At 36.4% G+C, this 60,948-nt stretch overlaps 4 protein-coding genes across 4 annotated transcripts; 1 reads left to right on the top strand and 3 right to left on the bottom strand.

Moving 5' to 3' along the window:
* Window positions 1-1,624: 1,624 nt before the first annotated feature.
* LOC117330161 (dynein heavy chain-like) lies at window positions 1,625-3,409 on the bottom strand. Its single transcript, XM_033888381.1, has one exon. It carries the CDS (start codon window positions 3,407-3,409, stop codon window positions 1,625-1,627), a length of 1,785 nt encoding a protein of 594 aa, XP_033744272.1.
* A 13-nt stretch (window positions 3,410-3,422) lies between these two features.
* On the bottom strand, window positions 3,423-4,232 carry LOC117330159 (dynein heavy chain-like). Its single transcript, XM_033888380.1, has one exon. It carries the CDS (start codon window positions 4,230-4,232, stop codon window positions 3,423-3,425), a length of 810 nt encoding a protein of 269 aa, XP_033744271.1.
* Window positions 4,233-4,282: 50 nt separating this feature from the next.
* LOC117330158 (dynein heavy chain-like) lies at window positions 4,283-5,455 on the bottom strand. Its single transcript, XM_033888379.1, has one exon. It carries the CDS (start codon window positions 5,453-5,455, stop codon window positions 4,283-4,285), a length of 1,173 nt encoding a protein of 390 aa, XP_033744270.1.
* A 7,044-nt stretch (window positions 5,456-12,499) lies between these two features.
* Window positions 12,500-31,691, top strand: LOC117330157 (heat shock 70 kDa protein 12A-like). Its single transcript, XM_033888378.1, has 5 exons — window positions 12,500-12,597; window positions 26,276-26,599; window positions 26,736-26,954; window positions 27,678-27,837; window positions 30,036-31,691. The coding sequence occupies exons 2-5, from the start codon at window positions 26,291-26,293 to the stop codon at window positions 31,088-31,090; spliced, it is 1,743 nt and encodes a 580-aa protein (XP_033744269.1). The 5' UTR covers window positions 12,500-12,597; window positions 26,276-26,290; the 3' UTR covers window positions 31,091-31,691.
* The last annotated feature ends 29,257 nt before the right edge of the window (window positions 31,692-60,948 follow it).

Raw genomic sequence — 60,948 nt, 5'->3', positions numbered from 1 at the left:
TCCTTCAATGGTGAATGTAACAAGTACTGTGTGAAGACAAGGAAATCCGCGCATGTGTAATGAAGAATAAGCTGATTCCATGCTTGCATGTTAAAGAATTGACATAATGTAGGGAAACACTTCAGCGAAAATTTATAAGTGAAGATTTAAAAAAAAAAACTTTTTTGTTTGTTTATAACGTGACATTATCACGATAACTATTTTCATGCAACATAGTTTTTAATCAATAACTTTTCTTATCGGGGTTAGAATCAATGTTAGATTTATCTCCCTTACACTTGATTGTGTAATATTTTGACACCGTGTAAATTTTCACCCAGAAACACTATGTCTTTGTTTGTTGCTGCTTTGGTTTGTTTGCTGTGACCAACTCACTGAATAACATACGGGAGGCCCTCCACGTGCCATTCAGATCATTGAGGGTAAAGTTCTTGACAAAGGATACAACCACAACAGCACAGACCTACCTGTTCCCCAGCTTCCAGAGAAACACGAAATAACACTGTTAGGGAGCGTCGAACAAAATGTGTGTCATATTCCTAAATGGCAACAAAACAAAAACTAAACAAAAACAATCAAACAGACAAAAAAAAATTAAAAAAAATAAATAAATAAATAAATAAATAAAACGAAAAAAAAGATGAATACACAAGAAGTTTCACATTTTAGCGAGGAAAAGTTTGTTTTGATTTAAGTGTTTAGCGTCCTCGAAAAAGCCAGGGTGATATGAGGACGGATATTAAGGACACACCTTTAAAAGAAATCAAAGCTGAAAAAGACAGAGCAATGACTAAAGAAAGGAAAGATTTATCCTCCCAGGCGTTGTAATGAGGACAGTAGATCTATTTTACCCTCTTCTGTGTTTTCTAGATAGAAGACACAGACGAAAACCCCGAGTCTTCAGAATATTTGCGGAAATGATATAGAAAACGTCTAGTTTCAGTTATATACTAAAATACAAAATGTACAGGTGTTTGTTAACCTACATGTACTGTAGGTACTGTATGTCAGATCGACTGCGTCGTTATTTGTAATATTTTGATCATAGGGACACTTTTACCCCTAATGTTAGTTAACACGGCTCCTTTATACTTAAGAACCAATATGGCTTACTACACTTTCAAATGTGTACACTTGCTGATCATCATGTGCATCAGTAGAAAAAATCGAGTCTCGAAAATAAATTGATTTGGTTTGGTTTTCATTATTGAACGTGCTTTTGGTAGCTATAGAAATCTAAGGACGACCTCCCCTTTGTGCGTGTAGTTTATGCCTGGTTTTTTTTTTTTTTTTCTTTCTTTCTTCTTCTTTTTTAGGGATTGTTGTATGTCCGAATATATGTCTCATAGTCGACTTGATAGTCCTATTAATCGATAGTGAGTGCGAATCAATTCAATGCACCCAGTGCCTGCTCAAAGATAAAAAAAAAAAAAGTCAACACCACTCATCGCTTGCCCAATGATGGCGAAGTCAACATTATTCAACACCTGCCCAATGATCACAAGATCAACATCGCTAAGCGCCTGCTCAATGATCGCGAGGTCAACACCACTCATCGCTTGATCAATGATCGCGAGGTATACACCACTCATCGCCTGCTCAATGATAACGAGGACAGCATCACTCATCGCCTGCTCAATGATCGCAAGATCAACATCACTCGTTCAATGATAACGAGGTTAACATCACTCAGCGCATGCTCAATAACATAGGTCATCATCACTAGTGCCTGAGCAATCTTAACGAGGTCAACAGTATTCAGAACCTGCTCAATGATCACAAGATCAACATCGGTAAGCGCTTGCTCAATGACTGGGGTCATCATCACTAGCGCCTGTTCAATAACTGGGATCATCATCACTAGCGAGTACTCAATAACTGGAGTCATCATCACTAACGAGTACTCAATGACTGGGGTCATCATCACTAGCGCCTGCTCAATAACTGGGGTCATCATCACTAGCGAGTACTCAATAACTGGAGTCATCATCACTAGCGAGTGCTCAATAACTGGAGTCATCATCACTAGCGAGTACTTAATAACTGGGGTCATCATCACTAGCGCCTGCTCAATAACTGGGGTCATCATCACTAGCGCCTGCTCAATAACTGGGGTCATCATCACTAGCGAATAATCAATAACTGGGATCATCATCACTAGCGCCTGCTCAATAACTGGGGTCATCATCACTAGCGCCTGCTCAATAACTGGGGTCATCATCACTAGCGAATAATCAATAACTGGGATCATCATCACTAGCGAGTGCTTAATAACTGGGGTCATCATCACTAGCGCCTGTTCAATAACTGGGGTCATCATCACTAGCGAGTACTCAGTAACTGGGGTCATCATCACTAGCGAGTACTCAAGAACTGGGATCATCATCACTAGCGAGTGCTCAATAACTGGAGTCATCATCACTAGCGAGTACTCAATAACTGGAGTCATCATCACTAGCGAGTACTCAATAACTGAGGTCGTCATCACTAGCGAGTGCTCAATAACTGGAGTCATCATCACTAGCGAGTGCTCAATAACTAAGATCATCATCACTAGCGAGTACTCAATAACGTGGGTCAACATCACTAGCGCCTGCTCAATAACTGGAGTCATCATCACTAGCGCCTGCTCAATATCTGGAGTCATCATCACTAGCGAGTGCTCAATAACTGGAGTCATCATCACTAGCGAGTACTCAATAACTGGAGTCATCATCACTAGCGAGTGCTTAATAACTGGGGTCATCATCACTAGCGCCTGCTCAATAACTGGGGTCATCATCACTAGCGCCTGCTCAATAACTGGAGTCATCATCACTAGCGCCTGCTCAATATCTGGAGTCATCATCACTAGCGAGTGCTCAATAACTGGAGTCATCATCACTAGCGAGTGCTCAATAACTGGAGTCATCATCACTAGCGAGTGCTCAATAACTGGAGTCATCATCACTAGCGAGTACTCAATAACTGGAGTCATCATCACTAGCGAGTACTCAATAACTGGAGTCATCATCACTAGCGAGTGCTTAATAACTGGGGTCATCATCACTAGCGCCTGCTCAATAACTGGGATCATCATCACTAGCGAGTGCTTAATTACTGGGGTCATCATCACTAGCGAGTGCTCAATAACTGGGGTCATCATCACTAGCGAGTACTCAATAACTGGGGTCATCATCACTAGCGCCTGCTCAATAACTGGAGTTATCATCACTAGCGAGTACTCAATAACAGGGATCATCATCACTAGCGAGTGCTCAATAACTGGAGTCATCATCACTAGCGAGTGCTTAATAACTGGTGGCATCATCACTAGCGAGTACTCAATAACTGGAGTCATCATCACTAGCGAGTGCTTAATAACTGGTGGCATCATCACTAGCGCCTGCTCAATAACTGGGATCATCATCACTAGCAAGTGTTTAATAACTGGGGGTCATCATCACTAGCGCCTGCTCAATAACTGGGGTCATCATCACTAGCGCCTGCTCAATAACTTGGGTCATCATCACTAGCGAGTACTCAATAACTGGGGTCATCATCACTAGCGCCTGCTCAATAACTGGGGTCATCATCACTAGCGCCTGCTCAATAACTGGGGTCATCATCACTAGCGAATAATCAATAACTGGGATCATCATCACTAGCGAGTGCTTAATAACTGGGGTCATCATCACTAGCGCGTGTTCAATAACTGGGGTCATCATCACTAGCGAGTACTCAGTAACTGGGATCATCATCACTAGCGAGTGCTTAATAACTGGGCTCATCATCACTAGCGAGTGTTCAATAACTGGGATCATCATCACAAGCGAGTACTCAATAACTGGGGTCATCATCACTAGCGAGTACTCAATAACTTGAGTCATCATCACTAGCGAGTACTCACTAACTGGAGTCATCATCACTAGCGAGTACTCAATAACTGGAGTCATCATCACTAGCGAGTGCTCAATAACTGTGGTCATCATCACTAGCGAGTGCTCAATAACTGGGGTCATCATCACTAGCGAGTGCTCAATAACTGGGGTCATCATCACTAGCGAGTGCTCAATAACTGGAGTCATCATCACTAGCGAGTACTCAATAACTTGAGTCATCATCACTAGCGAGTACTCAATAACTGGGATCATCATCACTAGCGAGTACTCAATAACTTGAGTCATCATCACTAGCGAGTGCTCAATAACTGGGGTCATCATCACTAGCGAGTGCTCAATAACTGGAGTCATCCTCACTAGCGAGTGCTCAATAACTGGGGGTCATCATCACTAGCGAGTGCTCAATAACTGGGGGTCATCATCACTAGCGAGTACTCAATAACTTGAGTCATCATCACTAGCGAGTACTCAATAACTTGAGTCATCATCACTAGCGAGTACTCACTAACTGGGGTCATCATCACTAGCGAGTGCTCAATAACTGGGGTCATCATCACTAGCGAGTGCTCAATAACTGGAGTCATCATCACTAGCGAGTACTCAATAACTTGAGTCATCATCACTAGCGAGTACTCAATAACTGGGATCATCATCACTAGCGAGTACTCAATAACTTGAGTCATCATCACTAGCGAGTGCTCAATAACTGGAGTCATCATCACTAGCGAGTACTCAATAACTGGAGTCATCATCACTAGCGAGTACTCAATAACTGGAGTCATCATCACTAGCGAGTGCTCAATAACTGTGGTCATCATCACTAGCGAGTGCTCAATAACTGGGGTCATCATCACTAGCGCCTGCTCAATAACTGGGGTCATCATCACTAGCGAGTGCTCAATAACTGGGGTCATCATCACTAGCGAGTGCTCAATAACTGGGGTCATCATCACTAGCGAGTGCTCAATAACTGGGGTCATCATCACTAGCGAGTGCTTCATAACTGGGGTCATCATCACTAGCGAGTACTCAATAACTGGAGTCATCATCACTAGCGAGTGCTCAATAACTGGGGTCATCATCACTAGCGAGTACTCAATAACTGGAGTCATCATCACTAGCGAGTGCTCAATAACTGGGGTCATCATCACTAGCGAGTGCTCAATAACTGGGGTCATCATCACTAGCGAGTACTCAATAACTGGGGTCATCATCACTAGCGAGTACTCAATAACTGGAGTCATCATCACTAGCGAGTGCTCAATAACTGGGGTCATCATCACTAGCGAGTACTCAATAACTTGAGTCATCATCACTAGCGAGTACTCAATAACTGGGGTCATCATCACTAGCGAGTACTCAATAACTTGAGTCATCATCACTAGCGAGTGCTCAATAACTGAAGTCATCATCACTAGCGAGTACTCAATAACTGGGGTCATCATCACTAGCGCCTGCTCAATAACTGGGGTCATCATCACTAGCGAGTGCTCAATAACTGGGGTCATCATCACAAGCGAGTACTCAATAACTGGGGTCATCATCACTAGCGAGTGCTCAATAACTGGAGTCATCATCACTAGCGAGTGCTCAATGAGCACGAGGTCAACATCACTCAGCTACTAACCAATGATAATGATTGTGTCGAAAAGGAAGACATGCAAGTAATCACAACAACTATTGTCGCAATACTTTTTTTTTTTTTTTTTTTAAGAAAATCGCATATCCTCTCAACCCACCTCGCCAAAATTAATGAGATAGCGAGTAACCGAGGTCCTACTGTATATCGTTGTAGTCTCCTTCCTGATCAGGTCCGCGGCAGTTTTCTGCTTTTGACCATACAACAGTAATACAGCAGTAATATCGGTTAGGTTAATGTTTTTGTTACAAATCAGGTTTCGTTTTCATCCAATGATTTTGGGTCAATAACCTACGTAAGTATATGACGTCGTCGTCAACTAAACGTGAGTTAATTAGCCACGTACAAAGGTATAACTGTAACAGTAGTCACTCTCGGAGTGAAAATTAATTAATTGTGATGTTGTAATCTTTATCAATGTGACTGATATCACTGTTACTACCACCTATGTGGCCATATACAGTATATACATGTATTGTGATAGTACGCCCTTCATTTCAGATATAGCTGACCGAGATTCATCTGCTTCCTGGTAAATAAGAGATACCTTTGTTATCATTTATTCAAATTTTTAAGATAAAATTTAATGAAACAACATGAAATTTAGTAGAAAATATGTAAAAAAAATACGTCAACTAATCACATGATTCAAATGCATGATATCCATTGAACGCGGGATGTCTCCGGAATTACCCATAATATGATACGTACGTCATTGAAACTTAATTAAGGGATTTATTTTATTTGCCATTTCTCTAAATATTACAAGTGTATTGAAAATACAATTAATCTTTTAAAAACGCCTTCTATCAATCATCTTTCATCCGTCATTTTTGTTTTGTTTTGTTATTTTTTTGTTTTTCATTTTCGACTAAATACTAAATTATATACATTGTAAGTATAAATTGAGAAGGAAATTTAAATTTCTAAATGTACCAAAGGCAGTCTTTTTGCAGACTTTTCTATAAGGTTAGCGTGTGTGTAAATATAAAAAGAAATAAAGAAACATATCAAGCACATTGATGAGGACAAAATGAGACAACATCAGCAAAAGCATCACACAAAATCAAGGTAGCAAAAAGATATACTTAGCTTTCCACCTAAGTATGTGTAGAAATAAGTATGTGCGTATGTACTCCTAGCTGAGGGAGTGAATGCCTGTGTGTTTAACTTACATGTCTATGCAAGTCTGTCTCTGTACTTCGTGAATGTATGCAAATTGGTCTTTTTTCCATAGGCATGTCTGTGAGGTCCGCAGTGGTTCTGTTTGTTTAAGCACTTATTGTACATGTTTAGCTGTATTGTGTGTGCTAGTTATTTGTCGGCCTTGGTGTCTGTATGATTTTACTGTTGAGTGTGCGTGTACTCATGAAAGGTTTGGTTTGGTTTATTGGTTTATTTTGTTTAACGTCCTATTAACAGCTAAGGTCATTTAAGGACGGCCTCCCGTGCGTGCGACATGTATGCGTGTGGTGAGTGCGTATGTGTGTTTTGGGAGGCTGTGGTATATTGGTTTTAAGTATCCTTGTGATAGGCCGGAACTTTTGCCGATTTATAGTGCTACCTCACTGAAGCATACTGCCGAAGACACCCAGCAGGACACCCCACCCGGTCACATTAAACTGACAACGGGTGAACCAGTCGTCCCACTCTCGTAATGCTGAGCGCTAAGCAGGAGTAGCAACTACCATTTTTAAAGACTCTGGTATGTCTCGGCTAGAGGACAGAACCCAAAGCCTTCCTCACAGGGGCGGACGCTCAACTAAAGGCCAAAAGTGAGGCATTGTCAAGGGAGACATTAGGAAGGAGAAAGTTTTTCAGAAAGAGGAGAAAAAATAAGATCCCAAATTTAGTCCTACCTGCAGGGCAGCTCATGAAAGGACATGCATATCAGTTATAATTCCTATAGAATATTACATATTTCCATAAATGTAATTCAAACTTAACAATGTAGACACATGTACAATCACCCTTACACACATAACACACACACACACACACACACGGATACTCATGAAAGGACATGCATATCCGTGTGTGTGTGTGTGTCAGTGTCTACATTGTTAAGTTTGAATTACATTTATAGAAATATGTAATATTCTATAGGAATTATAACTGATGCTGCGTTTTTGCTGGCTGATACGTCGCATTACTCGGCTCTGAGAGCAAAGAAAGAAGACACACAAAAAAGAAATCACAATATGTGTCAACACTAGGTTAAAAGCTAAAATTGAGTCAGTGTAAAAGGAGCTTTCTAATTCACACCACTTCTGAAATCAGCAACTAAACCCGAAATCTGTTACTTTTAAGTCAGGTGTAATGTATTTTTTTGTAATACTGTAAAAATATTAAAGTTAAAATCGTAGTGCATACATATTGCTTGTCTCTTTGCTTGTTTGCCGGGTTAGTCGCCCCGTGAACAATCATGGTCATTTTGAGGCAGGATCTCCTGCATGCAATCCAGAACAATTAGGGTAAAGTGTCCTGCCAAAGAATACAACCACGACAACACAAACTGGTCCGTTTCTCAACTTCCCGAGAAACACAAACGGATATAGGTACATTTAAAGGGGTCGAACCATGCTCATCGGATCTTCACCTGAATTTTCGTGGCCGGCGCTCGAACCGACTGAGTTATCGCGACCCTACCGCAAATTGAGTAACTGTATCACACCATTCATCTGATCTATCTTTACCTCATCAAATACTTAACTGCAAAAGCTGCTGTTTTCAATCTAATCTAAAGAAAATAATATCCTAATTGACTAAACTATAATTAGTATATTAACGTATTAATATGAAAGAGTGTAGTACATACATTGTAAGTAAAGATACAATGTACTAAACGCACGTGAATTTCTCTAAAAAAAAATGCGCAAGTGACACACGCTTATGGAACTTTTAGATATGAAGTAAGTTAGACATAACAATAATGAATTAAGAACTTCAAAATACATTTGTTTCGTCCTTTTAACCACATGCTATCTGCAAATATAGTAGAAATCGAGCAGGGAAGTCGGAAGAATCAAAGAAATGGTAAATTTATGTTTAAAAAGAGCCCTTTGTAACCTAATATTCCACTTAATTTCATTATATATGTACTTCGGATATATACTTATTAATAAGTTATCCGGGATGCATGTTTCATTCTGAACCTGATACCATTTAAACAAGATTAAAATGAAAATGAACGAATTTCGTGTAATTTACAGTACCTGTAAACATGTAGCAATAACAGGTATTGTCTATAATCGGCTTCATTACTTAATGAACCTAGCTTTTTGTTTTCGTTCCCCTTATACCCGATACATCTGATTTAATTAAACGCTGTTGATTAATATGAACAATACGTCATTTCATTTATAATTTTGCCGTTTTCGTACCCTCGAAGTGACAAATGGGTCGTAAACGTGTCGGTAGATAGAAAGCATGACATCAACTACACGTACCTGTCTCTACAACTTTATTGACACGCCCCTGTCTCTACAACTTTATTGACACGCCCCTTCCTCTGCAAACATTTAAAGGACTTCGTATAACGCAGTTTTGCCAGAGGCTTGAGGGAATATCCAGCAGTGCGGAGTGACAGTTGCGATTCTCTTTATTCGTTTAATACTTTGATTGCATACCAATCTTTAAGTCTTGTTATAAACCTAGAGATTAAATGGACGAGATGAGAACGGCTAACTTTTCCAACAACACTTATGAGACATCGAATAACGAAAGCGCATCGTGGCAATTGAGCATATTCATAGCGTCTAGTTGTATAATTTGTTTAAGCGTGCTTGTCTTAAACGGCTACATTTTATTCGTAACGCTTAAAACAAGAGCATTTAAAACAAAATTTGTGATATACTTGATGCCAATAAATGTGGCTGATTTGTCACTGGGCTTTGCTGCTGTTTGGCGGGGTGTGGCAGAAGTGATCGGCAATCATCCTTACATGTCTTGTTTTCTTCAAGCGCTCCTTGGATTCATCTCTGTAGCGACATCATTGGCCATGCTGTTGTTACTTTCTACTGTACAGTATGTGTCTGTGGCATATCCATTCACACATAAGAAACTAATGGGACCAAGATTTGCCGTGATTTCCTCTTGTGCGGTTCCATTAATCATAATACTTTTCAACAGTTTAGTGTTTGGCGTTTTATATGATGACTTTGGGCAAGTGCAAGTGTGTATAGATATTGAACTTTTTGCGTCCAACTATGAGCTACTTGGACACCCAAACATAGCATTCTTGGCGATCACTCTTACAGGCATTATGACAGTTAACGTATTGTGTATTCTTACTTTGAAGAGGAGAGCAAGGCGTATAGGTGTACATACCACAAGCCGTAAAAATGCTGGTCAAAATACAGTGGTCAAACATGAGGAGTCCTCGGTCACCAACGGCAACAAACAGAGTTTAAACAGTAAGAAAGACAATGTAAGTACAATTGAGGACCCAACTGCTTATTCAGAAGTATATTCAACTTTTGACAACACTACTGGACCAGTAACAAGGATAACAGTCATACATGCAAGTACAAATTTACAATCTTATGAGACAGTGAATAAAACAGGTTCCGAGCGGGACACGGAATAAAGTTTCAAAAAGGAAAAACAAACTGTCTTATTGGAAGCCCTACGTAACACTCATCATGATGAGCGTAATAGCTGTGTTGTGTATGTGTCCTTACATTATCAGGATAACTTGGTTCCTGTGTTACCATTCTGTTCCGGACATTCTAATTCTCCTTAGTGATTTCGCTATCTCCGCCAACTCAGCAATTAACCCCATTATATTTTTACTTCGTATTCCTGTCTACCGGAATCATGATAAACAAACTTTCAAGTGTATGAGGTGTCTATAACAACATTAGAACTGGCTGTATTTAAGTTGTTGGGTTGGCTAGCATTGTCATGTCCTGTCATATTTAGATGTGAAGTATGATGATTTCATGATTAAATATTGCATTTAATTATAAATTTTCAGACATTGTAAGTTTTTAACCTTTTGTTTTAAATCATTTATTACATAAAGATCAGTTGTGTAAAATTAAATAGAATTTCTCCTCAAAATATTCATATTAATTCTCTGTGAAATATTTACTACAAGCAGTTCTGAATTGATTCTACCGATTTCCCATCAATTAAAAAGGATACATACAATACTGTTAATTTTGATGCAAACTTGCATCGTGTTTTATTCGTCTACGGGCAATAAATCTTTTAGAATCAGCAACAACTGATATTTGTTATATGTTTACGGCTAGATTTGAGAAGGATTGACATCTTTACGGCCAGGTTTGAGAAAGATTGATATATTTACGGCCAGGTTGGAGAAGGATTGATATTATCACGGTAAGGTTGAAGATGGATTACTATCTTTCCGGTAAGGTTGGATAATGATTATTATATTTGCGGTAAGGTTGGAGAATGATAACTATCTTTGCGGTAAGGTTCGAGAATGATTGTCATTTTTAGTTTAAACATATTTCATTGTATCATCAATATAAAAAGGGGATCGGGCACAAGTATCCAACTGATATAAAGTCCTGCTCTCTATGTTTAAATATGTCATGCACGCATGCGCAAACAGGTTTGTTTTAAGAAATTCAAAGCCGCGCCCAAGAACCTATTGTCTATCAGTTACACTGTTAATGTTGCGGAGGTAAAGAAAAGGATTGGTAAAATCATACCATCATATACGATTTACAAAGTCAACGTAAGTCTGACAAAATTATAGATACGTTTAAAGTGAAAAACAATCATTTTATTTGCTGCGAAACTTCTCAGCATTTATTAAACAACCCCATGCTTTTCTGTTCATCATTTTTTTTTAACTTTAGATGTTTATTACATACATTTCTTATGCAATGTGGACTAAACTGAGCAGAATCAAGTAAATTTAAATAAAGGTAAACCAATAGGGGATTATGAAGTTTCCTTTGATAAAGATTTATATCTTTAAACAAAAACCTAGAGAGGCTTTGAATTCATATTTTTGGCAATTACATTTTTGAGATGCAGTTGAAATATTTTCCACTCAGTTTAAGTTATTTCGTTAACATCATCCCGTGACAGATTCCTGCATAATCCCAGAAACATATAGCTTTTTGCAAACAATCTCCATGTACATTTATAAACTAGTTACCAAATTTGACCTTGACCTTTGACTAAGTGATCTTGATCTTTGGTCAGTTGACTCCTCGTTGAATTCCAGCTAACTTCGCTTCATCGCAAATGTTCAACTGTGAAGGTAAATCAAATTCAAATGTTTCCTTTGGACATTAAGACATTGACTTTTAACCTTGATTTTTACCTTAACTTATGAAGTCTAAGAACCTCTATGACATATCTGAATCTCACAATGTTTCACAGTTTATCATCATGTAAAATACTAGAAAACTTGGTCATCTGTTAGTGATGTAGTATTTAATAGATATCCTTTGTGCTTACTTAGTAACAGCGACCTTGATAATGACCTTATTTAATTTCTTAGCCCCTGTAACACATAAGAACATCACAGCGTAACACCCTGTCAAATTTCAGAAAGTTTGGCCTCATTAATTCTGAGAAAATGTCCGGAAACAAATGACTGGACGGCTGGGCAGCTGGATGGCCGGACTCACTGTACTCCCGCGGTGTGGGGTACTAATTAACCTTTAAATTGCTGCAAAAGAGGGCAGCGAACAGACTAAGAGACCAATATCACCATTTTTTTTTTATCGATAACGATATATCCAAACACAATAAGTAAACATTAGTTGTTGGGTGTATTTACCTACACGTGTATTTGTGACGTAATACAAAGGTATTTTATTTGTTTGCTTCTAACGTATTTACGCGCAGGATTTGACTCATAAGTTCCTTGTTCAGCCCATCAAGTGTAAAACAAACAGCACTCCGCACTCCTAACACAACAGTAATATGTTACATGTAATATGTGATCAATCAAACATGTGAGATAAAACCTGACCTTGACCTAGACTACCGTCAACCCTAGATACATAGGTGTAGGTGTTCGAACAAGGAAGAACAAAATGATTTTTATCAAATCACTGCCGTGTTATTCTTCATACAAATTGTTAGGTAAGTTATTATTTTCTATATTTACATTATATTTTTGTTAGTAAATCATTATAATTTAACAAACTATCCGATCATTAAAATCAATCGTGGTAAAACCAAATTTCAGACTGATATCATTTAAGCCGACAGGCGACCATCTTTGATTTGACAAATTAAATTGGTTATCGATATGATACTCCTGGTTGTATGTAATGCATTTTCATTGTAGACTGGACAGCATGAATATAATGAGGGTCTAGTTTGTCAAACACAACGAATGGGATGTTAGGGGGACATTTAATACAAACCTCTAGCCAATTAAGAGGATGTCATTGTCCTTCCGGGTTTTCTTGTTTTATTCACCTTAGACCATATCCAAGTGATCATCGTAACTTCCCCTTTGTAATACACCTGTAGCATATTTTTTATTATTAAACAACATATAAATACATAAAAAAGTGGATAAGAAAGATTTTCAACAAGGTATAATAGCCCAAACGTTTGTATAGTGACGCTGTATCCTGATAGATTACATGTACCCAGATTTTGAGGGGTTTTTTTTCTAATAAAATATGAATACAAATGAGATTCTGATAGTCACTGATAGTCAATATTCAGTGATTTTTGAAAATACTATTAACAATTATATTATCGCCTGGTACTCTAAAAATTAATAGGCATATAATTATCATCTTGTGGATATAATTCGTTTTTTTCTTATTTTAGTATTCTTGTCACGTAGTTATATGATGCTTCAGATATTTACTCGATTTTGTTAGCGGTCTTTAAGTGAGAGCCAATCAAAATGCACCGAACCACGTGAATAAAAAAAATAGTCCCGGAAAAGGTCACCGTGTCAACTGTGAAACAATCCAAACGCATTTAGAGTTTATACCACTGAATGGTATTCAAAAAGTGTAATGATTATTTTAAAATACCTTGGGGATTTGAATAACACCAACCTACGGGGTAGAAACGAATTGTCAGTGTTTACATTTTGATTTAATATACCCTTTATTCTAATGTAAAGAGAGAATTGTAAGCACTATTTAGATAGTGTCGTTTAATCGATTACCCTCCAGCTGATATTGAGTCATACCTTTTGTTTTTTTCTACCTCTGTCCCACGCACGTATACAGAACTGAATACGCACACAGGTACATGTAGCTACATCAACCGTATAAACGTGATATTGAAATGAGAATTCCTGGCGAATGATACGTATACATCTAGGTGAGAAAGACGGCCATTTAGATCCTACATTGTATTAAAATAAATCAGTAAGTGTGATGACACACTTTGAATATATGGGTATGAGGATTTTTTTGTTTTTGTAAACATGGCTATGTCACTTCTGTGTATGACTATGACATACCTGTGTATGACTATGACATCCCTGTGTATGACTATGACATTCCTGTGTATGACTATGTCATACCTGTGTATGACTATGACATTCCTTTTTATAACTATGACATCCCTGTGTATAATTATGGCACCCCTGTGTATAACTATGGCACCCCTGTGTATGACTATGACATACCTGTGTATAACTATGACATCCCTGTGTATAATTATGGCACCCCTGTGTATAACTATGACACCCCTATATATGACTATGACATCCTTGTGTATAACTATGACACCCCTATGTATGACTATGACATCCCTGTGTATGACTATGACACCCCTGTGTATGACTATGACATACCTGTGTATGACTTTGACATACCTGTGTATAACTATGACACCCCTATATATGACTGTGACATCCCTGTGTATGACTATGACATTCCTGTGTATGACTATGACATTCCGGTGTATGACTATGACACCCCTATGTATGACTATGACATCCCGGTGTATGACTATGACACCCCTATGTATGACTATGACATCCCGGTGTATGACTATGACACCCTGTGTATGACTATGACACCCCTGTGTATGACTATGACATCCCTGTGTATGACTATGACACCCCTTTGTATGACTATGACACCCCTGTGTATGACTATGACACCCCTGTGTATGACTATGACATACCTGTGTATGACTTTGACATACCTGTGTATAACTATGACACCCCTATATATGACTATGACATCCCTGTGTATGACTATGACATTTCTGTGTATGACTATGACATCCCGGTGTATGACTATGACACCCCTATGTATCACTTTTACATCCCTGTGTATGACTATAACATCCATGTGTATGACTATGACATCCCTCTGTATAACTATGACACCCCTGTGTATAACTATGGCATCCCTGTGTATGACTATTACACCAAGTGTATGACTATGACATCCATTGGTATGACTATAGCACCCTGTGTATAACTATAACACCCTGTGTATTACTATGACAGCCCTGTGTATGACTATGACACCCCTGTGTATGACTATAACATCCCTGTGTATGACTATAACATCCCTGTGTATGACTATGACATCCCTGTGTATAACTATGGCATCCCTGTGTATAACTATGGCATCCCTGTGTATGACTATAACATCCCTGTGTATAACTATGGCATCCCTGTGTATGACTATTACACCAAGTGTATGACTATGATATCCCTGTGTATGACTATTACATCCCTGTGTATAACTTTTACATCCCTGTGTATGACTATTACATCCATGTGTATGACTATGACATCCCTGTGTATAACTATGACACCCCTGTGTATAACTATGGCATCCCTGTGTATGACTATTACACCAAGTGTATGACTATGATATCCCTGTGTATGACTATTACATCCCTGTGTATAACTTTTACATCCCTGTGTATGACTATTACATCCATGTGTATGACTATGACATCCCTGTGTATAACTATGACACCCTGTGTGTAACTATGGCATCCCTGTGTATGACTATTACACCAAGTGTATGACTATGATATCCCTGTGTATGAATATGACACCCCTGTGTGTGACTATGACACCCAGTGTATGACTAACATCCCTGTGTATGACTATAACAACATGGGTATAACTATAACACCCTGTGTATAACTATGACACCCCTGTGTATAACTATGGCAGCCCTGGGTATGGATATGACATCCTTGTGTATGACTATGACATCCATTGGTATGACTATAGCACCCTGTGTATAACTATAACACCCTGTGTATTACTATGACAGCCCTGTGTATGACTATGACACCCGTTGGTATGACTATGACACCCTGTGTATGTTTGACACCACTGCGTATAATTATGACATCCCTGTGTATGACTATGACACTCTGTGTATAAATATGACACCCCTGTGTATGACTATGACATCCCTATGTATGACTATGACATCCCTGTGTATGACTATGACATCCCTGTGTATGACTATAACACCCCTGTGAATGACTATGACACCCTGTGTATATTTGACACCACTGCGTATAATTATGACACCCTTGTGTATGACTATGACACCCCTGTGTATGACTATGACATCCTTGTGTATGACTATTACATCTCTGTGCATGACTTTTACATCCCTGTGTATGACTATTACATTTTTGTACATCCCTATGTATGACTATTACACCAAGTGTATGACTATGATATCCCTGTGTATGACTATTACATCCCTGTGTATGACTTTTACATCCCTGTGTATGACTATTACATCCAAGTGTAAGACTATTACATTTTTGACTATGACATCCCGGTGTATGACTATGACACCCCTGTGTATGACTATGACACTCTGTGTATGACTATGACACCCCTGTGTATGACTGCCTTCCCTGTGCATGACTATGACACCCTGTGTATGACTATGACACCCCGTGTATGACTGACATCCCTGTGTATGACTATAACAATATGAGTATGACTGACATCCCTGTGTATGACTATGACACCCCTGTGTATGACTGACATCCCTGTGTATGACTATGACACCCTGTGTATGACTGACATCCCTGTGTATGACTGACATCCCTGTGTATGACTATGACACCCTGTGTATGACTGACATCCCTGTGTATGACTATGACATCCTTGTGTATGACTATGACATCCTTGTGTATGACTATGACATCCCTGTGTATGACTATGACATCCCGGTGTATGACTATGACACCCCTGTGTATGACTATGACACTCTGTGTATGACTATGACACCCCTGTGTATGACTGCCTTCCCTGTGCATGACTATGACACCCTGTGTATGACTATGACACCCCGTGTATGACTGACATCCCTGTGTATGACTATAACAATATGAGTATGACTGACATCCCTGTGTATGACTATGACACCCCTGTGTATGACTGACATCCCTGTGTATGACTATGACACCCCGTGTATGACTGACATCCCTGTGTATGACTATAACAATATGAGTATGACTGACATCCCTGTGTATGACTATGACACCCCTGTGTATGACTGACATCCCTGTGTATGACTATGACACCCTGTGTATGACTGACATCCCTGTGTAGGACTGACATCCCTGTGTATGACTATGACACCCTGTTTATGACTGACATCCCTGTGTATGACTATAACAACATGAGTATGACTATGACACTCTGTGTATCAATATGACATCCCTGTGTATGACTATGACATCCTTGTGTATGACTATAACACCCCTGTGAATGGCTATGTCACCCGTTGGTATGACTATGACACCCTGTGTATATTTGACACCACTGCGTATAATTATGACACCCTTGTGTATGACTATGACGCCCCTGTGTATGACTATGACACCCCTGTGTATGACTATAACATACCTGTGTATGACTATGACATACCTGTGTATGACTATGACACCCCTGTGTATAACTATGGCATCCCTGTGTATAACTATGACACCCCTGTGTATGACTATAACATACCTGTGTATGACTATGACACCCCTGTGTATAACTATGGCATCCCTGTGTATAACTATGACACCCCTGTGTATGACTATGACATACCTGTGTATGACTATGACACCCCTGTGTATAACTATGGCATCCCTGTGTATAACTATGACACCCCTGTGTATGACTATAACATACCTGTGTATGACTATAAATTACCTGTGTATGACTATGTCATCCCTGTGTATAACTATGACACCCCTGTGTATAACTATGGCATCCCTGTGTATGACTATGACATACCTGTGTATGACTATTACATTTTTGTACATCCCTGTGTATGACTATTACACCAAGTGTATGACTATGATATCCCTATGTATGACTATTACATCCCTGTGTATGACTTTTACATCCATGTGTATGACTATGACATCCCTGTGCATGACTATTACATCCATGTGTATGACTATTACATCCCTGTGTATGACTATACCTTGATATGAACCTTCATCAAAATTACGCTGCTATAGGCAAGTCACACATCTCGACTTTGTTCTCTTCAGAAGTGCATATACACGATATAATTCCATCTAAACCTTTATATATTTATCTATACAGCCTATGTCAAAACCTTTATATATTTATCTATACACCCTAACTCTAAACCTTTATATATTTATCAATACACCCTAAGACTAAACCTTTATACATTTATCTATACACCCTAACTCTAGATCTTTATATATTTATCTATACACCCTAACTCTAAACCTTTATATATTCATTTATTACCCTAAGTCTAAACCTTTATATATTTATCTATTCATCCTTAGTCTAAACCTTTATATATTTATCTATTCATCCTTAGTCTAGGCCTTTATATATTTATTTATATACCCTAACTCTAGACCTTTATATATTTATCTATACACCCTAACTCTAGACCTTTATATATTTATCTATACGCCCTAACTCTAGACCTTTATATATTTATCTATACGCCCTAACTCTAGACCTTTATATATTTATCTATACACCCTAACTCTAGACCTTTATATATTTATCTATACGCCCTAACTCTAGACCTTTATATATTTGTCTATACACCCTAACTCTAGACCTTTATATATTAATCTATACAACCTAATTGTAGACCTTTATATATTTATCTATATTTACCTATACACCCTAACTCTAGACCTTTATGTATTTATCTATACGCCCTAACTCTAGACCTTTATATATTTATTTATACACCCTTACTCTGGACCTTTATATATTTATCTATACGCCCCAACTCTAGACCTTTATATATTTATTGATACACCCTAACTCTAGATCTTTATATATTTATCTATACGCCCTAACTCTAGACCTTTATATATTTATCTATACGCCCTAACTCTAGACCTTTATATATTGATCTATACGCCCTAACTCTAGACCTTTATATATTTATCTATACGCCCTAACTCTAGACCTTTATATATTTATCTATACGCCGTAACTCTAGACCTTTATATATTTATCTATACGCCCTAACTCTAGACCTTTATATATTTATCTATACGCCCTAACTCTAGACCTTTATATATTTATCTATACACCCTAACTCTAGACCTTTATATATTTATCTATACCCCCTAACTCTAGACCTTTATATATTTGTCTATACGCCCTAACTCTAGACCTTTATATATTTATCTATACCCCCTAACTCTAGACCTTTATATATTTATCTATACACCCTAACTCTAGACCTTTATATATTTATCTATACACCCTAACTCTAGACCTTTATATATTTATCTATACACCCTAACTCTAGACCTTTATATATTTATCTATACGCCCTAACTCTAGACCTTTATATATTTATCTATACACCCTAACTCTAGACCTTTATATATTTATCTATACGCCCTAACTCTAGACTTTTATATATTTATCTATACACCTTATCTCTAGACCTTTATATATTTATCTATACACCCTAAGTCTAAACCTTTATATATTTATCTATTCATCCTTAGTCTAGACCTTTATATATTTATCTATTCACCCTAACTCTAGACCTTTATATATTTATCTATACGCCCTAACTCTAGACCTTTATATATTGATCTATACATCCTAACTCTAGACCTTTATATATTTATCTATACACCCTAAGTCTAAACTTTTATATATTTATCTATTCATCCTTAGTCTAAACCTTTATATATTTATCTATACACCCTAACTCTAGATCTTTATATATTTATCTATACGCCCTAACTCTAGACCTTTGTATATTTATCTATACGCCCTAACTCTAGACCTTTATATATTTATCTATACGCCCTAACTCTAGACCTTTATATATTTATCTATACGCCCTAACTCTAGACCTTTATATATTTATCTATACGCCCTAACTCTATATTCATCTATACGCCCTAACTCTAGACCTTTATATATTCATCTATACACCCTAACTCTAGACCTTTATATATTCATCTATACACCCTAAATCTAGACCTTTATATATTTATCTATACGCCCTAACTCTAGACCTTTATATATTTATCTATACACCCTAACTCTAGACCTTTATATATTTATCTATACGACCTAACTCTAGACCTTTATATATTTATCTATACACCCTAACTCTAGACCTTTATATATTGATCTATACGACCTAACTCTAGACCTTTATATATTTATCTATACACCCTAACTCTAGACCTTTATATATTGATCTATACGACCTAACTCTAGACCTTTATATATTGATCTATACGACCTAACTCTAGACCTTTATAAATTCATCAATACACCCTAACTCTAGACCTTTATATATTTATCTATACACCCTAACTCTAGACCTTTATATATGTATCTATACACCCTAACTCTAGACCTTTATATATTGATCTATACGACCTAACTCTAGACCTTTATATATTCATCTATACGCCCTAACTCTAGACCTTTATATATTCATCTATACGCCCTAACTCTAGACCTTTATATATTCATCTATACGCCCTAACTCTAAACCTTTATATATTTATCTATTCATCCTTAGTCTAAACCTTTATATATTTATCTATACACCCTAACTCTAGATCTTTATATATTTATCTATACGCCCTAACTCTAGACCTTTATATATTTATCTATACGCCCTAACTCTAGACCTTTATATATTTATCTATACGCCCTAACTCTAGACCTGATATATTTATCTATACACCCTAACTCTAGACCTTTATATATTGATCTATACACCCTAACTCTAGACCTTTATATATTGATCTATACACCCTAACTCTAGACCTTTATATATTGATCTATACACCCTAACTCTAGACCTTTATATATTTATCTATACACCCTAACTCTAGACCTTTATATATTTATCTATACGCCCTAACTCTAGACCTTTATATATTTATCTATACACCCTAACTCTAGACCTTTATATATTTATCTATACGCCCTAACTCTAGACCTTTATATATTTATCTATACGCCCTAACTCTAGACCTTTATATATTTATCTATACACCCTAACTCTAGACCTTTATATATTTATCTATACGCCCTAACTCTAGACCTTTATATATTTATCTATACACCCTAACTCTAGACCTTTATATATTTATCTATACACCCTAACTCTAGACCTTTATATATTGATCTATACGACCTAACTCTAGACCTTTATATATTTATCTATACACCCTAACTCTAGACCTTTATATATTTATCTATACACCCTAACTCTAGACCTTTATATATTTATCTATACGACCTAACTCTAGACCTTTATATATTTATCTATACATCCTAACTCTAGACCTTTATATATTTATCTATACACCCTAACTCTAGACCTTTATATATTTATCTATACGACCTAACTCTAGACCTTTATATATTTATCTATACGACCTAACTCTAGACCTTTATATATTTATCTATACGACCTAACTCTAGACCTTTATATATTTATCTATACGCCCTAACTCTAGACCTTTATATATTTATATATACACCCTAACTCTAGACCTTTATATATTTATCTATACGACCTAACTCTAGACCTTTATATATTTATCTATACGACCTAACTCTAGACCTTTATATATTTATCTATACACCCTAACTCTAGACCTTTATATATTTATCTATACACCCTAACTCTAGACCTTTATATATTTATCTATACACCCTAAGTCTTTAAAGTTGGTTTTAACAACAACAAAAATCGGAACGAGGGCTGCATATCATAGGCATAATATGGGCATAACTTACATTTGACTTGATAAATTAAAACGAATTCCTAGATTCCTAATGTTCAGAAATATACTACTTACATATGTACATGTATCTGTGACAGGGGTTCTCCGAAATTCCTATACGTCTTTCTAAAAATTACATCAAAAAACTCAAACATAGACATATAAGAAAAAGTGTAAGTAACTTTAGTTCAAAACACATGTTTTAGAGTAATATTATACGGGATATCTTACCTCAATATATGATAGATGCAGATACTTTTTGCAGCTTTAACGTCATGGTAGATGTACGCTGGGAAAACACTCGTTTTGACGCTTAAATATTCAATTCAGATGTAGCTAATGCATCAGAATATGCCGATATGTATTTAACTATATTGTTGATAAGGATATTCATATAGAAGCTTTGGTGCCAAGTCTTGTACGTGTTTTTCGGAACTCTAGCATACACTTAATTTGCACATTAGTGTTTCACACACTTGATGTTAGATCGCATTAATAGCTATCGTTGACACTTGAGTACTATTTTTTTTCCGGGATATGTTCACCAACATACGTATTACAACACTATGTACACAGTGGTGACCGTAATCAGAGACACATATCTATATATGTCTCTAGATCTGCCGTAATATATACTACGGACATCAAAGATTGATGCAGGCGAAATCGGTGAGTTTCGGTTTTTTAACAAATTGCTAGTTCATGAAAACAATTAAAAGTTTCTGAGGCGAGCCGTAGGAAGGTTTTTAGTGTGTGCACAGTGATATTAGGGGCCCAAATGTCATAGTACGAGTTTTAACTGATTTCATTCTATGCTTAAAATGAATTAAATTTCATCCTAGGATCGTAAAAGAATATTTCTGTTTAAAATGGCGTGTCTCACCTGGAAAAAAAAATCAAACAAGTATTGTGTTTGTTTTGGTGGAATATCTTTTAACCATATCGTATTCGTCTTTCATCTCAACTTGGTGGAATGAATATCTGCTTGGCATCATGTACATGTAACTAAAATATATACAATGCCTATTGTTCGTGTGATCGAGATGGATTGCATAGTAAAGTCACAAATTGGGTTAGTATAAACGTTACATGCAACAAAATGTGGAACGATGACAGGAAGCGTTAGTAACCGGAAATGGGAATGGGATGCATGCTGGGTACTTACTGTGAAACTTCTTCGTGTCTTCACTTTCCTCTTGTATGTGTGGTAAATATCGCGTCACAAAATCAACTCTTAACACATTACCTGGACATTTATTTGATTGAAGTTTTGAAAAATACATGGTATGCCGAGGGTAATATAAGATGTTCTTTAAATATACATGTATCATCAAATTGTAACGAATAAACAAAATACTTACCAATACATACCTTTCTGCAATCTTCCCTTTGTCTGCAAATACCGATTTCGGAGTTGGAATTGGGTTAAGGTGAGGTTCCAAAGACAAGGAAAGATAGAACATTGAGAGACAGCAATAACGAAACATGCATATCTTTCCAAATCCGTTAAAAGATAAAAAAAAAAAAATAATAATGTTATATCAAAACATATTTTAAATATTTACTGAAAAAAACAACAACGTTAAATCCATTTTACGATGTATCGAAAATCCGATCGGAGAGTTGACATCCTACTGGAATATAAATATAACATACATGTATTACTTTTTATCGGAAATGAACAGATGTACATGGTTCATCGGTCAGTGGAGACATGCTGGGGACTCACGTTCTGTTTCTTCTTTTCTCCTACCTCTTCTTCATGATAACGAAGTTAAGTGGCAAAAACGTGCATCCATTTTTTTTCTATTCCTCTTTGAATGAATTTCATTTAAACGTTTACATAGTCATGTTTGTATACACCAGACGTCATCACTTGACATAATCAAACAGTATCACGCTGTGATATTGACGACTCTTTATCTCACGCAGTTACAAATTTCATCCAAGCCACGGCTCGTATTATTTCATAGATCCAGACCAGTCGTACATGGTATTGTTTCTTCTTGAGTCCAATACATATGTACTATAAAGAATTATGCACGTGCAGACCCTGTAAGTTTGCGTCTGTTGACACACGTGTTCGCTAGAAATAGCACGTACTCCGTGTACCGGTTTACCTAACAGGCGCTCAAGGGGTCCAGACACGATACTGTAGTAACACCAACACTCAGTCATTAAAAAAAATGACACCACAGGATGTAATGAAGAAACATTCCTATCTTAGTTCTAAAGTTATCTGACTTATCGTTATCAATCTGGTTCATGGCTATTTATGGATAATACTCTTTATTCGTATGTAACTGTGGGTGTCCCACAAGGATCTGTTCTCGGTTCTCTTTTGTTTTTACATTGCATAACTACTTGATGACGGTCACCAAACTTTCCAAATAATTCTTATCCTACTCCAATCCTTTCACTTTCCCCCTCTTTCTTTCTTTTGTCTTATTAGTGTTAAGAGTACGTTTAAAAATTGCAGTTTCATTCAAAGATAAAAATTTCCGAGGAGAAACACTTCTAAAAAACCAATAATTCTATGACTCAAATATAATACGATTGTGTTCGGCAACTAAATGAAATAGATATGTAAGTCCTCAGATTTTTATTTTACCTGTCAAACATATAGCAAATTCTCAATCTCGAAGAGCGGTTTGCCGGGAAGCATTGCATCGAGGTGTTTTCTTCTAGATTCTTGTGGGAGTTATTGCCCCTGAGCCACAAAATGATTTCCCCCCAAAATTTTAAGACTAGGGGAAAAAACTATATATAATAAACTTGGCACCTTAAGAATTTCTCTATTCGGCAAGGAAACCAAGGTCGGTAGTGATATATACCGTACATATATATAAATCGTTATACATAAAGTTCATTCTTAATTTTCCTAATATATTTTATAATTAATCGTAATAACACCAAATTAATTCATTTACATTGTAGGATGGGTTTCTGCGTATTTTCACCCAATATTTGTTCCAGTGATATTTTTTTTCTGGATTCCTGAATTATTTGCTTTGCTTTAAATACAGTTTTTAACGTTACTCGCTGTATAAGCAATACATGCATTTTTTCTGGTCCCCGTTTTTGTTGTGTGTTACATTAACTATGTAACCCCCTCCCAGCCCCTAAACCCCCTCCCCTGTGAACATGTAATTTCTTAAGCTGTTTGTAAATTTCAACAAAACATACGGAAAATGCATGTTTCTGGGGGACATAATTAGCTCATTTGTATATATTCATATATTGCACAAAATATCCATGTCGTTTTACTCACAAGTGTCTAAAGCACAAAATAGGAGCATTGGTTTGACCAGATTTGGCTTCATTAAATGTGTAAACGCTGTTTTTCTTTTGACCTTGAAATACAAATGACGGCCGTGAATGTTATCACACAAATATGGCATATAAGGAGGTGTTTCAGACATCAAAAATGCTCTTATAAGACGGCTCAAGAAATGGCAAATAGACTGCTTGAGGGGGGGGGGGGGGGGGGGGCGTGCAACCGTTGAGGATGAGGGTAAAAATGCTTATTCCTGAGAGAAAAAAGGCCACAATCTCATCTGCGTTTAACAATTTGACATTAAACGACTTTTCTTGCTATGATCTGATGTCTTAAAAATATGATATAGGAGCAATTTATTTTGAAATGCCTCCCTTATATGCCATATTTGTGTAATGACCGATGAATTATAAGTACACACAAATGTATAGAATGTATTACATGTTCACAGCATATTTATTTCCGGGGAGGTGTTGGGTTAAAATCAATACCCACAAAATAGTTCCTATCGAGACTACCCCGAAATATTAGTCCTTTTCGTGTACCGGAATATAGACCGCAGGTATCCATCGCCTTATTAAACAATGCAATGGATTGTCTACGTAACGTACATTAAAAGTGAATTTTCTGCAAAGCTTAGTCTAAACTTAACTCAATTGTATATCTAATTGGTTAAACGATACTTTTGAAATATTGAAAAACATCTGTAATGATCACCACTTCTCTGTTGTAATACGTACTTTGGCCGATTTAGATTTCCTAATTACCTGTCTGGTATCTCACACTGATATCACCAAGGGTTACTGATGAGGAATAAATCAACATATGATATGGTTTAATTCGCTTCTCAGCTTGCTAGCCATCTCTTACTTAATTGATATGTAATGTCTCATTAGGAATTGTCGCTTGCACAACATTTACACAATTTAAGAGGCATCTGTCCACTTCAATATGCCTTCATCACTAAACATTTATTGAATATAATCCCTCAAACATCAGTGCTGTTTATTGAATGTTGTCAATCTTTTTGTTCTTTTGCTAAATATTATTCTAGTGTCTTCCTGTCACAAAACCCTAATATTTTTTGAAACGTTCATGGATCCTGGGGATGTTTACGAAAATAAAGACTTTTTGTTGGACAAGATTAGATTAATAACTTGTAGATCTGAATTGACGAATTATCGGCACCATCCAATGTGCAGTATAAATTCCCAAACCAAATACTTAAACACGATTTGAACGGCCATTTAATATAAAATTAACAATGTCTTACATATTTTGTAGAATTTTGAGAATACCATGACTGCTAAAACTAATCACGTGATATCTGCCGCCATTGACTTTGGAACAACATTTTCCGGATATGCATTCTCATCACGTGACGACTTTTATACGTCACCTGGCAAAGTATCCTCCATGACATGGACAGCCGGATCCGGATGTCTACAGTCTCTGAAAACTTCAACTTGTGTGTTGTTCAGTCCGGACAAAAAATTCTCTACTTTCGGATTCCAAGCTGAAGACAAATATTCTGAGTTGGCGTTAGAGGAGAAAGAAAAAGGGTGGTACTTCTTCCGTAGATTCAAGATGGAGCTCTACAAGGTCAAAGTAAGCGACAGGGGGGTCGTTTTTTTTTTAATTTTTGCTTTGTTTTTGTTTTTTGTTTTTTTGTTTTTGTTTTTGTTTTTTTGTTTTTGTTTTTGTTTTTGTTTTTTTGTTTGTTTGTTTGTTTTGTTTTTTTAAGGAGGTGACTGCGGACATGCCCCTAAAGTCAGTAGACGAGAAAACCTTACCCGCTATGGATGTCTTCTCGGCAGCCATTCGGTACATGAAGGACCATCTCGTGAAGGCGTGTTGTACTCAGGGATTTTATCTTGAGTCACGTGATATACAGTGGGTCCTCACTGTTCCCGCCATATGGGACGACTCCGCTAAGTTGTTTATGAGGAAGGCAGCAGTGAAGGTTTATTTTCATTTATGTTTTTTCCCCTTTCACCCGACGAAATAAAAGACACAGTGTTATATATACTATGTTATATATAGCACTTGTTCATTTTGTTGTACTTCATCCCATAAACATTTTCAAATTTCAAGCTAGAAACTCATCTTTCAGAGGGAAACCTGCTTAGGCGTTTTAGTTATTGCATTCAATCTCATTTGAAAATGTACCTAAATAAAATATAAGAAATGAGACGGAAATGTTAAATTGTTTTCATATGTAGGAACACGACAACAGATAAATAAGATCTATGCTCTTTGCCTCACCAGGGAAAACTTGGTACTTCAAAGTTAATACATTTTACACAATGACGCAAAATAACAAACTCCTCCGTTCCCATAAAAGAACCGTTTAGAGTAAAGCTCTTAGCAATTCTTAAATAACCCACGACATGTGTTACTGGTAATGTGCCCTCGCCCTACCGTTTACCTACATAATTTATTAAACAGTGCTTATATTTTCACAGATGAAGTAATTTTTAAACAACATTAAAAATCAAGTCTGCTCAGGTCAGTTTGGGCTTATTGTTTCTCCCTTAATGTATCAGAAACATGAGGGTTTTTTTAACGTTTATCTGGTTTTCGATATATATATAATCTATCATTAAATGACGGACATACTATTTCTTGTTCACTCACAAAAAGAGTACGAATTAAAAAAAAATTGTCCTTATCATTTATATTACAGGCCGGCATTTTGACCGACACATTACTTTTGGCCCTCGAACCTGAAGCAGCTGCCATGTATTGTAAAACCATTCATGTCAAGATGTCAGACGAGAGGGGTGGCAGAACATCTTTTGAACCTTTTAAGATAGGAACTAAATACTTGGTTGTAGATGCTGGAGGTAAGAAGTCAATTAAGAAAAACATTTTGTCTTTATGTTGGTTTCACAAGTGGTTGTTTGCTATGGTATAGTTTAATCGAGTGAGCTATCTTTCAAAAGTTACAAAATCGCGAGCTTTGGCTAGTTGAGGATATGCAATACATCTAATAACCTATTCCGACGGTCAATTGATCTGTACTATACCTCGTGCCAACGATATCAGTGAGGACGTAATGATATGACCTGTATATAAATGCCGCTAACTAATATGCAAAACCGTCAACTTCAGAAATATGGAGAAATATCATATTGTGTCACAAATCATATCAAAAATTGAACAGGTTTACTACCTTTAAAATAAAAAATGATAAAAAAGAATATTAAAAAAAGTGAAAAAAAAATCATATCCTTATGTTATGTATTTAGGTTGACTAACTATAGACCGTGTCCAGCTCTGGCATATTAGTGTGATGCATTACAAAACCGGCAGTCAGTGGTCCTCTCATGGAAACCTTTAGTGGTAACCACCGTAGCAAATTACAATTTTCTTATTGTATCGAAAAAATGCAAATTAAAGATTGTCTGTGTTTCGAAATAAATTTCACGTAACGCTTTGGTGCGAAAAACTGTGTAATTACATAAATATTAGGAAATCCATGAACGATCAAAATCGTCGAGAAGACGAGGTAAATGCAAATTACACTTCAATACAATACTCCCCAATACCATAATGCAGCGGGAAAGCTGATGTCGGCAAAGATGGCCTATCGAAAAGGTACTTGGAAGAAAAACAGTCCACCACAAAAAGAAAAAAAAGCAAATATGACACAGGCAGTATCAAAGTTGTTTTTGAGGTGAAAGTTAGATTGAAGGAATGTCATCAAACAAGATGCGAAGAAGCCTACATCCTACTTGATACCACACGTACTTCGCACATATGGGAGATCGCTGTCATATACCTGCACTATGAACTTCATGGATTATGTTTTGTTTTTATATCAATAATGGTATGATCAACGAAAATCAAAATTGATATCAAAGCTGTTGTTGACATGAACATAAAACTCTAGAATCCCGGAAGGCTTACTATTCTCACACAAACCAATATTACACGGCATCCTTCGATTTTATCGCATCATTCACTGAAATATAGCTTTTTGACGGGGTCATGTATTGGTAAGTATTTTTCTGGTCAAACTGGATACTAGAATTTCAATAAAGTCAATTAACGATTGAATCGACACCTGGAGTCAAACTGTACTTACGTGTGAGATTTAATATTTCCCGATATATTATTAAATTTTGTACGTGGATATATGGCCACATAAAACGTATACATGCAATTCAATCAACTTAGAAGACACCCTGATCCTAGTTTTAGTCATAATGAGAATAATATTCCAAATCACTGGTTTCCCCAATTGTCACTCTGCCCAGCAGGTAGGACGTAATAAATGCACTTACTGTCCCCGGTTGCATGATCATAAGAGGCGACTAAATTTACGATCATGTATTATCTTCCCAAAGAACTTTCTTCTTGACACTGCATCACATTTTGCCTTTAGCCGAGAACCTCGTCCCCGTAAGGAAGGCTTTGGTTTTTGTCCCCTGTCCGAGACATACAAGTCTCAAAACCTTTTAGTTTCTGCTCCAGCTTAGCTCTAAGCAATTTGGGAGTAGGGATACTGGTTCGTGACTGGATGAGGTGTACATGTACTGCTGCGTATCTGCGGCAGTATATTTCAGTGTGATAGCACTATAATAAAGTCGGTATCAGTTCCCCGCTATCACAATGAGAAAAACACAAACATACCGCAGTTGCTCAAAATACGCACACTTTCACAGCAACCATGCATCTCGAAAACATGAGCGGCCGTCCTTAAGTGACATTAGCTGTTGATAGGACGTTGCACAATACAAAACTTAAATAAACCCATACCGGTCTGGGTGTTACGTTGGCGTGTCCAGGTGTGTAAAAAGGTCGTCAACAACCCGATCATTAGAGGAAACGGCCATGAATGACAAAACATCATATTTATTGATCTCGAGAAAACAGGTTATTAGTAATGAAGGCTACTTTGAAAATATACGCATACAGTAATTCAAAGCTATATCATCATTTCAGGTTTTAGTATTTGTTAAATTTCGTTTCCGCGAAGTGTGTATTGTAATGTTAATAATTCTTTACAGTCGGCTTTTATATCACATTTACATTACAGGTGGTACGGTCGATATAACAGTTCACCAGGTTCAGGACGGCGGGACACTGAGAGAAGTTTGTACAGCAAGCGGAGGAGATTGGGGTGGAACAAAGGTGGACGAACAGTTCGAAAATTTACTGAAAAATGTATTCGGTCAAGATGTCTTTGAAACCTTCCGCCGTGAACATGTTGAAGACTTTCTGGAGATCCTTAGAAATTTTGAGATGAAGAAAAGGACCTTGTCGGATAGACAGGACGATAACATTACTCTTTCGGTACCAGTCTCCTTGCTGGATATCTACGAAAAGCTGAAACCGTCAACATCTGTCGAGTTTATTGCTGCAAACTCTGGACATATCTTCCGGAAAAGGAACAAACTTCGCATATCACCTCAATACGTGAGTTCACTCTTCAAAACGTCTACTGATGGCGTTGTAAACCACCTGAAGAGGATGATGAAAAACCCACTTGTTGCCGATATATCCTCCATTATCATGGTCGGTGGATATTCCGAATGCTCGTTACTGCAGAACAAGATAAAAGATACGTTTCCCAACTTACGCGTGATAGTCCCACCAGAGGCTGGTCTGGCAGTGCTGAAGGGGGCTGTGATAACCGGTCACACACCTTCCGCTATCACTCACAGGGTCTGTCGATATACCTATGGATTTGATGGAGCTGTTCCATTTGTAGAGGGCGTCCATGATCCGAAAAGAAAACACGTCTTTGGCAAAGGAGTTGTACTATGCAATGGTTTATTTCAGAGGCAGGTTAGTGTTGGTGATGTCATAAGTGAAGGATACAAGGGTAAACGTCTGTGTTATCAGGTCAAGGAAAAAACGAGTACAAAAATCTATATCAGCGTTTATGCATCTCCACAAACCAATCCAATGTACGTTCAACATGATGGTTGCAAAAGGATTGGATCTCTTTACGTCGACATGTCCGACACCACGAAGGGGCTGGATAGGGGAGCTTATGTTCAGATGATATTTGGTGGTTCTGAAATCAAAGTGGAGGCAACAGACATACACACAGGTGGAAAACATTCGGCTACTTTTGATTTTATATAACCTAGTGACGATAGCGTTACTTTTAAGTTTTATTGAACAGCACCGTGCATTGATAAACAAAATCTGCAAATATTCTTGAAACCAACATTTTATCAGAGTTATATGACAGGAAATTGCAAATGAAACATTTTCACTTGATGATAACGCGAGATTATGACGATTGAAACAACAGGGACCTTTACATTGGACTTTTTAATTCACACGAGACAGTGACCTATCCTAACCGCCCTTTGTCCGTCGTCGTCCGTTGTGCGTTCGTAAACAATTCCATTTCAACTTCTTCCCCAAAACCGCTCAACCAAATTCAATGAAATTAGACAGGAAGCTTCCATGGCCCAAGGCCAGCTACAACTGTGAATTATATGGGGTCTGAGGGGCGGGGCCAAAAAGTGTTGAATTATCTCAAAAAAATCTTAACTCCCAGATATGATAGAATCCTTCGAGTCACATATATCCCCCTGGGGAGGGGGTAAAGTATACTATAATTTATATAGGAAAATCACATTTTTTGAGCATTATTTGTTCCAAAATGCCATTGGAAATTATACTAAATTGGTTGTAATTATTAGTATGGTAGCACACCACAGTAAGACAGCCTGGCCATGGGCAATTTTTTTTGTTAAGCAAATAACTCCTGTATTATGATATGCATAAAAAATGAAAAAATAACTGTACACTATAATTGGTATATTCAGTATGAATTAGTACATACAGGCTTCACATTTATTAAAACAAAAATCAATAAATTGGTTCCGGATTTTAAATATCCGGATTTTCCGAACGTGTGTTTACACAGGAAATTTAGTTTTGCCTACAGCGCAAAATGGAAGCCCACAGAAAAGGTAAGATAGCGGAAAAACTTAATTTACAACATATGTCCAAACAAGATTAATTCTGTCTTTGGGATAGAGATATTTAATTTTAAATAGGTTTCAGAAAAAAAATTGTGTAGAGAATTGTGCCATTTAGGGTCAAATATAATATTTTGCAATTTTTGAGAATTTTTTAAGCTGTTACCATGGTATTCACAGCTCTAAAAATCACAGAAAATATCAGTTTACTTATCCTTCAGAGCTCTGTTAAAATTGCAAATGTTGTACAGATTTCAAATATATATACTTTATTAGAGGTTATATGTAAGGTTAACTGGCAATGTTTACATATCTAAAACATGTGCCATATTTTTCAGAATTTGGCATTTTTACTGTACACTGCTACCTTATAAGGGCTGAAAAATGTTATTTTTGGAAATTGTGCTGAATTATGCTTGATTAAGCTTCATTTTAATTCATTATTGCTCAAAAATGCATAAAAACAATCTAAAACTTGTTTATTATCTGGCTTGTCATGTTAGAGGAATCAAGGGAGGTAACTCGCATATCTACCCATTTTAAGGGTGGGTTAATTAAGCATAATGTTAATGAGTCAGTGTAAATTGAAAAGATATTCTATGTTTTATAACAAACCCAAAATAACTTATTGGGTATCTAACAAACCATATAGACTGAATTCTGGTTTGTTTTACCTGATTTATTACCCCGTATCCATGGAAACTATTACAGTAAGTGTTATTTTTTGAAATATTTGGTGAAACCATTATTTTCAGTTTATTTATACAATGATAAGCATGTAATTTCAATTGATTGAGTGTACGGTTGATACAATATTGTCAATTATTGTCATTTCCTTCGGTAAAGCAGAAAAAATAGCATTTTCCGCATAAAATGGGATCAGCGGACACTTTCATATGATCATTGGTACATATCTGAATTACCGGGGTGGAAACAGATGACTTTGATGTCATAGGCATGACATTTTGAAATCTTGGATGTCATGTCATGATTTATCAGTTAGAATATTGCATGTGTTGCTAAGCTGAGGTTTGGAAAGGAATTTGGTTATTTATTATGACACCATTGAGTATTTATGACGTCATAGATACCATCTGATGACGTCATAGTTACTGATGACGTCATGGTAACTATGACGTCATATTACAAGGCTAAATTTGATAGTTGTATAGTATTTTTTGCTTGATTACATGCAAAGAGACTCAAAATACCACATTCAACTCAAAACACAACTTTATTCAAGAGATATACAGAATTATGGGAGTTTTCATCTTTAAAATTACCTCCCCTTATTACTGGATTGGGAGAAAAAGTTGTCAAAATACACCTCTCAGGGAAATCAGCAATACTCGGTGACTATTAAAGATACACAGTAACCCGATATGTCATTTTGTTCGTCGGAACATATTCTTGACATTCATTGGGTTTTTAGTAAAATTAGAATTTAAAAAAGTGATGTATAAGGTAGCACACCACAGTAAGACAGCCTGGCCATGGGCAATTTTTTTGTTAAGCAAATAACTCCTGTATTATGATATGCATAAAAAATGAAAAAATAACTGTACACTATAATTGGTATATTCAGTATGAATTAGTACATACAGGCTTCACATTTATTAAAACAAAAATCAATAAATTGGTTCCGGATTTTAAATATCCGGATTTTCCGAACGTGTGTTTACACAGGAAATTTAGTTTTGCCTACAGCGCAAAATGGAAGCCCACAGAAAAGGTAAGATAGCGGAAAAACTTAATTTACAACATATGTCCAAACAAGATTAATTCTGTCTTTGGGATAGAGATATTTAATTTTAAATAGGTTTCAGAAAAAAATTGTGTAGGGAATTGTGCCATTTAGGGTCAAATATCATAATATTTTGCAATTTTTGAGAATTTTTTAAGCTGTTACCATGGTATTCACAGCTCTAAAAATCACAGAAAATATCAGTTTACTTATCCTTCAGAGCTCTGTTAAAATTGCAAATGTTGTACAGATTTCAAATATATATACTTTATTAGAGGTTATATGTAAGGTTAACTGGCAATGTTTACATATCTAAAACATGTGCCATATTTTTTCAGAATTTGGCATTTTTACTGTACACTGCTACCTATGGGATGCCTGTTGCAAACTACGTGTATATTGGCATTAACTGACTCTCAGGGGCTTGTGGGCTAACAAGTTAACCGAAATTTCTAGAAACGTTAAACTAGAAAATTTAAGGTAGAATCAAATACTCTTTATAGATGGAATGGCCTTAAGGTGCCTTACAAAAATTGTTAATTTCATGACCATGCCCTGAGGTCAGCTTGATGTTATGCATATGTTGGTCCTGACTGAGTCTTCGGGGCTGATGGAAGGGGCTAAAACGAGTCAAATAAATTAACTTAAATATTTCAAAGCTCATATGACCATTTAGGTCCGTGGGTCTGTTGTTGTTCTATTCAAAAGAATGAACAGAAACTTTCTTTAAACCTTTAATATTACTCGAAATTGCTATGTTGTTACATAATGAAAATCAGTAGGTTATTCCTAATACCGTCAATACCCCCTTAATTACGAAGACACTTCTAGCTACAGCTTTAACTAGCTGCATATGTAAAACTCTCGAACACATGCTAAACTCCACGCTCGTATGGTATTTAGAATCGGAAATCATCGTATCATCACTTCAAAGTGGCTGTAGAACTCAAAGGAGTAAAGGTGATCATTTACACTTGAAAACGTTGTGGCCTTTTAAACGCATAGGATCCAAGATAAATCTTCACTAAAACATCGTCCGTTTTAATTGATATTACTATTCAATGTGTAATACCAAAACGCGATAAACTTGATTAAGCCTCAAATATTACGCGAAAAATGTGAATTTCGTCTTTTAAATATCTGTAGGTTATTATTATTGGTAAGGTAAAAGTTAAGTTCAAGGTTCTCTACACGTTTTCTGATATGTTACGATTAATGAAATATGACCATCATTAAAAGGCAATTCTAATGATATTTATATAGGTATCGAATATCGCTAAATCTAAAACAGTGTGTTTAATATTTTTGTCAGCTATGCAAAGCACATGTTGAACTTTATCTCTCTCGATGGTTCAACCTTTCTTGTTGGTAAACAAATTCAATTTCGGGGCATAATATTTGTAAGAAAATAATTATTTTTTATGGTAATATTTTATTATGAAAATATATTGATACTGTTAAATGCCATTTAAAACATTCTTTAGGTAGTCTTCAGCGCTAATTGGGGTGTTCATAAATTTCAAAATTGAAATACGATTCCATTTTCTATGGATCAGATTGAAAAGCATATTTGGAAAAATGAGATACTCTTCATCACCAGGACTCACCTTTGGATCATTCAAAAGTACAGCATCTATAGAGAAACAAACGCGTCTTACTGTACAACACGCACTTAAATAAAAACCAAATTCACCACATCCTACTTATTCAGATATTTGATGTGCGCATTTCTTCTCATTTGAAAACAAAACTGCCCAAACTAATGGCAATGCAATCAAATATTTGGGAACAATGACAATTCATCTGAGGCTTTTAAATTAACCAAGGATTGGCATGTTTCTACACGAAACAAATAAATCTGAAATTTACCCTCACATCTTTTGTTCATCTTTCTTCAGAACTACACTCAGAATTCTGTAACTTTAAATCAGACATGCGATGTCCTCAGCAGAAGCATATGTTATCTACCTCAAACTTTGCTAACGATGTATGGAAACATCTGTTCTGGCTGTCTATCTGTCATAAAGAGACTTAGCAACAGAAACCGAGACAGTATCCCTGCACTGTTGGTAAATGGTCTTCATGCTATAAAAACAGTCGCTGAGACGAGATTGTCATTGATGTGCCAAACGTATTATTGAAACATGAGATAATTTCTATAGCAGCATGTCTTTAACGTCAACTCAAAAGATGTTGATATCCAAGATGAGAGTTGACCGATGAGAGACATGATATATCCCGGACAGAGATGATATTAGATTCAAAATAAAGTTGCGGCCTCTCGTAACAAATCCTCCATTCTACACGATTCCTTAGTAGAGGTTGCATTGTCCAAGTATCGCGGTTTGAAAAGATAATATGCCAAATTTAGTCGTTTCTTACGAGTAACGAAACTGGTAAAGCAAGTATGATCCCAATCTATATGTATTCTGCAAATCAAAAGGCAATGATACAAAAAAATATCACATTTGTATGCACAAAATAAAAAGCAGTTGAAGAAGATAAAAGAATATCACAATTACTGGCAAAGGACATATCATAATTGTAGAAAGAGCTAGATAAGTAAATGTGTATAATTCCAGGAAGAAATACCCGAAGAACAGAAAAAATATCTATATATATATATAAAAATATATGTCCAATGTCAGATTGACATAGTTTCTAATACCAAAAAAACCGGTGTGGGTAGCCTTATGAGTGAATGCACACAGTAGAGACCACAGGTAAAACAGGGCTGTACTCCTTAACCTTGTTCATCATGTTGTTCAGGCCAAGACGGAAGTGCAATAAAACACGGCCCGTGACTCTTGTTTTGTAGATAAATAAGCGAGGATCTTGGCCTAACCATCTCCGTAAAGAAGACATATGTTCTCTACACAGATCCTCACATTCCAGCCAATGGTCAGAGTCGAGCTGTGCTACGACAATTTAATGTACTTTTTAGAACTCTCTCGCACTGCCGATACTGCCGTAGGCAGACTCAAAGAAAATGTCTGGTAAAGAAGAGGACTCATCATTTACACCACCAAGCTGAAAATATTCTGATTGTTTTATGCCTGTGGAACATCGACAGTCAAGCGAAGCAGCTCAATGTCGTCAACATAAGTTGTCTTACGACACTGTTCCGTGTCAAGTGGTAAGAGAAAATACCCTACACCGATGTGCTACAATGTCCCCTGGCTGACCACATGCGCTGCATGGATGAATGTTGTCTTCCTAAAAGACGTATATGGTCAGAAAAAACTTTTCAATGCATACGCAGGTATCTCTGAAGACCTGTGTACCACACCGCTCAACATAGTGAACCCTCTTCATATCTGGGACAATTTGAAGAGAGGCGCATCAGGTTCAAAGAGAAACGTCAGCAAAGGAAAGAGGCCACAAAACACATCTTTCACAGTTCCTTTTTCCCCGCTACAACAGACAGTTACAGACGAAGATATGACTAATTAATCATCTCTTGACGCACGCCTTTAAAACCAATTTTGTTGATTGTACAGGAACTAGATATGGTTATATAGTCTAGAGGTATATAAACTACTCTTGCTGGCCAAGATGGAAACGCCCGAGGGGCCATTATGAGGGAGGAAACCGGAGTAGCAGGAAAAAGCCCACGTGCATTCCATACCGTTTAAGTGTAATCGTGGAATCGAACTTTGGTCGGCCGCCCACCGGCGCGCATCCCGTCTACATGTGATGAGAAGTCGTGATCATTTTAACTTGTGAAGGACAAGCAGTGTTTTCAATTATATGGAGTTAAAAAAAAATTCATAATATGGTTAACTTTGTCCTTTCCTGATAGATTATTTCAAATTAGATAAAAGTTGTCATCATATATGAAACCATATATACATATCATGTCTTGACTTGCGTATTAAAGAACACGCATATCTATAGCTTTTTATAACATACAATGTAACATACTGTGACTCACATTTTCATATGCGTAAGAAACCATGGTTACATGTATCTATACTGATAGAAAAAAAGAAACACCATCATACTAACTGTCAGGTAAACGGGAAATAAAAAGACGTTATAGAATGTTTTGATAGTGTTATTGAAAGATAGAGAATAATTTTGTCGTTTGTGAAAATGTTATCCAGGTACGCATAGTACCCTAGTTGCTCGCCCCCCATTTATGGGACGAGATGGACAGAAGGATAAGACGTAGACTGAACCCTCTAATCAAGGTCGCTTAGTTGAGGACTGGAACCATATACAATTGAGTGAGGAGGGTTAATACCCTGATCAGTTTAATGCACAAAAGTGTCCAAGGGGGTTCGGGGCAGAATGATCTTAATTTGGAGAGGGGTATCCTTGGATCAACCTTTAAATTTGACGATGGTTAATCAACTTGAACGTGTTACGAAGAGTAATACATATTTTGTCTGTTAAAGTAAAATTTTCTCTCAGAAAAGCATTTAAGAAAAAGGGAGCTTTTTCAACATGTACAAGACGAAAATACTAAAAATAAAGAGAAATGACTATTTTTTTTAAATCAATGTGAACAAAAATCTAAAGGAAACAGATAAAAATATATATCAAGATTAAAGGAGTTTAGTTATTACAAGTCGTATTATGAACGATAGCTAATTATACCATAACACAAATAATACGAAAATAGGATAACTTTCATTGTTCATATGGGCTATTTATCATGAAATACAAGTGAGTGGTTTGAAATGGAATCTTAACATTACAGTATGAGCTATTGTATTGAATAGATTTTATATACCATATTCTTACATGAATATGTTGCTTATCAATATATTGTCGATGAAATGAACGTCAGCACGAATATCATTATATTTCCTAACATGGAACGCTTTAGTGACTATGATTCAAAAGTATGAAAACTTCACATTTTAATACCCACTCGGTTTGTTAGCCACAAATAACAAACCCAAACATGATAATGTATTTATGCTCACAAGTGTGTGATATTATTCACAACCGCCGTTGAAGGTCAAAATGTCGTCAGTGTTTATGGATACATAAAGTCAAAACCGGTCAAATGGATGCTCCTATTGTGTGCTAGATTCTTGTGAGCAAAACAGCATGTTTATCTTTGTGCTATATAAGTGCTGCAAATGAGTTATAGTGTTCCCCTGAGACATACACCATTGGCTTTACTTGAGGCCGGTTCTTATAAGTGTTGTAACTACATCGTTGAAACTGGAAGTTCCCACTCTTCTGGATGAAGATATATGTTCCATCTATTACTAAGATAGCTGGAGGATTGCTTAAATTTCCAAATAGCTCTTGTGCTAATGGGCGGGTATGATTACTGATAACCTTTTAATTGGATATGTGCTGGAATCCAAGAAATTTTGGTACAAAATTAACACACAATGCCTCTCGTGCTGATTTCCCAATGTTAAACATGGTTGACATCAGTCTATTGGATAATCCTGTGCGCAGTTTGACTAGCAGTACTGATAGGCAGGTTCGGCTTGTCCTATTCTTAGATAACTTCACGGTAGAGATATACTGGCTTAGATCCCCAAAGTCATTTTAGTTAGGCCAGTCAGGCTAACATAGTCCCCATCAGTTAAAGAATTTGGGTCATCAGAGTCAATCCTCGAAAAAAAATCTCGGTACGATTGAAGTTAGATTTTGCATTGTCAGCATCTTTGATTATACCCTTTGCTTCTGTTGAAAAGTAGTCATCAGAATTAAGATGATTGGGGCAGCATCTTGTTCCAGAAATTATAAGGTGTCCTTTTTCCACAAAAAGTCTTTAACGTATTTCTAGAGACAGTCACTAATGTTGGTCCCTTCTTTTACATACAAAGCAAGTTGAATGACTATTTCCTGATGCAGCAATAGGTAAAATAATGTGTTTAGGATTCTGTAACGTTTGTATTGTTTCTTCGGTGGTTGATAGGTTGGGTCTTGAAATGTTGATGTTATCAGGTAGGGAAACAGATCTGGTGTATTTATTGTAACACTTGCTACAAGAAACATCATCTAATGTAACCTCTACAAGGTAGTGTTTTTAGTCCAACACCAGATAGAAAGATATCTGTATCTTAAAGCTGACAGTGCAAGTTAAAAAGCATCCAATTGAGATTAAAAAAAATAATACATGTACAGATTTCCAAAAAATCGTTTCCGAGACATCCCCCAATTATGGTTGTGTCGTATCTAAGGACGGGCAGACATTTTTGTTTTTTGTAATGCGTAGATACGAGCCACTATAAAAGTGCGTGCGTTCATTGAGACAAGTATCAGTCTATCGATACATGCGCATAGCGACACATCTCTCCATTATACATAGTATACGTTCTCAATACAAACGCAAATGAGTTATTGTTCACATTACGGAACTTGAATATGGAATTTGAAGAGGTAACTTTATATATATACATATATATTTTATTTTACAATAAAAGAAAAAAAGAAAGTATCGACAACACAAACTATTTGGGCCCCAACAAATCATGTACCTAATGCAATTATAAACAGAGTAAATATGAGTAAATTCCTACCTGAGTCTTTCCAGTGGGATATGCAGCAAGAACAACTTTACAACTGTTACATCATTATATCCATAGTTTCCATCGAAATATTTTCCGTGTCTTCGTATTATTTGTGCACGTGCCATAACGCAATTAAAACGTGATAAAACCGCACAACAGCCCTAGTGTAGTTTAGACAATAGGAAAAAATCCGAGAAGTGCTAGTGTAGGATACGAGTAAAAATCGGAACTCCTCGGACTGTTTACTTGTTATGAAAATGGCCGAACCCACGAAAAACACGTGAGAAGATGGATAGAGTATTTGGGATTAATTCGTTATGCATTTTCAAGCATTTATTTGGAGACTTTATTTTCAACAAGATTTGAAAGATAATTGAGAGACACTGACCATCTTTCTGCTCAAGTTACAGGTAAGTGCTTCTGTTTGGTGTCGTTCGCGAATACAGTTATAGGTCACGTGGTGTACAGATATAGTGTAGAAGATACAGGTGTGTCACCGTGAACACCTGAGGTTAGAGTGAATGCGAGTGTGACCAAGCACGTTCTTCTTATAGCAGCGGCGGCTTGGTTGTATCCACGCATAACAAAAAAAAGAAAAATGTCTGCCCGTCCTTAGATACGACACTACCATAACTGGGGATTGTCTCGGAAACGATTTTTGGAAATCCCTACATGCATTTTTTTTTAATTTCAAGTGGATGCTTTTAAACTTGCACTGTCAGCTTTAATTAAAGTCTGTTTATTTGAAATAGCATATCGGTATGATTTTAAGAGGTATCTATATTTAGAAGAAAATAGAGAAATCTTTATCTTTATTAGAATAACGATTTCAGTAGTTTGATTAAATATCAAGGGGATCCAGTTAGGGTCACGGCGAAAAAATATATTATGTCATAATAACGACCTAGCTATGTCGTACTAACGACTTAGTGTCTCGTAATGACGACTTAGCTATGTCGTAATAATGACATAGTACATGTATCTCGTAATAACGACTTAGTGTCTCGTAATAACGACTTAGCTATGTCGTAATAACGAGTTAGCTATGTCGTACTAACGACTTAGTGTCTCGTAATAACGACTTAGCTATGTCGTAATAATGACATAGTATCTCGTAATAACGATTTAGCTAACGTTTGCATTGTTTCCTCGTTGGTTGATAGGTTGGGTCTTGATCCTCGTGCTGTGATGGAAACTGACTTGAAATGTTGATGTTATGAGGTAGGGAAACAGATCTGGTGTATTTATTGTAACACTTGCTACAAGAAACACCATCTAGTTTAACCTCTACAAGGTAGTTCTTTTTTTTTAGGAAATCTGTAACTTCCTATTTGAGGAAACAGGTCACCAATCCCCTGGCTTTGTCCTTTTATTGCACAAAATGCAAGGGTAACTCTTGGGACCAGCCCCAGGCATTTATGAAATAAACAAGTTTGTAATTTAGTTTACTCAGCTTCATCAAATATTTGTATGTAAATAATATAAATAATATAAATACTGTTATACATATATATTTAAGTCTTCATTCTCTTTTCAGTCCAACACCAGACAGAAAGATATCTGTATCTTAATCAAAGTCTGTTCATTTGAAATAGCATATCGGTATGATTTGAAAAGGTATCTGTATTTAGAAGAAAATAGAGAAATCGTTTTCTTTATTAGAATAACGATTTCAGTAGTTTGATTAATTATCAGCATTTCAAAAAAAAAAACAATTACAGATATCTATATTTGCAAACAGAGATATTTCTAGTTGAAATACAGAAACATCTACTTTAATAGATCATTTTGGATTTGGATAGAGATACATGTATATCTAGTATTTTCCATTCAGATATTTAATACATATTTTATTACAATATTTAATATCTGAATACAAATCTACTCATCAATTAAGTAAAAATGACAACAAAATGCTTGTCATTAACATACTTAACGAGTATTTTGGCATACAGATGATTACCTGTTGTTTTTTTTTACGTCATTTCTACTCGTTAAAATGTCTAATGTCTGGTGTTGGGATCAAAGAAAACGTGGACTATGTTATGGCAATTGCTCACATCGTTAATACAGTTATGAAAAATTAATCTAGTTGGTAAGAGACTAAATTTGAACATACATGTAATCTTGTTTCAGTGATATTCCAATAAGGTCAAATGACAAATTGTAGGAAATGATCCCTCTAATTACATGTATAACCAGGTTTGCTTTTTTTGGACTGTTTCCTTATTTACAAATGGTGCCTAGAAAATAATTCGAAAATATCCTGTGTTTTATTCAGAGTATAGGGTATGGGAATACATATATTTCAGTAAGTCGGAGATGTTTTACAAAGTCGGGATCGAGGGAGAAGTTTGCCGTTTGATAGTGATTGAAATGATCTGAACGCGGGCAGTTGTTAACTGATCAAACATGTCGGTCTGAGAAAATAACGCACTTTTCAGTCAAATTTATTTATAAATATTTCTTTCTTTCCGGCTAACGTTTTTTTGTAACTGTGATAATAGGCTGTAGAAGCTACTACGATCATAAACAACCTGAACAGGCCGGCCCCTGACGGGTCTATACGGGCGAAATAAAACACCTAGCTGGGACTAAATGGGTGTTCTGGGGTAAATAAATATCTCATTTATCCATATATGTAAGGTAGGTGTTATGTCACACCCGTTTTTATTGTATTTGCACCAAACGGTGTCGGATAATTCCACGTTTTCATATATATAGTGCGCTCTGGCCCTACACCAGACATGGTGACAGGCCTAGTGCCAGAGAAAACTCGGGCTATCTTCCTTCGTGCGAAGTCTGTAACTGGTTACTTACATACAAACATAACATAAAACATAACTGCACCCTGCTTCACATCTGCTAAATCAGCTCAGTTTTTATTGTTGGTATATATACGTAAAGCGTGGAGAAGATCGTAGACAGACAAGCGAAAGCACACGTCAAAACGTCTTCGTCAATATATGTAAACAAACGACGAGCTCTGTCTAATAATTTGAAGCTGGAATGATTTCAGAATACTCGGACTGGCCACGGAATTTATACAATTCATTTGATTGACTACATGCGTTACATAGTTTATTTGTGCATGCAAATTAGTATGTATGATTGTGAAAACAAGATTCTTAATAATTTTTATGTCTGACATGTAGCCAAATAATAATGTATTATTTTCTGACTTACAGTCCGGATTTCCGGAGGTCTGCAAAACAGCAGATTTTCAGAAAAAAACACTTGGTTGCTATGGAAACTAAGGACGCGAAAATTCCTCTTTCGACAAAAAATAATCACAAAAGAATTAATTACGAAAAAGATTACATACTTAAGAAAGGAAAAATAACAACACATGGTTAAGATACTAGATTTAATTTTTTATCAAATCTGGGGCCGAGTTCACCTCCAAACGGACTTGATCATGTCAACATCAAGATACATGTATATATATAGCCATAATACATATCAACATTGATCAAGTTACTTCTGTTAAATTACACTGTAGAATGGACATAAAGGCTTTTTAAATACTACTGGATTTGCTCTTTAAATCACCCTAACCAAGGCGTCCATGAGTACATACATATGTGAAAACACATCACTGCAGTGTTCGACAGCTTACATGTACACCAACTTAATTAATTTGAATTTTCATGATTTGTACAATACCAAAATAACGCCATACAGTTACGTGTGTGGCTAAGGGTAAAAACCTGTAAACCCCTGTTCAACTTTGAATGTGTATACTTAATTCAAGGGAAAAGATTCTGAGGTATTCTTAATCACTTTAAACCTTGATTCATTTGCATATATCTTCCACAATGTAAATAGGGAAATTAAATAGGTATTTCCTCTTGTTTAGGCCTCATTCTCAGAATTATACCTCAGAGGTAAACCATTTATATCTGGGCTGTCCAACTAATCGGTAAGTAGAAAACTAAAATATTGGGATGGTTTAAATTGTGTCGTTATGACTGGTGTGAGATATATAAATACTAGGGTATATCAACAACTCAAAATGTTTCTTATTGCCACTGTTCATGATACATCAACGAATATAATTGTGTTCTTGTTTTTGCGTTGTCCGTGGCGATAACAAGGAAGTTATTTTGTTTGTATACATAGGAAAGTGATCTTATGGTCACGTTTTTCTCCTTTAGACCGATATTACTACAAACAATAATTGAGTACGTGGGGTTTAAAGCGATCGATTTATGTGTGCATACGTTAGTCTTTTCTTCTGTCAAATAGAAAAAAAACTACAGACAAAATGTCTAACGGACCGTAAAAGAACTTTAGTTCATATACATCCAAAGGTTTTATGCCTGAATGATCCCTTGCAGTTGTTGGGAGATGAATACGACTGATATTGCATTTGAAGGTCAAAATGTCGTCAGTGTTTATGGATACATAAAGTATAAACCGGTCAAATCGATGCTCCTATTGTGTGCTAGATACTTGTGAGCAAAACAGCATGTTTATCTTTGTGCTATATAAGTGCTGCAAATGAGCTATGTCCCCCTGAAACATACACCATTGGCTTGACTAGAGGTCGGTTCCTATAAGTGTTGTAACTACGTCGTTGAAACTGGAAGTTCCCTCTCTTCTGGATGAAGATATATGTTCCATCAATGTTCCATATTACTAAGATAGCTGGAGCATTTTTCATAATTTCTTAATAGCTCTTGCGCTATTTCAGACACTTGGATACGTTTTACAAAGTCGGGATCGAGGGAGAAGTTTGCCGTTTGTTAGTGATTGAAATGATCTGACCGCGGGCAGACGACGTATTTTCGTTAACTTATCCAACATGTCGACCTGAGAAATTAACGCACTTTTCAGTCTAATGTATTCTTAGGTTTTATTTCTGTACGGCATATCGTTTGTTTGTATATGCGATACTAGGCTGTAGAAGCTACTACGATCATAAACAACCTGAACAGGCCGGCCCCTGACGGGTCTATACGGGCGAAATAAAACACCTAGCTGGGACTAAATGGGTGTTCTGGGGTAAATAAATATCTCATTTATCCATATATGTAAGGTAGGTGTTATGTCACACCCGTTTTTATTGTATTTGCACCAAACGGTGTCGGATAATTCCACGTTTTCATATATATAGTGCGCTCTGGCCCTACACCAGACATGGTGACAGGCCTAGTGCCAGAGAAAACTCGGGCTATCTTCCTTCGTGCGAAGTCTGTAACTGGTTACTTACATACAAACATAACATAAAACATAACTGCACCCTGCTTCACATCTGCTAAATCAGCTCAGTTTTTATTGTTGGTATATATACGTAAAGCGTGGAGAAGATCGTAGACAGACAAGCGAAAGCACACGTCAAAACGTCTTCGTCAATATATGTAAACAAACGACGAGCTCTGTCTAATAATTTGAAGCTGGAATGATTTCAGAATACTCGGACTGGCCACGGAATTTATACAATTCATTTGATTGACTACATGCGTTACATAGTTTATTTGTGCATGCAAATTAGTATGTATGATTGTGAAAACAAGATTCTTAATAATTTTTATGTCTGACATGTAGCCAAATAATAATGTATTATTTTCTGACTTACAGTCCGGATTTCCGGAGGTCTGCAAAACAGCAGATTTTCAGAAAAAAACATTGGTTGCTATGGAAACTAAGGACGCGAAAATTCCTCTTTCGACAAAAAATAATCACAAAAGAATTAATTACGAAAAAGATTACATACTTAAGAAAGGAAAAATAACAACACATGGTTAAGATACTAGATTTAATTTTTTATCAAATCTGGGGCCGAGTTCACCTCCAAACGGACTTGATCATGTCAACATCAAGATACATGTATATATATAGCCATAATACATATCAACATTGATCAAGTTACTTCTGTTAAATTACACTGTAGAATGGACATAAAGGCTTTTTAAATACTACTGGATTTGCTCTTTAAATCACCCTAACCAAGGCGTCCATGAGTACATACATATGTGAAAACACATCACTGCAGTGTTCGACAGCTTACATGTACACCAACTTAATTAATTTGAATTTTCATGATTTGTACAATACCAAAATAACGCCATACAGTTACGTGTGTGGCTAAGGGTAAAAACCTGTAAACCCCTGTTCAACTTTGAATGTGTATACTTAATTCAAGGGAAAAGATTCTGAGGTATTCTTAATCACTTTAAACCTTGATTCATTTGCATATATCTTCCACAATGTAAATAGGGAAATTAAATAGGTATTTCCTCTTGTTTAGGCCTCATTCTCAGAATTATACCTCAGAGGTAAACCATTTATATCTGGGCTGTCCAACTAATCGGTAAGTAGAAAACTAAAATATTGGGATGGTTTAAATTGTGTCGTTATGACTGGTGTGAGATATATAAATACTAGGGTATATCAACAACTCAAAATGTTTCTTATTGCCACTGTTCATGATACATCAACGAATATAATTGTGTTCTTGTTTTTGCGTTGTCCGTGGCGATAACAAGGAAGTTATTTTGTTTGTATACATAGGAAAGTGATCTTATGGTCACGTTTTTCTCCTTTAGACCGATATTACTACAAACAATAATTGAGTACGTGGGGTTTAAAGCGATCGATTTATGTGTGCATACGTTAGTCTTTTCTTCTGTCAAATAGAAAAAAAACTACAGACAAAATGTCTAACGGACCGTAAAAGAACTTTAGTTCATATACATCCAAAGGTTTTATGCCTGAATGATCCCTTGCAGTTGTTGGGAGATGAATACGACTGATATTGCATTTGAAGGTCAAAATGTCGTCAGTGTTTATGGATACATAAAGTATAAACCGGTCAAATCGATGCTCCTATTGTGTGCTAGATACTTGTGAGCAAAACAGCATGTTTATCTTTGTGCTATATAAGTGCTGCAAATGAGCTATGTCCCCCTGAAACATACACCATTGGCTTGACTAGAGGTCGGTTCCTATAAGTGTTGTAACTACGTCGTTGAAACTGGAAGTTCCCTCTCTTCTGGATGAAGATATATGTTCCATCAATGTTCCATATTACTAAGATAGCTGGAGCATTTTTCATAATTTCTTAATAGCTCTTGCGCTATTTCAGACACTTGGATACGTTTTACAAAAGTCGGGATCGAGGGAGAAGTTTGCCGTTTGTTAGTGATTGAAATGATCTGACCGCGGGCAGACGACGTATTTTCGTTAACTTATCCAACATGTCGACCTGAGAAATTAACGCACTTTTCAGTCTAATGTATTCTTAGGTTTTATTTCTGTACGGCATATCGTTTGTTTGTATATGCGATACTAGGCTGTAGAAGCTACTACGATCATAAACACCTGAACAGGCCGGCCCCTGACGGGTCTATACGGGCGAAATAAAACACCTAGCTGGGACTAAATGGGTGTTCTGGGGTAAATAAATATCTCATTTATCCATATATGTAAGGTAGGTGTTATGTCACACCCGTTTTTATTGTATTTGCACCAAACGGTGTCGGATAATTCCAACGTTTTCATATATATAGTGCGCTCTGGCCCTACACCAGACATGGTGACAGGCCTAGTGCCAGAGAAAACTCGGGCTATCTTCCTTCGTGCGAAGTCTGTAACTGGTTACTTACATACAAACATAACATAAACATAAACTGCACCCTGCTTCACATCTGCTAAATCAGCTCAGTTTTTATTGTTGGTATATATACGTAAAGCGTGGAGAAGATCGTAGACAGACAAGCGAAAGCACACGTCAAAACGTCTTCGTCAATATATGTAAACAAACGACGAGCTCTGTCTAATAATTTGAAGCTGGAATGATTTCAGAATACTCGGACTGGCCACGGAATTTATACAATTCATTTGATTGACTACATGCGTTACATAGTTTATTTGTGCATGCAAATTAGTATGTATGATTGTGAAAACAAGATTCTTAATAATTTTTATGTCTGACATGTAGCCAATAATAATGTATTATTTTCTGACTTACAGTCCGGATTTCCGGAGGTCTGCAAAACAGCAGATTTTCAGAAAAAAACACTGGTTGCTATGGAAACTAAGGACGCGAAAATTCCTCTTTCGACAAAAAATAATCACAAAAGAATTAATTACGAAAAAGATTACATACTTAAGAAAGGAAAAATAACAACACATGGTTAAGATACTAGATTTAATTTTTATCAAATCTGGGGCCGAGTTCACCTCCAAACGGACTTGATCATGTCAACATCAAGATACATGTATATGTTTAGCCATAATACATATCAACATTGATCAAGTTATTTCTGTTAAATTACACTATAGAATGGACATAAAGGCTTTTTAAATACTACTGGATTTGCTCTTTAAATCACCCTAACCAAGGCGTCCATGAGTACATACATATGTGAAAACACATCACTGCAGTGTTCGACAGCTTACATGTACACCAACTTAATTAATTTGAATTTTCATGATTTGTACAATACCAAAATAACGCCATACAGTTACGTGTGTGGCTAAGGGTAAAAACCTGTAAACCCCTGTTCAACTTGAATGTGTATACTTAATTCAAGGGAAAAGATTCTGAGGTATTCTTAATCACTTTAAACCTTGATTCATTTGCATATATCTTCCACAATGTAAATAGGGAAATTAAATAGGTATTTCCTCTTGTTTAGGCCTCATTCTCAGAATTATACCTCAGAGGTAAACCATTTATATCTGGGCTGTCCAACTAATCGGTAAGTAGAAAACTAAAATATTGGGATGGTTTAAATTGTGTCGTTATGACTGGTGTGAGATATATAAATACTAGGGTATATCAACAACTCAAAATGTTTCTTATTGCCACTGTTCATGATACATCACGAATATAATTGTGTTCTTGTTTTTGCGTGTCCGTGGCGATAACAAGGAAGTTATTTGTTTGTATACATAGGAAAGTGATCTTATGGTCACGTTTTTCTCCTTTAGACCGATATTACTACAAACAATAATTGAGTACGTGGGGTTTAAAGCGATCGATTTATGTGTGCATACGTTAGTCTTTTCTTCTGTCAAATAGAAAAAAAACTACAGACAAAATGTCTAACGGACCGTAAAAGAACTTTAGTTCATATACATCCAAAGGTTTTATGCCTGAATGATCCCTTGCAGTTGTTGGGAGATGAATACGACTGATATTGCATTTGAAGGTCAAAATGTCGTCAGTGTTTATGGATACATAAAGTATAAACCGGTCAAATCGATGCTCCTATTGTGTGCTAGATACTTGTGAGCAAAACAGCATGTTTATCTTTGTGCTATATAAGTGCTGCAAATGAGCTATGTCCCCCTGAAACATACACCATTGGCTTGACTAGAGGTCGGTTCCTATAAGTGTTGTAACTACGTCGTTGAAACTGGAAGTTCCCTCTCTTCTGGATGAAGATATATGTTCCATCAATGTTCCATATTACTAAGATAGCTGGAGCATTTTTCATAATTTCTTAATAGCTCTTGCGCTATTTCAGACACTTGGATACGTTTTACAAAGTCGGGATCGAGGGAGAAGTTTGCCGTTTGTTAGTGATTGAAATGATCTGACCGCGGGCAGACGACGTATTTTCGTTAACTTATCCAACATGTCGACCTGAGAAATTAACGCACTTTTCAGTCTAATGTATTCTTAGGTTTTATTTCTGTACGGCATATCGTTTGTTTGTATATGCGATACTAGGCTGTAGAAGCTACTACGATCATAAACAACCTGAACAGGCCGGCCCCTGACGGGTCTATACGGGCGAAATAAAACACCTAGCTGGGACTAAATGGGTGTTCTGGGGTAAATAAATATCTCATTTATCCATATATGTAAGGTAGGTGTTATGTCACACCCGTTTTTATTGTATTTGCACCAAACGGTGTCGGATAATTCCACGTTTTCATATATATAGTGCGCTCTGGCCCTACACCAGACATGGTGACAGGCCTAGTGCCAGAGAAAACTCGGGCTATCTTCCTTCGTGCGAAGTCTGTAACTGGTTACTTACATACAAACATAACATAAAACATAACTGCACCCTGCTTCACATCTGCTAAATCAGCTCAGTTTTTATTGTTGGTATATATACGTAAAGCGTGGAGAAGATCGTAGACAGACAAGCGAAAGCACACGTCAAAACGTCTTCGTCAATATATGTAAACAAACGACGAGCTCTGTCTAATAATTTGAAGCTGGAATGATTTCAGAATACTCGGACTGGCCACGGAATTTATACAATTCATTTGATTGACTACATGCGTTACATAGTTTATTTGTGCATGCAAATTAGTATGTATGATTGTGAAAACAAGATTCTTAATAATTTTTATGTCTGACATGTAGCCAAATAATAATGTATTATTTTCTGACTTACAGTCCGGATTTCCGGAGGTCTGCAAAACAGCAGATTTTCAGAAAAAAACATTGGTTGCTATGGAAACTAAGGACGCGAAAATTCCTCTTTCGACAAAAAATAATCACAAAAGAATTAATTACGAAAAAGATTACATACTTAAGAAAGGAAAAATAACAACACATGGTTAAGATACTAGATTTAATTTTTTATCAAATCTGGGGCCGAGTTCACCTCCAAACGGACTTGATCATGTCAACATCAAGATACATGTATATATATAGCCATAATACATATCAACATTGATCAAGTTACTTCTGTTAAATTACACTGTAGAATGGACATAAAGGCTTTTTAAATACTACTGGATTTGCTCTTTAAATCACCCTAACCAAGGCGTCCATGAGTACATACATATGTGAAAACACATCACTGCAGTGTTCGACAGCTTACATGTACACCAACTTAATTAATTTGAATTTTCATGATTTGTACAATACCAAAATAACGCCATACAGTTACGTGTGTGGCTAAGGGTAAAAACCTGTAAACCCCTGTTCAACTTTGAATGTGTATACTTAATTCAAGGAAAAAGATTCTGAGGTATTCTTAATCACTTTAAACCTTGATTCATTTGCATATATCTTCCACAATGTAAATAGGGAAATTAAATAGGTATTTCCCCTTGTTTAGGCCTCATTCTCAGAATTATACCTCAGAGGTAAACCATTTATATCTGGGCTGTCCAACTAATCGGAAAGTAGAAAACTAAAATATTGGGATGGTTTAAATTGTGCCATTATGACTGGTGTGAGATATATAAATACTAGAGTATATCAACAACTCAAAATGTTTCTTATTGCCACTGTTCATAATACATCAACGAATATAATTGTGTTCTTGTTTTTGCGTTGTCCGTGGCGATAACAAGGACGTTATTTTGTTTGTATACATAGGAAAGTGATCTTATGGTCACGTTTTTCTCCTTTAGACCGATATTACTACAAATAATAATTGAGTACGTGGGGTTTAAAGCGATCGATTTATGTGTGCATGCGTTAGTATTTTCTTCTGTCAAATAGAAAAAAAAAACTAAAGACAAAATGTCTAACGGACCGTAAAAGAACTTTAGTTCATATACATCCAAAGGTTTTATGCCTGAATGATCCCTTGCAGTTGTTGGGAGATGAATACGACTGATATTGCATTTGAAGGTCAAAATGTCGTCAGTGTTTATGGATACATAAAGTATAAACCGGTCAAATCGATGCTCCTATTGTGTGCTAGATACTTGTGAGCAAAACAGCATGTTTATCTTTGTGCTATATAAGTGCTGCAAATGAGCTATGTCCCCATGAAACATACACCATTGACTTGACTAGAGGTCGGTTCCTATAAGTGTTGTAACTACGTCGTTGAAACTGGAAGTTCCCTCTCTTCTGGATGAAGATATATGTTCCATCCATGTTCCATATTACTAAGATAGCTGGAGCATTTTTCATAATTTCTTAATAGCTCTTGCGCTATTTCAGACACTTGGATACGTTTTACAAAGTCGGGATCGAGGGAGAAGTTTGCCGTTTGTTAGTGATTGAAATGATCTGACCGCGGGCAGACGACGTATTTTCGTTAACTTATCTATCATGTCGACCTGAGAAATTAACGCACTTTTCAGTCTAATGTATTCTTAGGTTTTATTTCTGTACGGCATATCGTTTGTTTGTATATGTGATAATAGGCTGTAGAAGCTACTACGATCATAAACAACCTAAACAGGTTGGCCCCTGATGGTGAGCCTTCTCCTTGTCCAGTCTTCCATCGTGCGAAGTCTGTAACTGGTCACTTACATAATGTACATACAAACACAACATAAAACATACCTGCACCCTGCTTCACATCTGCTAAATCAGCTCAGTTTTCATTGTTGGTATAAATACGTAAAACGTGGTGAAGATCGTAGACAGACAAGCGAAAGCACACGTCAAAACGTCTTCGTCAATATATGTAAACAAACGACGAGCTCTGTCTAATAATTTGAAGCTGGAATGATTTCAGAATACCCGGACTGGCCACGATATTTATACAATTCATTTGATTGACTACATGCGTTACATAGTTTATTTGTGCATGCAAATTGGTATGTATGATTGTGAAAACAAGATTCTTAATAATTTTCATGTCTGACATGTAGCCAAATAATTATGTATTATTTCCTGACTTACAGTCCGGATTTCTAGTAAAACCAATCATGGTATTATAATTACCCCGAGTAACGACCGCATCGCACTTCTGACACAATCAGTGAAAAAAGATGTGGCCACAGGCGTGCCCTTCTACCAAACTGATACCATAAATTAATTACAGCATGATCAATTATTTTTTAAAGTTGATAAAATGGCACACCTGCGACACACAATAAAACAGCATTTATAGGTCTGCAAAACAGCAGATTTTCAGAAAAAAAACACTGGTTGCTATGGAAACTAAGGACAGACCCGTGTACGTTCGCAGTTCCGATTTAAGCGTAGCGTTTCCGTAGCACTTCCGTACCATTTCCGTAGCATTACCGTATCACCTCCGTACCATTTCCGTATCACTTCCGTAGTATTACCGTACCATTTCCGTATCACTTCCGTAGCATTACCGTACCATTTCCGTAGCATTTCCGTAGCGTTTGCGTCCACTTGCCGTAGCATTACCGTAGCATTTGCGTTTACCTATTTTCACTCGCTGACTGTCTCATAACCGTTCGGTAGAAAATTTTGCGGAGTGTACTTTTTATCGAAACGAAATTTAGCTAAATATACTTACCGAACGTCACTAAAGAATAGTAGCGACAGCAAATGATTTAATAAGGAGGTGAGAATTAAATATATATGGCTATAAATCTGTCTGTATCTTTGTTAAGAAAAAAAACCACTCTCACAAAAAACAAGTCAATTCATATGGTCCATCGATCTTAGTGTGATAAAAAATGGCGGAGCCTAGTAGTAGTCGACGCATTACGATGGAAACCAAGATGAAGATCGTGTCAAATAAACAATATTTCCTTTACTGGGCTATAGTCTAACCTTTAAAACAGTTACATGTAATATGCACTGGTCAGGCTACATGTATAGGGTACAAATGGTCCATACAGTATCACACAGGTAAACTAGGGTAGTTAGACTTAATTGTCAGCAATGATACAAACAACACAGCATGTTGCACACTGGTCAACTAAAGGTACGGTATTTTGTGGACCAAGTGATACCAGGTGTGAAAGGTAGAACGATAAGAGATAATTATAACCTACAGGTAAGGCTATAGACTGCTTCATAAAACGTCCAACATTAATGAGAATGTCATCGCGATCTACGGAGTTATTTATTATTTATTTCAGTTTTAAAACCCAAAGGTCTAATCACAGAATTGATAATAAATTGATAAAATCAGAGACGTATAAAATGTGATATACATTTCTCTCGGTACAACTACGGCAGGAAATTCAAATCTATATCTTCGGATCATATGTGATATATATATATATGTCTCTGATAAAGTGTAACAAGAGTAAAATAATTACAAATTAAGAGCAAATACGGTATATAAAGTGCATACACATGTGAAATAGAACTGATGTCCTAAATAGAAATCATCCAGATAATCAAGTTGTCTTGTTATGAACAGTAAAAAAGAGACTTCAGTGTTCCAGCTAGGATTTGAAAAGGGCAGGGCGCTGCCTAAAAAAAGGGCATTTTTGTGCGCGACATTTTTTTCAGGCCTATCTTTCTTCTACCTTATTATACAGGACAATTCAAGTACATCCATGCATTACATATGACCTGATTCATAGAGACAAATAGAAATCTGTTGATTTTTTTTTTATTATTTCGTTTGTGTGTAAAAATATCTTCTTTCTTCTCTTTATTCTTCAAATATTGTTTTAAATTTTGATGGTAAAAGTAATGACCTAGAATAATTCAAAAATAAAATGATATTAGCATTATTTCAATTTAAGGGTGTATTGAGAGAATCCATATACGATAATTACGTCCAATCAAAAAGTTACTATCAGATTACAGTCAACAGAGCGATATTTTCAACCAGAAGTTGGTCTGTCCATATACCTACTAATTAATATAGGTCTCTGGTCTGTCCGTTGTGATTGCAAGACGACTAATTGTAAGTGAAGATATTATGGAGCAAAGGAGAAAATGTGGTCAAGCATATACGAGAAAAAATGATTAAAAGAAATTCCATTATTTAATATCTGAATAAACTTCGTCCAAATAACTACGATGCATCTTGTAAGCGGCGGTAAATTTCTACTTTCACTTTAGACTCTTTAGAAATAACGGTAAACTAAAATCAGGAAATTATAGCAAGTTAACATTTTCTTGAATTAATTATAAGAAATGGTAAACGAATTAGGGCCGGTTATGATTCGCAAGTTTCTGATCAAACATATGTTCCGTTGCTCTCGTAAACAAACGGTCCCCGCGTGTTGTTAGAAATGTAATCACTTGGCTATCACATGACCCGCAGTTAATGCAGAGTCGACATTTCAGATACGAAAATAACACAATATAAACTAAACTTTTGCAACCATTATTCACATGAGAAGATAATTTCATATGGCCTTTATTTATTTATGAAAAATAAACATTTTGTATAGAAATACGTCAATCCAACAAGGAATTTGCGACATCTGCATTTACAACGAACCATTTCCGGCGTCCCGCCAAACTTCATCAAATAAAATCAACCGAAAGCTAATTTTGATCACTGGAAAATCACTGGAAAGTGATCTCATGATCATTTACCTAAAAGTTGCTTGGTTAAAACCAGAAGGATTTCGTGTTTTCATGTGAAGAAAATTTCAAAGATATATAGATCGATCGCCAATGAACACGTGCTCATGGGATAACTTTACGACAAACGTGCGGCTCTTTTCGGTCTTGTCAAAAGTTGTTTACATAAGTAAATCAACATCCATTATCATTACTTTGTCCATCTTCAAAAAGCCGTCGTGATTATGATTTAATTAGATTACCAACTGATCCTATCGTCAGTATCGACTCGTCACGGTTAAATGAATCTATTAAAACCCCATCTCGATCCCCAGCTGACCGATCACTGCCTCGGGCAGCGTCCACCAGTACCGTGGATCAGGGTCTAACACAGGTAAGGGGACTAGTGTTACAGGTGGCCAATTAGTGACTGACTGTATATTGCATGGCTTCAGCAAATCGGATCTAGAGTATACGAGGCAAAATGAGCATCAATGACACTTAGAAAAAGGGCAGTACTACAGGAAAAGGGGCGGGGCGCATTTCTAACTTTGAATTAGGGGCAGGGCGCCGCGCCCTGCTAACCCGACCTAGCTGGAACACTGGACTTAATTCTGAAAACAAATCTTCGTCCGACATAAATCTCTCAAGTAAGAACAGGCTACTGCTATAGTTTAAACTCACTCAGGTGTAAAATTTGAGATGTTGGCCAGGAAATACAGGTAAATTTCTGTATGTTGGCTAAGTGAGAATAAGCCATAATTGGACCTCGGGGGTTAATTGGGGACAGGTCACCTGGTCAGGTATACCATGTGCCAGACATAAAAGAGCTAGACTGATCAGCATCGTACAGGTAAAGTGTGATAGGATGCATGTCCTCAAGGCAGTGGGGATGCATAATTGCGCCCAGTTGGCCATTGGCAACAGGCCTTTCATAGATGTTTGGCTTCAATGTAATAATGTACATGTGGTCTGGACATGTACATGTCTCAAGATCTGTCGACAGAACATACAATGTATAATATCATATAGATGACATGTACTGTAAAAAAAAAACTTTCAAGTTGAGAATAACAATGTAAAAGAAACTTTAGTAAATTAACATTCAATTAAATTTTAAAATATTAATATTTTGTTTGACAAAATATTTACATGAAGTACATGTACACCTGAGTCAGCCATTATTAGGCCTCTGACACAAACTGATGTGTTGTAATAGAAGCATGTAAATGATTAAAATGATCGCAAACAGCATCAAAATTAATTTCAAAAGTAGATTCTTCACTCTACACTGTTGAAGTCTTTATATTTTGAAACAATGTATTACCGGGTTATGTCCTTTGTGATAATTAGTTTAAAAAAAACTATCGTGCACTAATTATACGTTTACTTCCGTACCTTAAATCTCGTGCACTCCTCACTTCTCCTAGGGTGCAAAGGTGAACTGATTGCCACTCAACTGTAGGTGTTAGATCACAAAACAAGTAAATTAATAAAGATTTTCAGAGTGTTATCCATTATCACGTAAACACACAGAGTCTGCTCCATTGCAGACGTGTGATATCAGAGACATATATACATTTTTGTATGTCTCTGGTGATATACACGTATCTGATTGCACATGTACATTGTATAGTCTTAAGTATATAATTATTGATGTCTTGTTTTTAGTTTTTATCCCTCCCCATACAGCCAGAATTTTCTCTGATCCGACATCAGACTTTTAAACAAATCGTCAATGCTTACACACCAGTAATAGTTTAGTTTATTTCCGAATGTAGCACAACATATAGGAATTACATAATACATAAACGTAATATGTACCAGTGATTGTTATACATGTATATAGACTTGCCAGGCATGTACATGTACTTGACTTAATTGTCCCCCTAACTTGTTGCCATGGGTACTAATCCCCCCTCCCCTCCACCACCAACCTCACCTGATGGCCATGGATATACAATTGATTAGGGGTCACCGGGCTCAGGTGTGTAAGTCATAACCACACCTGGTCAGTTTCTCCTTTTTACAATTAGCCCTAGGCGGGTCTATTCATAGCCTGGTCAATTTGTGTTCAGAATTCTTGATCTGTTTACCTGTACCTAATTAAATTAACACTTTGATACAAGTTTTACAATTCAATTAGTTTATTGCTTAAACCTTACGGTTTATCAGTACAAATGCAGTGAATAAATGCAGTGAAAATATAGACAAATACATAAAAACAGAACTATAAAGTTCTGACACATAGAGACAACACATACGCGACCGCAGCGCTAGTGTAGAGAGTGATTTTTTTTTTTAATTAAGTGCTATCGTCTTTCGTTGCCGAGAATAAAAAAATTATGACCTTAATATTTCCGGTTTCTAAAAGTTGTACAAATTCTCGCATACTGAGGTTTTCTATAGTAGTACAGTTTGATAAAACGTTCTTCCACTTCCCGATACAACATTCACTCCATCAGACACCATTTCACTGTCGTTTCTACGAGTTCGCTTCGTCTAGGATCCGCTTTTTATAAGAACCAGATAATTTATTCAGAAACGGTCGATTATTTGTGAGCGTCAACCGTAGCATTTCCGTAGCATTACCGTAGCATTACCGTAGCACTTCCGTAGCATTACCGTACCATTTCCGTACCATTTCCGTAGCATTACCGTACCATTTCCGTACCATTTCCGTAGCATTACCGTATCATTTCCGTAGCACCTCCGTAGCATTACCGTAGCATTTCCGTAGCATTTCCGTAGCGTTTGCGTTTAAGACGGAACAGCGAACGTACACGGGTCTGTAACTAAACAAACAATATGTCATCACCAAGGTACATGTATATGTTTAGCCATAATACATATCAACATTGATCAAGTTACTTCTGTTAAATTATACTATAGAATGGACATAAAGGCTTTTTAAATACTACTGGATTTGCTCTTTAAATCACCCTTAACAAGGTCATCCATAAGTACATATAAATATGAAAACACATCACTGCAGTTTTCGACAGCTTACACCAACTTAATTAATTTGAATTTTCATGATTTGCACAATACCAAAATAACGCCATGCAATTACGTGTATGGCTAAGGGTAAAAACCTGTTAACCCCTGTTCAACTTTGAATGTGTATACTTAATTCAAGGGAGACGATTCTGAGGTATTCTTAATCACTTTAAACCTTGATTCATTTGTATATATGTTCCACAATGTAAATAGGGAAATTAAATAGGTATTTCCCCTTGTTTAGGCCTCATTCTCAGAATTATACCTCAGAGGTAAACCATTTATATCTGGGCTGTCCAACTAATCGGTAAGTAGAAAACTAAAATATTGGGATGGTTTAAATTGTGTCATTATGACTGGTGTGAGATATATAAATACTAGAGTATATCAACAATTCAAATTTTTTCTTATTGCCTGAATGATCCCTTGCAGTTGTTGGGAGATGAATACGACTGATATTGCATTTGAAGGTCAAAATGTCGTCAGTGTTTATGGATACATATAGTATAAACCGGTCAAATCGATGCTCCTATTGTGTGCTAGATACCTGTGGGCAAAACAGCATGTTTATCTTTGTGCTATATAAGTGCTGCAAATGAGCTATAGTGTCCCCCTGAAACATACACCATTGGCTTGACTAGAGGTCGATTCTTATAAGTGTTGTAACTACATCGTTGAAACTGGAAGTTCCCACTCTTCTGGATGAAAATATATGTTCCACCCATGTTCCATATTAGCTGGAGCATTTTTGATAATTTCTTAATAGCTCTTGCGCTATTTCAAACACTTGGATATGTTTTACAAAGCTGGGATTCGTTAACTTATCAAACATGTCGATCTGAGAACATAACGCACTTTTCAGTCAAATGTATTTATAAGTATTATTTCTGTGTGGCATATCGTTTGTTTGTATATGTGATAATAGGCTGTCGAAGCTACTACGATCATAAAAAACCTGAACAGGTTGGCCCTGACGGTGAGCCTTCTCCTTGTCCAGTCTTCCTTCGTACGAAGTCTGTAACTGGTTACTTACATACAAACACAACATAAAACATAACTGCACCCTGCTTCACATCTGCTAAATCAGCTCAGTTTTCATTGTTGGTATATATACGTAAAACGTGGAGAAGATCGTAGACAGACAAGCGAAAGCACACGTCAAAACGTCTTCGTCAATATATGTAAACAAACGACGAGCGTCTGTCTAATAATTTGAAGCTAGAATGATTTCAGAATACTCGGACTGGCCACGGAATTTATACAATTCATTTGATTGACTACATGCGTTACATAGTTTATTTGTGCATGCAAATTAGTATGTATGATTGTGAAAACAAGATTCTTAATAATTTTCATGTCTGACATATAGCCAAATAATTATGTATTCTTTTCTGACTTACAGTCCGGATTTCTAGTAAAACCAATCATGGTATTATAATTACCCCGAGTACCGACCGCATCACATTTTTGACACAATCAGTGAAAAAAGATGTGGCCACAGGCGTTCCCTTCTACCAAACTGATACCATAAATTAATTACAGCATGATCAATTATTTTTTAAAGTTGATAAAATGGCACACCTGCGAAACACAATAAAACAGCATTTATAGGTCTGCAAAACAGCAGATTTTCAGAAAAAAAAAACACTGGTTGCTATGGAAACTAAGGACGTGAAAATTCCTCTTTCGACAAAAAATAATCACAAAAGAATCAATTACGAAAAAGATTACATACTTAAGAAAGGAAAAATAACAACACATGGTGAAGATACTAGATTTAATTTTTTATCAAATCTGGGGCCAAGTTCACCCCCAAACGGACTGTAATATGTCATCACCAAGGTACATGTATATGTTTAGCCATAATACATATCAACATTGATCAAGTTACTTCTGTTAAATTATACTATAGAATGGACATAAAGGCTTTTTAAATACTACTGGATTTGCTCTTTAAATCACCCTTAACAAGGTCATCCATAAGTACATATACATATGAAAACACATCACTGCAGTTTTCGACAGCTTACACCAACTTAATCAATTTGAATTTTCATGATTTGCACAATACCAAAATAACGCCATGCAATTACGTGTATGGCTAAGGGTAAAAACCTGTAAACCCCTGTTCAACTTTGAATGTGTATACTTAATTCAAGGGAGACGATTCTGAGGTATTCTTAATCACTTTAAACCTTGATTCATTTGCATATATCTTCCACAATGTAAATAGGGAAATTAAATAGGTATTTCCCCTTGTTTAGGCCTCATTCTCAGAATTATACCTCAGAGGTAAACCATTTATATCTGGGCTGTCCAACTAATCGGTAAGTAGAAAACTAAAATATTGGGATGGTTTAAATTGTGTCGTTATGACTGGTGTTAGATATATAAATACTAGGGTATATCAACAACTCAAAATGTTTCTTATTGCCACTGTTCATAATACATCAACGAATATAATTGTGTTCTTGTTTTTGCGTTGTCCGTGGCGATAACAAGGAAGTTATTTTGTTTGTATACATAGGAAAGTGATCTTATGTCCATGTTTTCTCCTTTAGACCGATATTACTATAAACAATAATTTAGTATGTGGGGTTTAAAGCGATCGATTTATGTGTGCATACGTTTGTCTTTTCTTCTGTCAAATGGAAAAAACTACA

The sequence above is a fragment of the Pecten maximus genome, chromosome 6 (assembly GCF_902652985.1).
Source record: "Pecten maximus chromosome 6, xPecMax1.1, whole genome shotgun sequence".
NCBI classification, from domain to species: Eukaryota; Metazoa; Mollusca; class Bivalvia; order Pectinida; family Pectinidae; genus Pecten; species Pecten maximus.
The sequence above is the reverse complement of the archived record's forward strand: the minus strand, read 5'-3'. Positions and strand labels throughout refer to the sequence as shown.

Coding starts and splice junctions, on each gene's coding strand:
- LOC117330159 (XM_033888380.1), bottom strand. CDS start 4,232: ATGACTCCAGTTATTGAGCACTCGCTAGTGATGATGACCCCAGTTATT.
- LOC117330158 (XM_033888379.1), bottom strand. CDS start 5,455: ATGACTCCAGTTATTGAGCACTCGCTAGTGATGATGACCCCAGTTATT.
- LOC117330157 (XM_033888378.1), top strand. CDS start 26,291: ATGACTGCTAAAACTAATCACGTGATATCTGCCGCCATTGACTTTGGA. Junction 26,600..26,735: donor TGGAGCTCTACAAGGTCAAA/GTAAGCGACAGG, acceptor TGTTTTTTTAAG/GAGGTGACTGCGGACATGCC. Junction 26,955..27,677: donor TGAGGAAGGCAGCAGTGAAG/GTTTATTTTCAT, acceptor TTTATATTACAG/GCCGGCATTTTGACCGACAC.
- LOC117330161 (XM_033888381.1), bottom strand. CDS start 3,409: ATGATGATCCCAGTTATTGAGCAGGCGCTAGTGATGATGCCACCAGTT.